Source organism: Chiloscyllium plagiosum, unplaced genomic scaffold, assembly GCF_037043375.1.
Source record: "Chiloscyllium plagiosum isolate Xiang-an unplaced genomic scaffold, Cpla_swu_hap1 HiC_scaffold_4, whole genome shotgun sequence".
NCBI classification, from domain to species: Eukaryota; Metazoa; Chordata; class Chondrichthyes; order Orectolobiformes; family Hemiscylliidae; genus Chiloscyllium; species Chiloscyllium plagiosum.
Genome location: NW_028270142.1, coordinates 96505590 through 96577678, shown reverse-complemented (window position 1 = coordinate 96577678; position 72089 = coordinate 96505590).

Genomic DNA, 72089 nt, shown 5'->3' with positions numbered 1-72089 from the left:
ATTTAGCATGGCCAATTCACCTTGACCTGCACATCTTTGGATTGTGGGAGGAAACCGAAGCACCCAGAGGCGTGCCACTATGGCCACATTAATTCAAGTGTAGCATCAAAAAGTCGGAGTGGAACTAGAATCAATGGGAATAGGGGGGAAATTTTCCACTCAAACTCTACACTGCTTAAGGTTATACTTAGTTCAAATGGAAATGGTTGCAATTGTTGGAAGTCAGTCACCTCAGCTCCATGATTTGATTTGATTTAGTGTAGTCACACGTACAGTGAAAAACTTTATTCTGCGAGCACGACAGGCAAACACGGACATAAAGTTTATAGGGTGCTTAGACAGAGCGAGGGATGCACAGAGGTGCACAAAGCAAGATCACCATTAGTAAGATCAACATTATTTGAAGTTAGAAAGGCCCTTTCAGCAGCGTGATAACAACAAAGAAGGAGCTGTTCTTGAACCTACTGATGAGTGTATTCAAGCTTCTGTATCTTCTGCCTGATGGAAAAGATCGGAAGAGAGCATTACCAGGGTGGGAGGAGTCTTTGATGATATTGGCAACCTTTCTGCAGCAACAAGAAGTGTAAATAGAGTCCATGGATGGGAGATTGGCTTCTGTGATGATCTGGGTTGTGCACACAACCTTCTGTAGTTTCTTACAGTACTGGGCAGAGCAGTTGCTGTACCAGGCTGGTTAACACCTAATTAGAAGGCTTTCAGTGGTGCATTTGTAAACGTAGGTGAAAGTCTTTATGGACATGCCGAATTTCCTAAGCTACCTGAGGAAGAAGAGACATTGTTGTGCCCTCATGACTAACACATCAATGTGGGAGGTCTAGGACAGATTATTAATTATCTCAATCCTCGGAACTTGAGACTTGACCCTCTCCACCTCAACTCGTTGGTGTTCTCCTCCTTCATTCCTGAAATCGATGATCAGTTCTTTAGTTTTGCCGACATTGAGGGAGAGGTTGTTTTCATTGCACCACAACATCAAGCACTCTATGTCCTTCCTGTACTCTCCTTATCATTGTTTGATATCCTTCAATGGTGTGGTCAGCAAATTTGTAGATGGAGTTCAATTCAAATTTGGCTACACTGTTGTGGGTGTACAGTGAGTACAGTAGGGGCCTGAGAACGCATACTTGGTGGGGTGCCAGTGTTGAGGATTATCGTGGAGAAGGTGCTGTTGTCTATCTTCACTGATTGCGGTCTCTGGGTCAGAAAGCTGAGGTTTCAGTTGCAGAGGGCAGAGCTGACACCTTTGTTTCGGAGTTTTGAGATTAATCTGGAAGGGATTATGGTGTTGTAGATGATAGGCAAATTACAGGGGATCAAGGCAGGCTGGGAGGCTAGACTTGGTGTGGGCCATGACTGGCCTATCAAAGCACTTCATGATTATGGATGTCAGAGCCACTGGGCAGTACTTACTTATGCACATTAGGCATGTTTCCTTTGGTACTAGGATAATGGTGGTCATCTTGAAGCAGGTAGGAACTTTGGCATGTAGCAGGGAGAAGTTGAAGGTGTCAGTGAATACTTCCACCAGCTGGTCCACACAGGGTCTAAGTGCATGGTCGAGGACTCTACCTGGGTCCATTGCTTTCTTTGGGTTGACTCCAGAACATTACTGCAGGAGTTCCTCAGGGTAGTGTCCTCGACCCAAACATTAACAGCTGCTTTTATTGATGACTTTTACTGTATCAAAAAATTGGAACCAGGAATGTTGACTAATGACTGCATAATGTTCAGCCCAATTCACAACTCCTCAGATTCCAAAGCAGTCCATGCCCAAATGTAGTAACATGCAGATATGGATAATATGCTCATTTGGGCTGACAAGTGACAAGTAACATTCATGTCACACAATTGCCAGATATTGGCTATTTCCAATGAGACAAAATTTAGCTATTTCCATTAATATTGAATGACACTGATATCTCTGAATTCCCGACTAGCAATGTCCAGGAGATTACCTTGCCCGAGAAACTGAGCTCAACCAGCCATATAAATATTTTGGCTGCGAGTACAGTTCAGAGGCTAGGAATTTTGCAGTGAGTAACTCACCTTCTAATTCCCTGTCCACAATTTACAAGACACAAGTAAAGAGTGTGATGCCACTCTTGCGTGGATCAATTCTGTTCCAACAACACTGGCGAAGTTTTACATCAGCCAGGAGAAAGCAGCCCACTTATATTTATTCCCTCCACCTCTGACACACAATTGAAGCAATTAGTACTATCTACAAGATGCACTGCATGGAAGATAAATGATACATGGGAGCATTACCATATGTAATTTCCCTTTCAAGCCATTCACAATCCGACTTGGAATTATGTCACCATTCATTCTCCGTCATTCGTTCAAAATCCCAGAACGATTATCTTTATAACATAATGGGTAACATCAAATGGACTGTAGTGTTTCAAGAAAGCAGCTCACCACCACCTACTCAAGAATGTTTAGGGATGGGCAATAAATGCTGACCCAACCAGCAAAGCTAAAATCTACTGAATTAAAATTTAGAAAACACAGGATAGATCTAAAAGTTTGCGCAATCCATCGTCTTAGCATATGCATCCCTCTATAATTGCTACATATGTTACACCTTAATACTTTGAGACTTATCATTGCTCCCAAGAGGATGATCCATCTTACTTTCAGAGGAACCGGATGAGTAAAAAGAATGATCTCATTGGACTCACAGGCAGAAGAGAGTGAGGACGATAGCATGGCTTCAATTGCTAGCACTGTTGCCAACATCGGCCAAAAGCCTGCCTGAGAGGGTAGGCTTTGAAGGGTGCACCAGGCACTAGTGACAGCAGTCACAATGGAAGTCAGGGCCATCACAGGTCCCCCTTGCTAGGAGACAGGGTCACATGATTAGCTTTTTCATAGAGGAGTCAGATACAGATCACGTAGGAGAAGAAGGCTCATTTGTTTTAATAAACCAAATGCTGGTTGCATGAAAGCTTCCAGATCATGGTTAGTGGGTTGAAGGACTCTCCCTCTCAGCTTGATGCAGGTGCTGGATCCTTACTTTCTCATTTGGAGAGATTGGCCTTTTCCATTCAGTGTTCTGCACAGCTGTAGCACTTAGCTCACAACTTCCAGTGCAATCACCATCAGCTACCATGACGCCAGTATCTATCATGGACCAGAAAAGAGTCAAGTAGCTGATTCAGTAGATTTGGGTTCTTCAGTTAGAATGTTCTTTCACATTATCTCAATTGATCCATCCTTTAGCAATCACCTGTCCAGTTGAACAGAAGCCTTGAGGTGGTAGTGAGAGAATCATGAAGCAGCAATCTACTGTCATTTCTCTGAATGTCAGTGCTCCTGTTACTGTCATGCCAGTTTGCCATTATTAAGTTAGTTGTAAGGTTTTATAATTACCTCTATTGTTAGCACTCTTTAGCTAATGAAGTGCAAGCAATTTGCTTCTTACAGCATATGCTTATTGTATACTTGTGTCTATAATTAATTTGGAATCTAAATCTGTGATTATCTGAAGAATCTTTAACTAGGATCTATTTTGTAAAATTGTGAATGATTTTAAGAAAACACTACTGCAAAATAACTTTAGCTGCTGTTTCACAGCTGTGTGTCAGGCTAACTGTCTTACAGCCTGAGATTTATTGTCCTTATTCTGACTGATTCTTTTCACCTTCTGAGACAACATCCTTTCATTAATGAGGCTGGAATCAATCACTTGTCATAGTTTAATCTGTAGGGTCTGTTGTAGAATCAACAGAACTTTGGAAGATGACAATGGATGCATCCATTATTTCTATATTCACCTCAGAAAGTATCCTTGTATGCATCAGTTATCAGACTATAGGAATTTATCAATTTCAGTCCCATTAATTTCTCCAGCATCTTTTTAAAATAAGTAATACTAAACTTATTCTGTTCCTTCCACCAATAGACCCTTGCCTCCATAGCATTTCTGAGAGATTGTCTTACTCTGTGAAGATAAGAATAAGTAGCTGTTTAATTGCTCTGCCATTTTCTTAATTACCCTTCGTAATTGTCTTGTTTCAGAGAGTAAAGTGCACATATTTGCCAGAGTTCATCTTTGTCTTTACATACTATAGATGTTCTTACAATCTATTTTTATGTTCCTTTCAAATTTATTCTCATTCTCTATTTTTACTGTCTTAATAAATCTTTTGGTCCTCCTTTCCGAATTCAAAACTGTTCCCAGTTCTGAGGGTTGCTACTTTTCTAATAACTTTATAAGTGGCTTTTTCGGATCTACTGTTATCCTCAATTTTTTAACTATGGTCGGACCACATTTCCTAATCACCTGAAATGAATTTGCAGATGTTGCAATGCATGTATGCATTCCTTAGATGATAACCAATACATATATACTGCCATAATTTTTAATAAGGTTATCAATCAATCACAGCTAACTCACTTCTCATACCTTTATAGTTTTCTTTGCTTAGAATTAGGATCCAAGTTTTAATTTTAAAAATCAAAACAAGTTGAATCAGGAACCAATGCAATTGATTAAGCATAAGGTTGACGGATGAACAGGACTTAGTGGGAGCGAAGTTATGCACAACAGTTGAAGTCTGTAGTGGAAAACCAGTAAAAGATGATTGGAGTTGTCAGGTCAGAAGATACCAAAAGCATGGCCAAACCTTAGCAGCTGATAGATTGAGGCAGTTGTGAAGATATATAATTGTATAAAGATGGAAGTAGGTGGTCATAGTAAAGAAGAGGATATGAGGTTAGAAGCTCAGCACAGGACAATAAGGTGATCAACAGCTTAGCCTTAGACAGTTGTCAGGGAGGTGAATGCAATCAATGGATAAGGAATGAGCGAGACAGCTATATCTTTCCTTTGGATTTCTATTGCAAAATAGAATAAGCATTAGCATTCTGTTGGGGCTCTTGCACTGTGGTTGTGATATCCTGTCTACCGTGCTTGACTTCTAAATTGTAAGTGGTGTTCCTCCATTTATGTTTAGATATATAGCTTTATTCCCATACTTTTAATGCCATGTCTAAGGAATTTGATGTAACTTTGGTTCATCTTAGTTCTGCAGCCTTTGTTTCTTTACACAAAAATTGATTTCACTGAAAAGGAAATGAACTCCAGTTTCCAAGTCTCATACATCTGGAGCAAGTTACATGTAATGACTATTAATTTCATTTTTAAACATTGACATTTGGGTAAAACCACAGTATCCTAGAAGTTTTAGAAAACTTCTTCCATAGAAAAAGACTTCCATAGATTCACAACCCTCTGAGCAAAGACGTTCCTCCTTATCTCTATCTTGATTCCTTATTCTGAGATTATGCTCTCTGGTCTTAGGCCATTCCACATGTCAAAACAATCTTTCTGCATCTATCCTGTCAAGTTCGCTAAGAATCTGGTATGTTTCAATACGGTCACTTCTCATTCTCCTCAAATCCAATAAGTACAGGCTCAACCCACTCAACCCCTCCCCAGTAAATAATCCCCCAGACCTTCTCTAGGTAGCCTCCAATGCCAATATATCTTTCTGTAGATATGAGGTTCAAAACTTTTCTTGCCTTTCAGGTTCAATTCGGGTAAACTATTTGGAGACTTCAACTCACAGACAACTCTGTAATCTATGTCAACTTTCTGATGTTAACAGGGGAATGTTGACAGTCAAACAAGGTCACATGCAATGTATTATAACATGAAACAGACTGCAGAAGTCCAGGAGAAACTGCTTTTACAGTATACTGAAGGGTCACCGAGTTATAGCCATCAGTGAGAGGTATGTACACAAAGCTAATGCTAGCTTTAAGCAATAACATTCACGAATTACCTTCTCAAATGAGGATTTGCTTCCTTGTGCATTTTTGAACACATAACCCCATCTATTTCTATATATTGACTGACTGCATTGATTCTCTGAATTATTTACAAAGTGTAACCAGGTACCAGATGTATTATGCTCTTGACACAGAGTGGGATAGGAGACAGCAAGTTTAATCAACCTCATTTTCCCATTAAACGTACAGAATGAAGAAATTCTTTGTAATTTCTATAAGAATTTGGTGTCAAGGTATCACACATAGATTACTGAAGTGAATTTTTTGTTCCACTTTTCTCCTCTTCTGCCTTTGTAGTCCTACTGTCTTCTATTTAGAATTGAGAGAATTTTTCTTTTTTTTATTTGGCACAGAATACAACCTAAAATCTCTGTTGAATTATTCTTAGAATGCCTTTGGAAAGTCTGAGTCACATCAGAAAATGTTTCATTGATGTACAAAGATTTCATCAGTATTAAGGAAAGTTGCATTTGGCTTGGATTTATTTCTTAGAAGCATTTTGTTTGATTTTTGCAAAACATACTATTCTTGTCTCCAGAATGTGCACATTAACAAATGAGGTTAGCTTCAAGGAGCAGTCTCAAATCAAAACAAATAGGTTTGATTTGGTGGTGATTACAGAGGTATGGTTTCAGGGGGAGCAATTTTGGGAACTGAGTGGCCAAGCGTTTTCAAAGCAGGAAGAAAAGAGCCTGGTTTAGCTTTGTTGGTAAAGGAAGAGGTAAGTGCTAAAGTGAGAAATGATACAAGTACTTGAGGTTAGGATGTAGAACCAGTTGAGGTAGAAATAAGAAATAGCAAGGGAATGTGGAGGTAATCTATATGTCCCCAAAACGGTAGTTCCACAGTGGGGCACATTATAAACTAGAAAATACTGGGGCTTGCATGAAAGTATAGGAATAATCTTGAAGAGATTTTACTATGCATGTAGATAATTTAATTGACAAGGTTAACAAGGAAGAGTTAATTGAATATATTAAAGATTGTTTCTTAGAGCAATGAGTTGGAGAACTAACCAGAAAGCAGGCTAGTCTGGACTTAGTATTATATAATGAGATGGGATTAATTAATGATCTCATAATAAAGGTTCCTAGCATATGAGAATTTCAAACTTGGTTGGAATGTGAGAAACTGGAGTCACACACTGGCATTTTGGATTAAACAAAGATAATTACATAGATGTGATGACAGATTTGGCTCTAGTAGACTGGGAAGGTAGATTAAAAGATAGGAAAGTTGATGAACAGTGGCAGGTATTTAAGAATATATTCAATTCTTCCTGACTCATATATATATTCCAGAGAGGAAGAAAGATTATAAGACGAACAAAAAAAAAACATTCAGCAACAAGCAAGGGAGTTAAAGATAAGATTGTTATGAAGATGTGGGTGCACTGCACTTTTAAGAGAGTTAGAAGCTAGCAGCGACAGAACCAACTGTTCTCAATAAGATACAATGTAACATGTGGGCCGGCTACTGGGGTAGCTAGGGTAGCTGGTTGCCTGAAGACAAGAATAGATTTGAATTAGGCCAATCAGTTTAAATTATACCCCCCAAAAAACCAACTCCAATCCACTTGAATTTAGTATATTGATAATCTTAAAAACCAATGACCCAAAATGATGCTTTAGGGGTATAAGACCAGAGAAAATTGAACAATTGAGAGGAGAATTGCTAAGTTATCAGCATGTAAAGACAGCCTAAAAAATAGCTCTCTTAAAGGTACCTTTATCAATCAGTATTGAATCACCAGGTAGAAGAAAAGAAGACAAGAATGCAGAGGAGAACTGAAAGCTGCCTGGTTTTGAGACTAGAAGTTTTGTTTTGTAAATCTTAATGGGGGGGTGTTTTGTCAGACTAGTATTACAAAAGAAGAAGGTAAAAGATAGGTTAGAGCAAAGAGTTGTAAATAGTTTTTTTTAGATTAGACTCCCTACAGTGTGGAAACAGGCCCTTCGGCCCAACAAGTTTACACTGACCCTCCGAAGAGCAACCCACCCAGACCCATTTCCCCCTGACTAATGCACCTAACATTACGGGCAGTCACCTGAGGCTGGACTCAAACCTGGGACCCTGGTGCTGTGAGGTAGCAGTGCTAACCACTGAGCCACCGTGCCACCCCTAGTTGTTAATTAATTATTTTCTGTTATACTTTAAGAAATAAAGTTGTTCATTTTTACTTTAAATAGTTCTTGGCCTCTTGAATTTTCACAGTTTACTGCTCGGGATAAATCTTTTCTGTATTGCTGGGTTAAATTGAGCAGGAGGGTTTAACTCATGTCATAACAAGATAAAGACAAAAACTAAAGTATACCATATTGCAAAGGCTGGTGGCAGGCTGGATGATTGGGAAATTTTCAAAGATCAACAAAATGTTCCTAAAAAAGTTATCAAAAGAGCAAAGATAAATTATGAAAGAAAACTAGTGCAGAATGGAAAAATAATAAAAGTTCCTGAATGGGAAAAGAGTAGTTAAAGTGAATGCTGGACCTTGGAGAAGGTAAGGCTGAGGAGGTAAAAATGGGAAACACAGAAATGGTGCAAACAATAAATCCATATTTTGCCTCAGGTTTCATGATGGGGGGCATGAGGACCATCCCAAAAGAAACAGAAAATGCAGAGGTTCTATAATGGGAGGAACTTAAAATAATCATCAACACTAGGGAAAAGGTACAGAGCAAACAATTGGTGTTGAGCAGAGATCCTGATGGCCTGCATCCAAAGGTTTGATTTGATTTGGTTTATTATTGTCACATGTACTGTCACAGTGAAAATTATTGGTTTATATGCTAACTAGACAAGTCATATCTTACGTAAGGACATCAGGATAATAGAACAGAATGCAGAATATAGTGTTATAGCTACAGAGAAGGTGCAGAGACAGATCAACTCTAATATATGAGGGATCCATTCATAAAGGTCTCAAAGGAAATAGCAGCAGAGGTACTGAATCAATTGTTTATAATATTCCAACATTCCCGAGGTGTGGGAAAGCTTCCAGTGGGTTAGAAAAATGCAAGCATAATTCAAAAAGTGTACAGGGGCGGAAAGGAGAAAATTATGGACCAGTAAGTTGTCATTTGGAAATAGTTCGAATCTAACCTTAAGAAAATAATAACAGGTCATTTAGAAAGTCAAAATACAATGTGTCAGAATCAGTATAATTTTGTTGAAAGATAAAACATGCTTGATGGATTTGCTCAAGCTCTTTTAAAAATGTAACAAGCAGAGTGGATAATAGGAATCCTATTATACATCTGGATACATCTGGATTTCCAGAAAGCATTTGATAATGTGCTGCATAAAAGCTAAGATTATATTGGGTTCGGGGTAATTTATTAGCTTGGAGGATTGGCTAACCAGGTGGAGGATTGGGATAAATGGGGTTTATAAGAAGGGCTTATGCCCGAAACATTGATTCTCCTGTTCCTTTGATGCTGCCTGACCTGCTGCGCTTTTCCAACAACACATTTTTAAGCTCTGATCTCCAGCATCTGCAGTCCTCACTTTCTCCTAAATGGGGTTTGTTTCTGGTTACAAGATGTAACTACTGAGGTGCCACAGGGTTTAGTATTTGGGCCCCAACTATTTTTAATCTATATTAATAACTTGGATAGAGGTATAGAAAGTACTATATCCAAGTTTGCAGATGACACGAAAATAAATGGGAAAGTAAATTGCAATGAATAAATAAGATATTTACGTATGGATAGGTTAGATCAGAGTTGAAGCTCACTATTAACCGTTGTCCCTGTAAAGGTTTGAAAGGGGTAGGGGGAAATGGGGGTGAAAATGTCTTTCACCAAGACTGCCTTTTTATACTGGCATATTCAGCCTGAGATAAACCTAGGGTGTGGGATGGGGGGGGTTGTAACTTCAGTTGTAATCAGGTGTGACATTCCAGAGTCTCTTGCTCTGGCAGCCATTGAATTTACATCTGCCATTAAGTTTTGGTTGTATGAACTTTCTAAAAAAAAGCTCACATATTCTACTTAAAACGGGCCATGTCCAAACATGATTCAAGTTATGATCTGTGTACATAACACTTATTCACATGCACATTCACTCCTCTACCTTAGCCAATGATATCTCTGAAGTTCTAACCAGATGTTTCCAACTGGTGGCATAGTAGACAGTGAAAAAGGTTTTCTAAGGTTACAAAGGGATCTTGATCAAATGGGTCAATGGACTGAAAAATGGCAGATGGAGTTCAATCGTGATAAATGTGAGATATTGTATTTTGGTACAACAAACAAAGGTATGACTTATACAATTAATAGTAAGGTCTTGGGTGGTGTTGTAGAACCAAGAGACCTCGGAGTGCAAGTATTAAATTCTTTGAAGTTTGAGTCACATATAGACAAGGTGGTTAAAAAGTGTTTGGCACACTTGCCTTCATTGTTCAGTCTCTGAGTATCGGATTTGGTGGGTCATGTTGAGGGCATACAGGACATTGATGAGGCCTCTTCTGGAATATTGTGTCCAGCTCTGGTCGCCCACTTATAGGAAGGATGTTATTAAGCTGGAGAGTGTTCAGAAAAGACTTACCAGGATGTTGCTGGGTATAGAAGGTTTGCGTTATAAGGAAAGGCTGGATAGGTTGGGTCTTTTTTCACTGGAGCATAGAGAGTTGAGAGGTAGTTGTCTTTTCCCTAAGATCGGGGATGTCAAGATGAGGGCGCACATTTTAAAGGTGAGAGACAGATTTTAAAAAGACATGACGGGCAAAGTTTTTACAAAGTGGGTGGTTCGTGTGTGGAATGAATTTCCTGAAGAATTGGTGGACGTGGGTACAATTACAATGTTTAAAAGAATAGGAAAGTTTTGAAGAGATATGGGCTAGGATCAGGCAAGTAGGAGCAATTTAGTTTGGGATTATGTTTTGACCTGGACTGGTTAGACTGAAGGGTCTGTTTTGATGCTGTATGACTCTATGATTCTATGACTCTATGAACAGGGAATCTACAGTACATTAGAAGGGCTTTTGTGGTACAGTGGTAGTGTCCCTGTCTCTAAACCAAGAGGCCTGACTTCAAGTCTCACCTGCTCCAGAGGTGTCGAGCAACATTTCTGAACAAGGTGATTCGAAAATAAATACAGTCACATTTGATTTTCCAGCAAGGTGTGTGATATTTTAACTAGCACTTTTAAAAGAACAATTTCAAAAAGAATAACCTGCCATTTTCCACAAAAGATGAAAATTGTGTCAAGTACAGCCTGTGCTCGCTCTCACTTTGACTGTATATGTTTGAGAGTCCTGAGTAAAGGCTTCCTTCTCTACTGTGGGGTACAATTTCTGATATTTTCTTAGTACTTTTTTAGCCAAAGTGCCTGATTGATCTCTCTATTCTGAATTCATCTTCATGAAGGATGACAGCCTGTCCTTATTGTCACTATATCAATGGCTACTTTAATTGCTGAGTCAAAGTTTGGAGTTAAATACTCAGGCTCACTGATTAAAATAGCCTTTGTGTTTTCAAAAGCAGTTGGCATTTTTCAGTCTAACTTTATTTTTGGCTGTACACAGTGTACTATGATGAAATGTTGGATGAACTTTTAGTAGTACCCACATATTCTAAAGAACCCCATGATTTTCTGCTTTGTGGTGCTGTCTGGCTCATTCCTCTATAAGCTCTGAAATGGAATGAGCAGCCTTGTTTGGTGAGCTTGCTGTTCTGCTTCTGGGTAAGTGAATATTACATTTGCTAATATTTTGGCATTGGTTGGCTGGGAAGTAGGGGATTAAATGTAGGACTCACCCACATTTCCCCGAGTTCATCCCCGCTGCTACCCTTACATGCTATATTGTTGGTGAAAGGACAGACTGTTACCTGTTTCTCCCCTTCTTACCAGTGGTATAGCTTTATCATGTTGACACATCACAGACTTGACTTTTCCCCCTGATTTCTCAATTGGATAATTCACTTCCCAAACTTCTCAGCTAATCTGTATTTGTCACTGGACTGGGCCTTTAAGGGTTCATGTGATTTTGGTAAGAGCACAACATGTGATTACCAAAAGGTGTGGCACTGGAAAAGCACAGCAGGTCAGGCAGCATCCGAAGAATTCCTGAAGAAGGGCTTATGCCCGAAACGTCGACTCTCCTGCTCCTCGGATGCTGCCTGACCTGCTGTGCTTTTCCACCACCATACTTTTTGACTCTGACTGTCCAGCATCTATAGTTCTCACTTTCTACATAACATGTGATTCCCTGGCTGAAAGATTTACCTCCCCAGCAGGACAACCTGGCAGATGTGGCAAACTCTGCATTCCTGTGGAGCTGTGGCCAGTAAAAATGCTGACTGATGTAGACTTGGGTTTTTAATACACTAACATGCTCAGAAAAATCAGAATTTTGTGAGTTAGCCACACATTTCCCGAAAGTACTTCTGCAGCACAACTTCCAGATGGATCATCATCCACTCCCAATTTGCAGGTCTTTCCAGTATTTTCCATTTCATAATCAACAACTCATTTTTAATATAATAGTATTCAGGGACTGCTCCTGTCTTTGATTCCATGTTTTATCAGTGGGTTAGCTCATTGGCTTGTTACCGGGGAAACTCCGTTTATTATTTCCTTGAGGTCTCTCAACTCCTGAAAAAGGGAAAACCAAACTGGAGAGTCTTCGGTTTAGAGTCATAGAGTCATAGAGATGTAAAGCATGGAAACAGACCCTTCGGTCCAACCCATCCACCCCGACCAGATATTCCAATCCAATCTAGTCCCACCTGTCAGCACCCGGCCCATATCCCTCCAAACCCTTCCTATTCATATACCCATCCAAAAGCCTCGTAAATGTTGCAATTGTACTAGCCTCCACTACCTCCTCTGGCAGCTCATTCCATACACGTACCACCCTCTGCATGAAAACGTTGCCCCTAAGGTCTCTTTTATATCTTTCCCCTCTCTCCCTAAACCTATGCCCTCTAGTTCTGGACTCCCCAACCCCAGGGAAAAGACTTTGCTTATTTATCCTATCCATGCGCCTCATAATTTTGTAAACCTCTATAAGGTCACCCCTCAGCCTCCGATGCTCCAGGGAAAACAGCCCCAGCCTGTTCAGCCTCTCCCTGTAGCTCTGATCCTCCAACACTGGCAACATCCTTGTAAATCTTTTCTGAACACTTTCACGTTTCACAACATCTTTCCGATAGGAAGGAGACCAGAATTGCATGCAATATTCCAACAGTGGCCTAACCAATGTCCTGTACAGCTGTAACATAACCTCCCAACTCTTGTACTCAATACTCTGACCAATAAAGGAAAGCATACCAAACGCCTTCTTCATATCCTACCTACCTGTGACTCCACTTTCAAGGAGCTATGAACAAGGTCTCTTTGTTCAGCAACACTCCCTAGGACCTTACCATTAAGTGTATAAATCCTGCTATGATTTGCTTTCCCAAAATGCAGCTATTTTATTAATTCATCAGTTGTGGATGTCATCAACAATACCATTTCTATATATAAGTATACCTTTTATTTCCTAATCCTAATTGATCATATGGCATTTAATAGTCAACACATATCACTGTAGGTCTGGAATCACACATAGGCCAGATCAGAAGATTTTCTTTCCTGAAGAGCATTTAGTGAACCAGATGCGTTTTTATACTTGACAGTGGTTGCCATTAGGCTAGCTTTTAATTTTATTATCTGCCCTGGTGGGATTTGAACTCATGTCCCAGAACATGGCCTAAGTTTCTGGATTACTATAAAATGACATTACCACCTCCAGCCTCAACTGTTTGGCCTTAGACTGTATGACTGCACAGTCATGGAAAATGCTAGGCACTTTTTCCTATCGCCGGGTGGACTCCCTGAACTCAGTCTCTTGAAGACTACTGGGGATGCTATTACCTTAATCCTGCTGAGTCTTTGCTGAGGAGCAATTTGATCCCACCCACAGGCAAACAGATGACAACTCTTGGCTCATTGGTCCCGATAAAAGGCTGCACTCGTGATGCTTCCAGTAAAGGAGAATGAGCACATGCCCCTCTTCAATTCCTTTTGAGACAATAAAATGTAAGAGCAGAAGTAAGCCTTTCTCCCAATGATTCTGCTCATTAGCTGATTTCATAATTGTCAACTCCATATTCCTGTCATTTTCCCCAAAACCCTTGATTATTTTACTCTCTGTTTTCTCTCTGTCCTTAAAACATACCAGTACATTACCTCCTATGGTCGTGCTTTACTTTGCTAATCAAATCTTGTTGGGGACTTTATTAAAGACCATCTGAAAATCCAAAGAAAATGCATCTGTCGACTTCCCTTTGTCAATTTTGTTTGTATCGTCCTTAAAAAACTCCTAGAAATTTTTCAAAAATGATTTTCATTTGAAAATTCATACTGACTACACCCAATCAAATCATTTTCATCTAAGTGTCATCATGTCCGTTATGAAGTTTATGAATGCAGTAAAAGCTGAGGAATCTGGCCAGAGCTAGAATGTAAAATACTGAAGCATTGTGGCAAAACCAATATCAGGCAGCCAACCAGGTGCCTTGATAAGGAAGAAGAAAGGTGCAATGTTGGGAAGGAGCTCAGAGAAGCTGCTGCCAGCAAATGCGAGAGACAGCACTAACTGCCTGAGGGCCTGAGAGAGGCAGTGACTGGGGAAAATAGAGAGAAAAGACAGTGATTGGCAGGAAGAGAGTGGTGCAGTTGCCAAGGTGAGGTTGAGGGTCCACGCTCGGTAGCAGAAAGAGAGTCTCCGATAAGTTGCGAGAGAGTGAAGCAGTGATTGGCAAGGACAAAGTCATAGACTTCGAACAGCAGGGATTGGGTGATGCTGTGATCTGAAGTAAGAGTGAGGCTGCAATGAGGCCAAAAGGAAGAAAATCTTCCATGAGGGGCCAGAAGGGAACGCTCCTGATCCTCTTTGTCTCTATGTTCCCTTCACTGCTGTTGAAAGAAGTGCAATTTGTGGTTGAGATTTGTGAATGCTGTTCCACGCATTGCTGTAGCAAGAAAGTTCAATGAAATGCAGCTGTTTGCTGTAGGCAGGGGTTCAGAAACTGGTCAAATCTTACCAGAACTGTAAAGGCCAAAAGGATTTTTGAATTAAAGTAATCCTTTAAAGCTGCAGGCTGCTTTTATTAAAGATAACCAGAATCAGTGACCTGTGATGGAAAATAACACTTCTGAGGCCATGGAAAGTTTTAATAAGAGGTTTGAAAGTTGTAAAAATGGCTTGAAACCAATAAACAGATACATATCAAAGTTGTAATTCACTTTGATGCCAAGTTAGAACTTCGGTGAAATTTCTTGTGCACAAATTTCATGGTACTAAAATATCAGTTCACTATCTTAAAAATTTGAAAGCTACAGATTTTGACACAATCAGATGACTATGTCCAAGTTTGTTTTCTTTTGAAATTTAGAGAAGTTAACACAATTTTTCTTCAAAACTGCTTGATCAGATAAACACTTGATTTTAATTTTCCAAGCAGCAACGTACAAGAACACAATGACTTGGAGAACTCTTATCATTTATAACTTAGTATTATTTTAGGGTTATGAAATGGGTGACCAGGAAAGGAAACTGCTGCTGCATTTGTTGTCAATAATCTTGAAGACATCAGCAGCACCCATGAATTATGGAATTACTGAAAGAAGTTTAAAATAGATGCACAGCATCAAGTAGTCATTAATATTGTTGTTTGAATGTAAAATGAAACATCTTAATATAGCTTTTGATTTATTATTGTTGCATTTTGAAAAGTTTTGTTTTGCGTGCAGTATAAGTAGATCATACCATTTAAGGATCATATGGTGATAGCATAGAGTGAGGAATACAAAGTTACGGCTACAAAGAAGGTACACAAAAAGCAAGATCAACATTAGATTTGAAGTTTGAGACGTCCATTCAGAAGTCTAATAACAGCAGGAAAGAACATGTGTTTAAGTTATTGTATCTGCCTGTTGGGAGAGATTATAATCAGGGTGGGAGGTGTCTTTGATGATGTTGGCTGCTTTTTTTTATAATTTTATAGAAAAACAAAGGAAAAAAGTCTTTATGAATATTACAACAAATACAAAACCAAACAATTCAAACCAATGTTAAAAAACAAACCCACTAATTACATAGATACATAAATAATAACTAATAACGAAGCTAAAAAAAGAAAATCTTGGCTGCTTTTTTGAGCTAGTGAGAAGTGTAGATTGTATCAGTGGATGGAAGGGTGCTTTGTGTGATGGACTGGGTTGTGTTCATAATTCTCTGTAGTTTCTTATGGTCCTAGGCAGAGCCGTTGCCATACCAAGCTGTGATGCATCCAGATACAATGCTTTCTATGCTCCATCTGTAAACGATAATTAGCTTCTTGAGAAAAAGAGGCATTGTTGTGCCTTCTTGGCCATCACATCAATGTGGGAAATCCAGGACGGATTTTGGTGATAGGACAGTACAGTATTGTCACCGAAACATTCCTACCTCAGTAATAAGAAAAAAATCAGAAGCCATTACAAAGAGTGATTTGATGTTTGAGTCAGTCAACTTGGTCAGTTTCTGAAGGGGACAGCTAACACTGGGTGAACATTTGCTGTGTGAATGTTCATTTATATCTGTTTTGTGTGTCAGAAGCCAATGTCCATTCCTCCTCCACAAGCATTAATCTCAGAGGAAATCAATCACCATATCAATTAATGTTTCCCCTCCTGGAAAATCCAAAATACAACTTGTATCTCAGGAGACCTTCTTAGGCACTTGGTCACAGCTTCACAAACATTCTATCATTTATTCCGTAATTTACCTGGGAGCTTCACTTAAAGACAGTGAGTGCTGTGCTACTCTTCTGGATTGGAAACCCTATAGCAATTACTGGGGGGGGGGGGAGTGAATGCTTGGTTTTGGGGAACTTGCTAGGCCCTCCCCTTGGTCTGCAGGAGGAATGGAAGGAGACAAGAGGCCAAGCTGAGCAATAGAAGCTGCTGCAGGAGAGAAGATTGGGAGGGAAGGATAAATGCCTTTACCCCTTGTGGGTACAGGACATCATCCTCTTTTGGATGCCATCCTTCACGACCTCGAGTCTAGGTCCAAGAAGAATGTGCTGTCTCTCCCTCAGACTGTGAGACATCCTGAAATGTGCAGTTGTGTATCAACTGACAGAATCCACATCTTCTCTGCCAGTGTTCGTGTCTCCAGGGAAGGTTAAATCATGGCAATCAGCAGCTGGCCCCACAATTTTTAATAAAAATATAAAAAAGGTATTTTTCATCAAATAGGATGCATCATGGTAAACATCTGATGTTCATGTCATGAGGTGAGACTTGAACCTAAACCTTCTAGTTCAGCTGTGGAGGCAATATCAATGTGCTGGAAGACTCTTAAAGCCTTAGAGTTGTATGGTTTTATTATCAAATAGGTGTTTTATTACCACAGCTCTCGTACAGTGACTATTTTCAATCTTTCATCAAAATAACCCCCAAAACTGTCAGGGTCCACAAATCAATGGGGGAGTTTCTGGTTTTCTGACCTTATTCTGCAACCCTGGTGGATCTGTTGCTTTACTGTTTCATTTAAGGAGAGAAATCAAAGGAAACTTATAGAATCAGGTCTGAATTAAGCCTACAGAAAATATCTAAAAATTTCACACTCAACGTGCTAACCCTGTTTCTTTCTACACAAACACTGACAGAACTGTTGAGTTTCTACAGAAATCTCTGCATTTCTATCAGATTTCAAGCATTTGTAATATTTTGCTTTTATTCTATAAACATTTAAGAAACATTTTATGGTGGAATAATGGCTCACTGGTTAGCACTGCTGCTTCACACCGCCAGAGACCTGGGTTTGATTCCAGCGTCAGGCAATTTTCTGTGTGGAATTTGCACATTCTCCCCAGGTCTGCATGGGTTACCGTTGGGTGCTCTGGTTTCCTTCCAAAATCCAAAGATGTGTAGATTAGATGAATTGGCCATGCTAAATTGCCCATAATGTTTAGGGATGTATAAGTTGGGTGCATTAGTCAGAGATAAATGTAGAGTAATGGGGAATGGGTTTGGGTGGGATATTCTTTGGAGGGTCAGTGTAGACTTGTTTGGCCGAATCCCACTGTAGGGATTCTCAGATTCTGCACACATTCCAGAGCATAAACGAACATATGGGCTTTTGTTTGTTACTCACTATCTGTTTAGTTGTTAGGCTGGTACCCTCTGAAACACTTTGCACAATTCTCTATGGTTTGAGGAATCAGAACACCTAACTGTTGAATAGAAACATATATATCCATCTCATTCTCTTGTCGAATATGGATACAATATTTTGCGAAAGAAAACAGGAGAGAATTTCAGCAGAAATTTCCAGAGCTATTCAAATGTTGAAGCAAGCTGAAGTAGGAGTATCACATTACCTTGCAAGAAGATGTCAAACTCTTGTGCTTACACATTACCAGAAAAATTCCTTATACATTAAAATAAAAAGTAGTATCTCATGTCAGGCAGCATGATTGAAAATGGTGTCATGTTGCTAGTGACTGTACTCATATCATAGAGCTCAGGGCTAGTAACTGTCCCCATATGGAGAATTAAGGCTGCAGATCTCACTCATTTAAAACTAACAGCACGGGGGGAAATCCATCCTATACAGACTATTGCTGATTGTTTGGCAGACTTTACAGAGCTATTGGATTTGAAATCAATAAAAATATATCAGCAATGAAGTGTCTGATGATGACCATGAATCTATTGTTGATTGTCAGAAAAACTCATCTGGTTCTCTAATATCCTTTAGGGAAGGAAACTGCCATCCTTACCTGATCTGGCCTACATGGGACTCCAGACCTACAGCAATATGGTTGATGCTTAACTGCCCTCTGAGCAATTAGAGATGGGTAATAAAAGTTGGCCTAGCTAGTGATGTCCTGTGAATGAATTTTAAAAAAACTACCTTTCAAAATCTCATCTGAGATCAGCGATTTTCCAAGGGGCAATGTCTACAATCCCAGAAAGGAATTGTCTGTCATACAGATGGCATCCTATTACACAGGAAAACAAAGAAAAAAATTGACCAAAGGATTGGGGACATCTTAAGGCTCTATAGAATGTGGGCCTTATACTAAATGAGTTATTTAGTGTGATGATTACACTTTTAGGAAACATTATCCATAAACAACATTGCAAGGTGGATCCAAGGAAGACAAGAGGCATCAGGAATTTTCTCCACCAAAATGCATAAATGATATGCAGCATGGTAAATCAAGTGGGGAGAGTAGGTCCCCAATTTAGCCAGTTTACTTAATCCAGAAGTGAGTTCTTGAAAGAAAACCAACAAAGGTATCTGAGTCAGAAACAGACAACAGCTTTTGAAAAGATTAAAGAGTTACTCTTTACTGATGTTTCAGGACATTATAACCTAGCTTTAATCACCAGAATAGCCGCAGCTGATTCACAGCAGGGATAGGAGCAATCCTCATTCTGGTGGAAACTGAAAGAATGCAAAACTCCAGCCTGTTTTACATCAAGAGCTTTGACAGAGACTGAATAGTGGTATGTAGCCATAGAAAAGGAAGTGTTAGCAGTTACTTGGGAGTTGTGAAGTACTTACAGATTAATTCACCAGAGTGAAATTTCAAGTTAAGATGGACCTCAAGTCTTTGATAATGTTATTGGGAATGAAATAGATCTCAAAAATGAATTTACTTCAGGCTTAAGCTGATGGGGTATTTTACATATATACTTAGAGTCATGGAGTCACACAGCATAGAAACAGAACCTTCAGTCAGACTAATCCATTCTGACCATGTTTCCAAACTAAATTCATCCCATCTGCTCATGTTTGGCCCATATACCTCCAAACCTTTCCTATTCATGATTCGGAGATGCCGGTGTTGGACTGAGGTGTACAAAGTTAAAAATCACACAACACCAGGTTCAACATATTGTCCAGCTATCACCATTGTTAACAGCTAACCCGAGAATGCAACTTTAAAAAAAGGGTTTTGTGATTTACACATGAAAGAAGTGAAACTATCACTGTATTCTAACAGATGAAAGGCTTAACAGACAATCAATTCTTCAATGTATAATTTCAGTTACATCACACTGCAAATTTTTGCTATAAATTCTGTGTTACGATCGAGCCCTCCACAATCACCTGATGAAGGAGCGTCGCTCCAAAAGCTAGTGTGCTTCCAATTAAACCTGTTGGACTATAACCTGGTGTTGTGTGATTTTTAACTTTCCTACTCATGTATATATCCAAATGTCTTTTAAATGTTATAACTGTTTCTGCATCTATCACTTCCTCTGGCAGTTCATTCCACACACAAACCACATTCTGTGTAAAGAAGTTGCCTCCCATCTCCTCTCTAAATCTTTCTCCTCTCACCTTAATGCCCCTTAGTTTTTAACGCCCCCATCCTGGGGAAAGACCTTGTCTATTTACCCTATTGATGCCCATCATAATTTTGTAAACCTCTATAAGGTTACCCCCTCGACCTCCTATGCTTCTGTGAAAAACATCCCAACCTGTGCAGCCTATTTTTATAACTCAAATTCTCCATTCCTGGCAAAATCCTGGTAAACCTTTTCTGAACCCTCCCCAGTTTAATAATATTCTTCCTATAACAGGGTGACTAGAACTGGACACAATACTCCAGAAAAGGCCTCCTGTACAACCTCAGCAAGACATCCAAACTCCTATACTCAAAGATCTGAGCAACAAAGGCAAGTGTGCCAAGTGCCTTCTTCACCACTGTGTCTATCTGTGACACAAATTTCAAAGATTTATGTAGGTGAACTCCTAGGTCTCTCTGTTCTACAACACTGCCCAGGCAGCTAGTACTAATTGCATAAGTCCTGCCCTTGTTTGTTTTACTAATATGCGATACTTTGCATTTATCCAAACTAAATTCTATCTACCACTCCTCAGTCCATTGATCCAATTGATCAAGATCTCTTTGTAATCTTGGATAACCTTCTTCACAGTTCACTTTACCACCAAGTTTGGTGTCATCCACATACTTTCTAACCATACCTTCTATATTCTCATCCAAATCATTTACATAAATGACGAACAGAAGTGGACCAAAATCCAATCCCTGTGGAACACTGCTGATCATTGGCTTGCAGTCTGAAAAACAACCCTCCACCACTACCCTCTGTCTCCTACCGTAAAGCCAATTTTGTGCCCAATTGACGAGTTCACCCTGAATCCCATGTGATCTGAATGAAACATGACTATACCATGTACAGTCTATATTACAAATAACTAACAGCAGATACTCTCTTGAGGGCAGCAGTGGAATGACCAGAGAGAGAAGATTTTATTCTTGTAGCAATAGAATTTTAATTGACAGTTATAACCAGTATTTTAACCAGTACTTTAACAGCAACTGAGGGCAAACTCAGGACATCTTGTGCAATTCAAAACTCTGGTAAGTAGTACACAAAGGTCATACAACCCTATTTGCAAAATATACATGAGACCAAATGCTGAAAAGGTAACACAACCAAAAAAAAAGCACTTGAAAAAGTTAGACTTTATTTGGTATAAGACTGCAGAATGGTGATACCAAAGTCAATGCAAAGACAAGTTCAACAGAAACTCCTCGAGGGACTTTTAGGAGCCATGAAGTTCGGAGGAACAGCAGTGTGATGGCTAAACATTTCAAAAGATGTATAGGATTACATTTTGTCATGCCAGGCATGTGCTAAACACAGCCAATGGCCAACAGTGCAAATCATTGCATCAGACTTTCTAGAAAGACCACGGGAAAGGATAGCAATGAACTTTCTTGATTTTAGAGAGATGATTTTGTCCTAGTAAATTATTATTTAAGTCGGATTGAAGTGGCAAGGTACCAACAGCAAACTTAGTGACCCCAACACCAATAAGAATATTTGCAATACATGGTTTTGTGGCAGAATTATTATCGACGATGAATCTCAATTTATCAAAGCAGATTTGAGGAAACTTATTTAAAGGCAGGTATCAACCAGGTGACAAGTTCTCCACTCCATCTATAGTTGAGTGGAAAGGTGGAAAAGGCAATCAAAACAGTGAAGTTACTGATGCCTAAGACTCTGGACTGAGAATTAGCTGTAAACTGTCACAGAGGAATACTTATTGAATAACGAGTGTTCACTCATGGAATTGTTAAAAACAAATAAAATCTCAAGCCAAGAATAACTTCTCAGATCTATAAAAGGATAAAGCAACTGGTTAAAAGCCACAGTGATAGGCAGCAGAGGTAGCACAACTTGAGACAAAAGGTGAAAACCACTGTTAAACTTAAAGCCAAGGCAGAAAGTCTGGTTTAGAGATAGGAAATTAAAAACCACAGCATCAGAGAAATAGATCCACAGAGATCTTATATTGTCAGAATGCATGAAGAGACATTCAGGACATACGGGAATGCATTGAACTTAGTTGAGACCAGAAGTGAGACCAAGTCTGATTATCACAGAATATTAGATCACAGAATCCCCGCAGTGTGGAAACAGGCCATTTGGCACAGAAAGTCCGCACCAACTCTCTGAAGAGTATCCTACTCAGGCTCAGCCACTTAGCTATGCCTGTAACCCTGCATTTCCCATGGCTAATCCACCTAACGTACACATCCCTGGACACTATGGGCAATTTAGTATGGCCAGTCTACTTAAGCTGCACATCTTTGGACTGTGGGCGGACCCTAGAGGAAACCATGCCGACATGGGGGACTGCGCAAACTCCTCACTGACAATCACCTGAGAATGGAATTGAACCTGGGTCCCTGGTGCTATGAGGCAGCAGTGCTAACCACTGACCCACTGTGCCACCCCTTTTAAGGGGGAGTCATACTGACAGTTATCACCACTACATTAAGTTCTGATCTTGTCAGTGATGGCCAAATCCATGAACTAATAAATAATAATCAGCTCAGCCAAAGCTCGGCTGTCTCCAACACTGCATCAGTTCTTGCTTGTCCAACATCCATATTCATGTGGCCCAAGACTTCCAATGTTCCATAACTCTAATTTCAACTTCTCATCCTTTTAGGATCATAGAGTCCTAGAGATATACAGAACAGAAACAGACCTTCCCATCCAAATCATCCATGCCTACCAGTTATCCTAAATTAATCTAGTTCCATTTGCCAGCATTTGGCATATATCCCTCTAAACCATTCCTATTCATTTATCTATTCAGCCTCTTAAATGTTGTAATTGTACCAGCCCTCCACTACTTCCTCTAGTGAAAAAGTTGCCCTTAAATTCCTTTTAAATCTTTCCCCTCTCACCTTAAATGTATGCCCTCTAGTTTTGGACTCACCCACCCTGTGGACAGACCTTGTCTTTTTACTCCATCCATGCCCCTCACAATTTAAAAACCTCTACAAGGTCATCCCTCAGCCTCCAACATTCCAGGGAAAACATGTCCAGTCAATTCAGCCTCTCCCATAGTTCAAACCTTCCAATCCTGGCAACATCCTTGTAAATCTTTTCTGAACTCTTTCAAGTTTCACAACATTCTTCCTCTAGCTGGGAGACCAGACTTGCATGCTGCATTCATATAGTGGCCTTACATTATCCTGTATAGCTACAACATGACCTCCCAACTCCTATACTCAGTGCACTAATCAATAAAGGCAAGCATATGAAATACTTTCTTCACTAGTTTATCTACCTGCGATTCCACTTTCGAGAAACTATGAACATACACTCCAAGATCTCTTTGTTCAGCAATACTCCCCAGGATCTCACCATTAAGTGAAAAAGCCCTGTCCTGATTTATGTTTGCAGCCCCTCAAATTTATCGAAATTAAACTCCATCTGCCACTCCTCAGCCTATTGGCCTATCTGATCAAAATTCCATTGTACTCTAAGGTAATGTTCTTCGCTGTCCACTACTCTTCCAATTTGGTGATATCTGCAAACTTACTAACTACACCTCCTACGTTCATATACAAATCATTTATATAAATGACAAAAAGCAATGGTCCCAGCACTGATCCTTGTGGCACACCATTGGTCACAGGCCTACAGTCTGAAAGGTGTCCCTCCACCACCACCCCCTGTCTACCACCTTTGAGCCAGTTCTGTATGCAAATAGTTAGTCCTCCCTCTATTCTGTGATCTAACCTTGCTAACCAGTCTATCATGAGGAACCGTGTCGAACACCTTACTGAAGTCCTTACGTTTGTTTAATTTTAATCTCTCCCTGATATAATCCAAGGCAACAATTCCTCCCTTTAGATTTTCTGTTCCTTTACTCCTGAGTTTAACATGATTTGGACAAGTGGGAACCAAGATAAATGATAGTTGTTTCTTAAAGTGGCAGTATAATATTGTAGTGGTTTTTACATTCAGTCATTTGCCTACCTGGTAGGAGCACAATGCCAGGGGCAGCAGGCCTCAGTCTTAGAGCTAAGGAACAGGGACAAATGTTTGAAAAAAACCTCATGATTTGGAGGTGAAACATAAGCCTGGAGAGGGGAGGTTTAGGTTTTCCTCATTAGGCCCTTAGGAGCATTACTGCTCCTCAATGCTTGACATGTGACATAAACACTTGTTTTAAAGAAATAATTTTTGGTCAACCAAATCATTGCTGTGTTCGTTTATTGAACAGCGTAGTCTTGAAACCTCTAAGGACATGGGGCTTGTACAAGAAAATGACATTGAAATGACATTGGATGGCACAGAAAAGAATTGAAAGTTTGCTGTGAACATTTTCTAAAAAACAGAAATCAGCTAATAAAGAATCAAACTGGTCTCTACAATAACACTTTGTGTAGTGTCAAGTCCAAGTACAGTGAAACTATTTTTAAACAGGAATTCACACTTCAGGTATGAGATCTGTATGTTGAACAGAAGCAACCTGACAGCGTAGCACTAGTCACAATGTAACTGTGTCTTTAGATTTCCCTACAAAATCAAAATAAGAGATTAATTTAAAAAAAAAACTATTGCCAAGCAAAGTTAAAATGTAAAAGTACTTTCAGATGGTTGTTGTTCCATTGTGCACATAGCTCCTGTTCCAAATTTTTAGTTTCACCCCATAGTCTGTTTGAACTTCTAAAACTTGGCTTCAAACAGAATTGAAGATAATTCTGTGTGTCAGAAAATCTGGAGGCAGGTGAAAGCAGTTTTCATGAAGACTCTCTTATTGTGATGGGATAAGACAACATGTAATGTACAGCCTTCAATTGTATAAATTATTTGAGACATGGTTAGCCATTACAATCAGTGAATTTATTCTCCACCGCTTTACTTCAGTCTTATTATGACTGCTTGAATCACTGCTTATTTCTTTCATGATTATTTTATCCAGCTTCAGAGTGTGGTCTCAGGTTCTTGAAAAAAAAAAGTCAGATCTCATTATTTTTTCAATTAATATTTACTTCACAGATTGATCCTGTATTTTGTGATATTGCTCACTATACCACTAACCAATTAGATACAGCATGGAGTCTTTTGAGCATGTAGGTTAGCAAATCATTTATTTAAAACAGCACAGGGATATTGGTTGGCAATTATTTGATGACACTTTTGCAATATTTTATGATTTAAATAACAAAATAAATATTGATACTGTATAATAACAAAATCAATAGACATTGACTATTCATAGTGCAATTTTATTGTCTTGGACATTTTGTATATTCAATGAATTTGGTATCTTTCGACAAAAGTAAAGTACTGTGGATACTGGAGATCTGAAATATAAACAGAAAATACTGGAGAAGCTCAGCAGGTCTGGCAACATCTGAAGAGTTATTTCAGACTCAAAATATTCACTCATTTTCTATCTCTACAGATATTGCCAAACCTGCTGTGTTTCTCCAGCACTTACTGTTTTTATATGCTGTATTTCATTGTGCAAGCATTTTTTCATATTGTTTCAACTTAGGAAGTCATTTTCAACCAACACAGTTATATGAATAAAGATTACCTCAGTGAATATAGCGGACAATACTTTAAAACTTCGATTCAAGCATAAACTTTTTTTAATGGATTTTATTTACGTGCTAAATAGTATGAACTACTTATTAATCATTTATTCATCGCTCAACATAACTTTGAGCAAGTGAAATACTTCATATTTACACTGTCATGTTACATTGGGTAACAAACATGAAATAGAGTCACTGAAGCAGTTTTCAGAAAGGCACAACAGAAAGTTAGAATGAGGGCCTCAGGATTAACTCAGGCCCTCATCATCCATTAATTTAGTTTGAATTATTGCACAATATAATGCCTTAACTGAAACCTGACTGAGTAGGTAATAACAGCTTGCCCCTAACAGTTTCCTCATATGACTGTGTGCCCTGTGAAGACCCTAATAACTGTTATCTAGGATATAACCAAACATGACAACATGGCCTAAACCTTGACTCATCAACACACTTCTTTGCGTATCTCACCTTATTTTATGCCTCTTTTTCAAAATTATCATTTTCTCAATAAAAATCTTTATACTAACATTTTTTCACTGTTTCCCCCCTCAGCTTCTGGCACATGTCATTTCTTGAGATTTCACCCTTCATCTCAATTTATCATGCTCTCACTTCTGAGTTCGCTGCGTTCTTATTCTCCTTAAATACCTCCCTCTATTCACAGCACATTCTTGATTTTGCCATCTCACATGACCTTGCTAGCCTTATGATGTTAGTTACAGAGAAAGTTGTCATTGTATCACTCAGAACTCCTAGCCCCTTTCCATGCCCAAAACATACCTCCTTCTGTACCCATCCCTGAAAAAAAAGTTCACTAATTTATTTACAATTCCACTTTCAAAGCCCCAACTATCTAGCTTTTGATGTCCATTTGTCATAACATTTCTGTAGTCACTGATTGACATAAATTTAACCTTGCCTCCATCTCTGATACTTTAGCTCTCAAGTGAAAGCATTATTCTCTTTCACACTGGTAGGTGACCCAAGTACAGGCCTCATCTCCAATCACTTAAATCCAAGAGAGACAGATTTGAAAGGATATGATGAACAATGGTTTAACCATTCACAGTCAAACATAAAAAACTCCATGAAGCCCAGTCCTATCCACCAAAAGTTCTCATTACTTCTTGATCATCCTGGTATGCAAAGGTACACATCGCTGCTTCTTTTTCTTCATTACAAAACAAAGTGGACCCCTGTTCTCTCCAGTATTGACAATGTCAACATTGAGGATCTCATTAATCTCTTTGTTGTTTTCCTCCCCATCACTGGTCCAGTGGGCTAAATTAATGCTTAGATAGTTGAGTTCAGTTTTAATAATACCATACATGACTAAATAATTAGTATTGCCATGGGATGTCCACAAGGCTGTGCTATTGCAAATATCTTTGTACTGAACTATTTGTTTGCCTTGTAAATATGATGATGGAACAAGGTCATCAAAGTAATCTTGCTGGAAAATGGCTGCCCAGGTCAGATCATTTCTCACTGCTTATCATGCAAACTCATGGAAGACCCTACGGTGGCCTCTCCTAGTCCTGAAAAATGCCTAGTCCCTCTCAGATTATCCTGTTAAGGTTCAAAGGTTATTCAAAGGTTTGAGCAACAGGCAAAGCAGCTGTTTCACACTTCTACATGTGTGGCATTCAATACTAACAAGACATTGCCAAATTAACAGGAATCTTAATGTTGGTGTAATACCAGGTATATGGGTCATACATTGCAAAGATTGGTGGAGCATATGAAATAGCATATCTCTTCAGCCATTCGCAACAAACAAATCACTGGCTTTATCCATCCAGTCTGCATTTGCAAAATTGCAGCACTGTGTCTATCGTCCGATGCAGGTCTGCACATTGACAAAGTTTGATGGATGATCCTGAGTAGCATGAGACCTCATTTAACTTTGTTACAGTAGTAACAAGCTTTCTTCAAAGGTAACTAAAAGATTTTGAAGCAACATACTATCACATTAGAAATACAGTGTTTTGGCAAATAGAAGGAATGAAAACCAAATTTCAAAAGGAGGGACAGCAGTCATCCTGGCATCATGGGTAGTTGCCCATGGTCATTGGATGAGAGTGTTTAGATAGATGATTTTTTGTTTTTTTTTAGATTAGATTAGATTAGATTACTTAGATTAGATTAGATTACTTACAGTGTGGAAACAGGCCCTTCGGCCCAACAAGTCCACACCGACCCGCTGAAGCGTAACCCACCCAGACCCATTCCCCTATATTTACCCCTTCATCTAACACTACGGGCAATTTAGCATGGCCAATTTGCCTAACCTGCACATTTTTTGGATTGTGGGAGGAAACCGGAGCACCCGGAGGAAACCCACGCAGACACGGGGAGAACGTGCAACCTCCACACAGTCAGTCGTCCGAGGCGGGAATTGAACCCGGGTCTCTGGCGCTGTGAGGCAACAGTACTAACCACTGTGCCACCGTGCCACCCACGATTGACACACCATAGATTACCAACCCTCAAAATAAGGTATATCAACAGGGATAGATGGGTGAGAGGGGGAGAGAGTGCATCCGAGTGAATAAACAACCATCTTCTTGGGAGAAAATCGGGAGTTCCCTAGTGTCATCTTAAGGGAAGAACAAAAACTGCTACTACCAAAGACTGCGATCAAAGACTATACAGAATCAGAGATGAACACCCAAAACCACCAGTCCTGCTCCTCTATTCTACAGAACAACTTTGGGATCATTTCTCACCTGTCATGGTCATAGACTTCTATACCTAATTAACTAATATTGCAAAGATTTGTGGAGCATACGAAATAGCATATCTCTTCAGCCATTCGCAACAAACAAATCACTGGCTTTATCCATCCAGTCTGCATTTGCAAAATTGCAGCACTGTTACTTTTTAAACTGCTACTTTTTAACAAACTCAAGAAACTATCAAGAAATTATTACAAATTGCTCATGTTAGTTAACAGTGATCACAAACATGTGTCAGCTCAGGATTGGTGGATTGGAAGACAAAGCTGTGTGTTGACGGCAGCACATTTGTAATGCATAACAGAGCTCTGTAAACTGGAAGTTACATATGTTAAAATGTAAGGTCCTGGTCAGAAAGAATATGCACACGTACTGTAAATGCTTCAATTCAACCAAATAGGTGACAGCCATTCACTGTTCTTTTTCGAAACAATACTTTGATCACTCTGAGGCAATCTGCTTGGTATAAAACTGAAACAAAGCTTGACAGTTAACTAGGAGAAAGTGAGGACTGCAGATGTTGGGGATCAGAGCTTAAAAATGTGTTGCTGGAAAAGCGCAGCAGGTCAGGCAGCATCAAAGGAGAAGGAAAATCGACGTTTCGGGCATAAGCCTTTCTTCAGGAATGAGGAGGATGTGCCAAACAGGCTAAGATAAAAGGTAGGGAGGAGGGACTTGGGGGAGGGGCGTTGGGAATGCGATAAGTGGAAGGAGGTTAAGTTGAGGGTGATAGGCCGGAGAGGGGGTGGAGGCAGAGAGGTCGGGAAGAAGATTGCAGGTCAAGAAGGCAGTGCTGAGTCCGAGGGTTGGGACTGAGAAAAGGTGGGGGTAGGGAAAATGAGGAAGCTGGAGAAATCTGTATTCATCCCTTGTGGTTGGAGGGTTCCTAGGCGGAAGATGAGTCACTCATCCTCCAGGCATCGTGTTGCCATGGTCTGGCGATGGAGGAGGCCAAGAACCTGCATGTCCTTGGCGGAGTGGGAGGGGGAATTAAAGTGTTCAGCCATGGGGCGGTTGGGTTGGTTGGTGCGGGTGACCCAGAGGTGTTCTCTGAAATGTTCCATAAGTAGGCGTACTACCCCCTCTCCGGCCTATCACCCTCACCTTAACCTCCTTCCACTTATCGCATTCCCAACACCCCTCCCCCAAGTGCCTCCTCCCTACCTTTTATCTTAGCTTGCTTGGCACACCCTCCTCATTTCTGAAGAAGGGCTTATGCTTGAAACGTCGATTCTCCTTCTCCTTTGATGCTGCCTGACCTGCTGCGCTTGACAGTTAACTGTCAGTTATCATTAATGGGCACATTCTCCATGGCAATGCCTCCACCAATTAAATTTCACTTGCCAACCAATCAGCACTTCCCTCCAATTCTGTATAAAAGTGGGTTTACCTTTGATTTTATTTTGCAGGAAGTAGCTATCCAGCCTATTGAGTCTTTATCAACCCTTTAAAGAGCATCCTGTCCAGCCCATCATCCCCTCCCTATAATCCTGCATTTCCCTTGGCTATTGTAACTAGCCTGTGCAACCTTGGACACGGACATTTTAACATGGTCGATCCATATAACCTGCACATCCTTGGACTACAGGAGGAAACTGGATCACCCAGCAGAAATAGGGAGAATGTGCAACCTTCACATATACAGTCAGCCAAGGCTAGAATTGAACCTGGGGCCCTGGTGCTGTAAGGCAGCAGTGCTAACCACTGAGCCACCATGCTCCTCATAAATTGGGACTTCTTGTGAATTGTCCTGATGAGTGCAAGATTTAAAGCTTCAACAAAATGAGTTTTTTTCCAGAATACTCAAATGTAACTTTATTTTACATCTAGCAATCTTCAAAGCTTTTTTTAGATCTTATATTTTTATTTCATATTTTCTTTTGAACTGAATTCAGATTCTTGAATGCCGAATGGAATTATTTATCTAGGCCTCTGGATTTCTGCACCAGTAGGGTAATCACAATGCTACATTTTACCTAATTTCCTTCAATATTCTGTACCAACAGAATGCAATGATAATGTTTACATGTAGCAAACATTTTATTTGTTTCTAAATGTTGAAATTCTTCAAAATTCTGAGTGCAATACTGATTTCAGTGAGTATAGTTCAAGGGTGTATAAGACTATTCTGATAACAATGATCTCTCTACCCTTAAAATTAGAGAAACTACCTCTCGATTCTTCTTTGATCCATTCTGTAAAGCATAAAGCAATGCTGGAGCAACAATATTGTTTTACAAAGTCAAGGCAAGAAAAAAAAATTCAAGTAAAACGTGTTGGGAAGCTAGCAAAATCTATATTAGGCTCTGAGACACACTCCAGGCATACCCTAACAGTGCCCAATTTACCTAAGGGAAATCGACATGAATGCCTTGGCTCAAGTACAAAGTAATTATTTGAAAAGATCCTTTTCTTCAGATCTTGTACAAAAATCACATCACTGCTACTATCATGCAGCTTCGGGGGAATTCAAATTTAAAACAAAATGTTATGTAAAGTCTGATGTAAGTCAATCTGCAAGTATACAGTGCCACTTGTGTTCAATTGACACAAATGTGGGCACATCGATACTGTTTTCAAAAAACAGATACAAGATAGATAATATGGAGCTTAATGTGATCAATTTCTTCACTTAACTGCTATTATTGGTTTCAATATTCGATGTAATGTATGCATCTTACCTCTCATTGCAAGATAACACAGCAATTTATAGGATTCCTGATTATTATGTCATGTTCTAAGCATTTCAAAAGAGTGATGCTGGAGTATGGCTGACATTCGGCTTCCTTGATGTTCACAGCTAATCCAGGTCCAACATTGATACGTCAGTTTACACTAGCAGTAACAGTAGAAAAAGAAAACGTGGTCCTGAAAATTCATAGATACCAAGCAATCTGACAATTTAATTGGGACTATAACCATTGATGTACTCCAATGCTCACCACTCTGGTAGTTTGCAGGGTCAGTTTGAGATAAGTATGTTTGTCCAAAGTCAGAAGGCACCTTTAATAATGCAGGTCCATCTCACCCAATATGTGCTACCACAAGTTCAGGCATCTGGTCATCACCAGGGAGGAGGTGCAAATGTTCCCCTTTCCCTTACCCCTACCCTCACTGAGATAAAGAACAAAAAACAGTTCCACCAAGCCTGAGCTGACACATGATGCCTTTCTAAGCTAAAAGCCCTTTGCCTCTACATGGTTTATATCCCTCTATTTCCTGGTGTGGCGATCAGAACTGTGTGCAATATTCCAAATGTGGCCCAACTAAAGTCTACACAACTTCAACATGACTTACCAATTTTTTGACTCTGTGTCCTAACCGATGAAAGCAAGAACGCCATAAGCCTTCTTGACCACTTTATCCACTTGTGTTTCCACTTTCAGGAAATTAGGAGAAAATGAGGACAGCAGATGCTGGAGATCAGAGTCAAAGAGTGTGGTGTTGGTAATGTACAACTGATCAGGCAGCATCCAAGGAGCAGGAGAATCGATGTTTTGAGCATAAGCCCTTCATCATGAAACTAATGCTATTGGCCATTAAGACTATAATCAACAATATCAACACCAATGAGATGAGTGAAATCCTACCTTCACCTTTCTGGCACATTGGCTATGGTATCTTAAGCTTCTATGGCAGCAGTCTGTGTCCCTCTCCAACAATTTTGGTATGACAGAACACTGGTGGATTGTTCCACTATCGGTGAGGTTATTGTAAGTGGAACCAGACATGTGCAACACCTTAGCACACTGATAGGATGGCTGGCCATGAGGCAACTAGCTAATTGCTTATTCATATGCATTAAATGTGGCAAATCATGTGATGTGTTGGATTGGAAGTTGTTGACCTTGGAGGTCAACATTATCTCTTGGAGTTTAAGCTCTGGCCATCAATTTAAGAGACACCTGGATCAACATTCCTTCTCTGTAAGCTGGGAGCATTGTTCTTGCTATCTGAAAGGAGATTTTAGAAACTGGCACCTTCTCTCCACTTGCCACTCTTGAATCATTGGAATTGCTGCCATCTCCCTACAAGTTTGATCAGTCAGGCCCCATTTCCCCATCATTGAATGCCTCTTCCTGACTTGTTGAGAGGAAAAGGCTGCTCCTACTCACTCCAACCCTTTGGACTGACAACTTTGCCTCTTCCATAACACATTTAACCAATTATGTATCTGAAGGCATGTATTCCTCATAAACTGATTATTCCATTCTAAATACATCCTCAATTCTGGCAAGGAAGCTTTTCAATAAACATGAATGACATGCAGTGATATGTAAAAGAAAATCTTGATTCTTATTATCAGGAAGCATAATTTCCGATATTCAACATATCACTAAGTCCACCAGGGTAGATCTTTCTGTGATGTGCTTTGGGTAGGTTAGAGAATAATGGTAGGTCATATTTCAAGATTGCAGCAATTAAGAATCGGCTCTTTATGACATGCCTGATTAGGGCAAAAGAAATTACCTTGGAGTGTTAATGTATAGTACAAACATAAATAAAATAGAAGCTTCATGAAATAGTATGCTAATGTTAATGATAAGTTAATCAGTTGAGAAGGAAAACAAATGAATCTGAATTTGGCTCCTGCCCTCCCATTTCACCATTTTCTGCTATTTTAAACGACGGCCTCCTAGGATTTCTAGACTTTCCTTGTGATTGCAAACATGAAGGACTATTGCTCAAAGCTGCACACTGACTATTGATTTGGGCTGACTTTGAGAAGGAACTAATGTTACCATGACATCTAGTAATAACCATGTGTCAGCAGGTAACACAGTATGGATTTGATACATGTGAATGCAGTAGGCAGCTACATTACATTGGCGAATTCTTATACTGATTTATTGGAGAATTGGAGTGAAAGAGTAGTTCCAGGTGGAATTTGGAGATGTAAAGAGCATCATGCTGTTTCATTAGCATTTATTGCAATAATTTAAACTTCTCTGCAAGAATGTGTCAAAGAGATAATTGGAAGTGACGAGAATGCATGGCACTGACTGTTGAGGAAGAGTCTGCTTCTATTACCTTGGCTCATCTGATGAAGTTATCAAGCTGCTTCCTGTATTGTTTCCAATAATGTAAAATGGTCAGGTTGGCAATGATTGATATGGGAAATCTTTCAAATTCCTTTGCACAACTTTTCTTAGGTTTTAAGCAAGCATGACGTGCCTTTATTTACTGCTCAGGACATCAGCAAACGAGCTCTCAATCTAAGGTGCTTCTGATTCTGGGAGCTTACCACTAGTGTAATCAGGAAATTACATTGAAACTATTAGTGAGCACAGGAGGCAGAAGGCAACCACAGACAATGCTAATTCTATTTGGTTTCATGCCTTATTCTAAAATCTGAGCATAGGAGCCATCCTTGGTGAAGAAGATGAACAGATCTTTCAAAACATGGCCAGTAATGACATCCAAAGCACGTAAAGTATATATATAAATATGAAGGTTTACCAGGATCTGTAAAACCCTAGACTTGGATACTGAGCGAACAATATCATATTTGTCAATGACACATAACCTGGAAGTATTGCACAATGTGAAAAGGATAGTGACAGGCTTTAAAGGATATAGACAGGCTGGTGCAATGTGCAGATAAGGAGCAAATGAAAGTTAATGCATTGAAGTGTCAAATAAAAGATACAGTTCTAAAGGAGGTGCAGGGCACTGAGGGTATGTGTGCACAAATTGTTAAAGGTGGCAGTGGAAAAGTGGTTAATCCCACTCTCAATATGTCTCTGGATAGCCCTGCAAGCCAAAAACTGTGCGCTATTGGAGCTAACTGGAACAGGTTCTCAGTCTACTACAGAGAAAGGAGCTAGCTGTTTGGTTTGTCTCAGATTAAGGTATTTTCTATTTTTAATTTATAATACAGTAAAGAAGGGGTTGTAAAGTTAATGTATTAAACAAAGTAACCTAATCTAATGTAGTTTTTTGAAGAACTTAATTCTGCTGTTGATAAAGGGGAACCAGTGGATGTTAGATTTCCAGAATGCATTTGACAAGGTGCTACATCAAAGGTTACTGTGGAAAGTAAAAGCTCATGATGTGAGGACTAAGATTTGGCATGAACAGAAGATTGGTTGGGTAACAAGAAGCAATGAATAGGAATAAATGTATTGTTTTCAGATTTACAGGATGTCACGCATGGTATGCACCGAGGTTGGTGCTGGGGCTTCTACTCTTTACAATTTTGTGTAAATGATTTCAATGTAGGGACTGAAGGTGTGGTAGCTAAATTTATTGAGCACATGAAGGTAGAAGGAAAGTGAGCTATGAAGAGGACAGAAGGAGCTGAAGAGAAAGGGGGTATCGAAAGGTTAGGTGACTGGTAAAAGATCTTGTATGTGGTGTGCAATGAGGGAAAGTGTGCAATTGTCGATTTGACAGAAGGATTAAAAAGAAGCATATTATCTAAATGGTGAGAGATGGCAGAGCTCTGAGATACTCGAAGCACAGAAGGTTACAGCAAGTAATCAGGAAAATTAATAGAACTTTATGTTTTATTGCAAAGGAATTGAATGCAAGAGTAGGAAGTTATGCTTCAAATATATACGGCTGTATCTGGAGTATTGTGTACAGTACTGGTCACTATCCTTACAGAAAGATGGTAATGCACGGAAAGCAGCTCAAGGAGGAAAACATAAGGAGACTAAGATCTGAAATAAGTGGTATGCCTTATGAGGAAAGGCTATGCAAGCTAGCACTGCATCCTCTGAAGTTTAGAAGAGTTAGAGGTGATTTAATTGAAACATATAGAATCCCATGAAGACTTGACCAGATGGATGTTGAAAAGACATTTTTTCTTGTGGGAAAATCTAGAACCATGGATCATAGTTTCAAAATAAAGTGTCGCCCATTGAAGACTGAGAAAAGGAGAAGTTTTTCGCTGAAGGCTGAGTATTTGGTATTTCCTTCCTCAAAGGCTGAATCTTCAAATTGATTCTTGATGACCAAGGTGATGAAAGATTATTGGAGTTATGTGTGAATTTAGCACTGGGGTTAAAATCAGATCTGACGTAATCTTACCAAGTGGCAGAGCAGGCTGAGTGGCCGACTCTTATTCGTAGTTTGTATGTTTGTACGCTTATGATACAATAGCAGGAGGTGATAGTAAACCTTTGTGCAATATTCATTTTGCCTCAGCTCTAATATTTTATCCAATTCTGTATACTCCACCTTAGGAAAAATGTGAAGGCATACGAAGATTGATGAGAATGGTTTCAAGGAGAAGGGATGTCAGTCACGTGGACAGATTGGAGAATCTGGGGCTGTTCTTCTCACATAAGGGAAGATTGAGGGGAGATATAATAGAGGTATATACAATGCTGTGGATCTGTGCAGAGTGACCAGCAAAATACTGTTTCCATTTGTGCAAGGACTGATGATCAAAGAACATGGATTTAACATCGATGACAAAAAACACCAAAGACAACATGAGGAAAATCTTTTTTAACATAGCAAATGATTAGGATCTAGAATGAATTCTAAATTAAAATTCTAGATTCTGGAAAAAATAATCAGAGCTTATGGGCAAAAAACATGTAATTGGGTGTAATTAGTTTGTTTTTTTACAGACCTGGCACAGATACAGGTCATTAACTGACCTTCAACTGACAAAAGGTGCTCAACCTGAAATGTTGACTGTTTGTCTCTTCAGAAGATGCTGAACATTTCAGTTTTTAATGCAGATTTCAGCATCTCCAGCAGTTTGCTTTTGTAGTTGGAAGGAGTGCCATTCTGTGGTTCAGCAGTTTGTTGGTAATACATTCATGTTTTAAAATCATTGTGTGGTTTACCATATCCCTTCTGAGAAAGTGAGAGCTCATACCCACATCAGTCAATTGTTTAAAACCCACACGGTGCCTTTCCTCCATTTTAGGGAAGATGAAATGGAATTTCTGGGATTTGGTACAATTTATGGCACACTTAATAATAACTGAACAATGTAGATCCAGACCACTGCAAAACACCATTGATATATAACACCAAGCCAGTCTGTCTCAGGGTGGCATATGGAACAGTAGACCTTTTATTAGAAACTAGAATTCTTTTCAGGTGGCTCTGGATACTTCTGCAATCCAAAATGTGTACTCATTAGAATTGGTTGGAAGTGGTACTATTCAACTATAGAGAAAGAAGTTTGGTAAACCTCTGGGAAGTGATTAAGGTCTTTTCTATTTTCAATTTCTACTTTTAAACAAATTGGTGGAAAAGTTAACAAAATATGTAAAAGGCAACAAAAATTATTGAATAATTAAAATGAAAGGTTTGAGTTATAAAGGAAGGCTGGATAGGCTGGGACTTTTTTCACTTGAACGTTGGAGGTTGAGAGGTGACTTCAAATAAGTTTATGTAATAATGAGAGGTATAGATAGAGAGGTATAGATAGGTGGTATTGTCTTTTCCCTAAGATGGGAGATTTCCAGAGTGGAGGCACATTTTAAGGTGAGAGGAGAGACATTCAGAAAAGACTTAAGAAGCAATTTTTTTTACACAGAGGTTGGTTTGCTTGTGAAATGAACTTCCTGAGGAAATGGTGGATGCGGGTACAATTATAATGTTTAAAAGACATTTGAATGGATACATGAATAGGAAAGATTTGGAGGGATATGGGCCAGGAGCAGGCAGGTGGGACTAGTTCAGTTTGAGATTATGTTTTGGCATGGACTGATTGGACTGAATGGTCTGTTTCCGTGCAGTATGACTCTATGACTATGACTCAATGAAGATCAGATATTGTGTCAAGTCTGCAGCTAGTGGGAGCTCCTGGTTACCATTGTGATCCATGGAAGACATATCTGCAGGAAGTGTTTGAAGTTTGAGCAGTGTCAACTCTGAGTTTATGGTACTGCGACATATCAAGGAGAGGGAATACTATCTGGATTCTTGTGCCAGGAGGCAGTCATGCCATTTAGGATTGGGTCTTCTAATGTGGTCAATGATTAGGGACAAGTGGTTGTGACCATGAGTGAGGCAGGTAAGAGGACCCAGAAGGAAGGTGTGCAGGAGTTTCAGCCTCCACAATTGTCCAGGGGGTATGAGGTCCTAAGCCTGTTTGAGTAAGAGCAAGAGCTTCATGATGGATGTGCAAACTGACCACAGCATTGTAGTAAAGGAAGCCAGTCAACATAGAACATAGAACATAGAAGAATACAGCGCAGTACAGGCCCTTTGGCCCTCGATGTTGCGCCGATCCAAGCCCACCTAACCTATACTAACCCACTATCCTCCATATACCTATCCAATGCCCGCTTAAATGCCCATAAAGAGGGAGAGTCCACCACTGCTACTGGCAGGGCATTCCATGAACTTACGACTCGCTGAGTGAAGAACCTACCCCTAACTTCAGTCCTATATCTACCCCCCCTTAATTTAAAGCTATGCCCCCTTGTAATACCCGACTCCATACGCGGGAAAAGGTTCACACTGTCAACCCTATCTAACCCCCTAATCATCTTGTACACCTCAATCAAGTCACCCCTAAACCTTCTTTTCTCTAATGAAAACAGCCCCAAGTGTCTCAGTCTTTCCTCATACGATCTTCCTTCCATACCAGGCAACATCCTGGTAAACCTTCTCTGCACCCGTTCCAGTGCCTCCACGTCCTTCCTATAGTATGGCGACCAAAACTGCACACAATATTCCAGATGCGGCCGCACCAGAGTCTTATACAACTGCATCATGACCTCAGGACTCCGGAACTCAATTCCTCTACCAATAAAAGCCAGTACGCCATATGCCTTCCTCACCGCACTATTTACCTGGGTGGCAACTTTCAGAGATCTGTGTACATGGACACCAAGATCCCTCTGCTCATCCACACTACCAAGTATCCGACCATTAGCCCAGTACCCCATCTTTTTGTTATTCTTCCCAAAGTGAATCACCTCACACTTAGCTACATTGAATTCCATTTGCCACCTTTCTGCCCAGCTCTGCAGCTTCTCTATATCCTGCTGTAACCTGCCACATCCTTCCTCACTGTCAACAACTCCACCGACTTTCGTATCATCCGCAAACTTGCTCACCCAACCTTCTAACCCCTCTTCCAGGTCATTTATAAAAATGACAAACAGCAATGGTCCCAAAACAGATTCTTGCGGAACACCGCTAGTGACGGCACTCCATGAAGAAACTTTGCCATCAACTACTACCCTCTGTCTTCTTCCATCCAGCCAATTCCTAATCCAAACCTCCAACTCACCCTCAATGCCATATCTCCGTATTTTCTGCAGTAGCCTACCATGGGGAACCTTATCAAACGCCTTACTAAAATCCATATATACCACATCTACCGCTTTCCCCTCATCAACCTCCTTCATCACCTTTTCAAAGAATTCAATAAGGTTTGTGAGGCACGACCTGCCCTTCACAAAACCATGCTGACTATCCTTGATCACATTATTCCTATCCAGATGTGCATAAATCCTATCCCTTACAATTCTCTCTAAGACTTTGCCCACAACAGAAGTGAGACTCACCGGCCTATAGTTACTAGGGTTATCCCTACTCCCCTTTTTGAACAAGGGAACCACATTTGCTATCCTCCAGTCTTCTGGCACTACTCCTGTAGACAAAGAGGACATAAAAATCAAGGCCAATGGCTCTGCAATCTCCTCCCTTGCTTCCCAGAAAATCCTAGGATAAATGCCATCAGGCCCAGGGGACTTATCTATTTTCACCTTTTCCAGGATTTCCAACACCTCTTCTCTACATACCTCAAAGCCATCCATTCTACTTATTTGTGACTCAGTATTCGCATCGACGACAATGCCCTGTTCCTGAGTAAATACTGAAGAAAAGTATTCATTCAGTGTCTCCCCAATCTCTTCCGCCTCCACAAGCAACTTCCCACTACTATCCTTGACTGGACCTATTCCTACCCTAGTCATTCTTTTATTCCTAACATACCTATAGAAAGCCTTAGGGTTTTCCCTAATCCTACCGACTAAGGACCTTTCATGTCCCCTCCTTGCTGCTCTTAGCTCTCTCTTCAGGTCCTTCCTGGCTACCCTATAACTCTCAATCGCCCCAATTGAACCTTCACGTCTCATCTTGAGATAGGCCGCCCTCTTCCATTTAACAAGGGATTCCAATTCCTTATTAAACTACGGCTCCCTCGCACGACCCTTTCCTCCCTGCCTGACAGGTACATAATTATCAAGGACACTCAATAGTTGCTCTTTGAACAAGCTCCACATATCATTTACACTCTTGCCTTGGAGTCTACTTTTCCAAGCCACACATCCTAAGTCATGCCTCACCGCATCATAATTTCCCTGACCCCAGCTATAACTCTTGCCCTGTAGTACACACTTATCCCTCTCCATCACGAGAGTAAAAATCACCGAATTATGGTCACTATCCCCAAAGTGCTCACCTACCTCTAATTCTAACACCTGGCCTGGTTCGTTACCCAGAACCAAATCCAGTATGGCCTCACCTCTTGTTGGCCTGTCTACATATTGTGTCAGGAAACTCTCCTGCACACATTGAACAAACACTGACCCATCTAACGAACTTGAGCTATAGCTTTCCCAATCAATATCAGGAAAGTTAAAGTCCCCCATAACAACCACCCTATTACTGTCACTCATCTCCTGAATCACCTTCCCTATCCTTTCTTCAATGATTCTAGGACTATTAGGAGGCCTGTAAAAGACTCCTAACAGGGTGACCTCACCTTTCCTATTCCTAACCTCAGCCCAAACTACCTCAGATGGCAAGTCCTCATCCATCGTCCTTTCCACCACTGTAATACTATCTTTGACAAGCAATGCCACACCTCCCCCTCTTTTACCCCCACCTCTGACCCTACTAAAACATTTAAATCCTGGAACCTGCAACAGCCAATCCTGTCCCTGTTCTAGCCATGTCTCCGTAATAGCCACAACATCGAAGTCCCAGGTACCAACCCACGCTGCAAGTTCACCTACCTTATTTCGTATACTTCTTGCATTGAAGTATACACACTTCAAGCCACTTTCCTGTTTACAGGCACCCTCCTTGGAAATTGATGCCATGTTCCTAACCTCCCTACACTCCAGGCCCTGCACCCTGAAGCTACAATCTGGGTTCCCATGCCCCTGCAGAGTTAGTTTAAACCACCCCCAAGAGCACTAGCAAACCTCCCCCCAAGGATACTGGTGCCCCTCAGGTTCAGGTGTAGACCATCCTGTTTATAGAGGTCCCACCGTCCCCAGAAAGAACCCCAGTTATCCAAAAACCGGAATCCCTCCCTCCTGCACCATCCCTGTAGCCACACATTTAAGTGTTCTCTTTCCCTATTCCTCGAATCTCTATCACGTGGCACGGGTAACAAACCAGAGACAACAACTCTGTTCGTTCTAACTCTGAGCTTCCAACCTAGCTTCCTGAAAGACTGTCTAACATCCTCGGCACTCCTCCTACCTATGTCGATGGTGCCAATATGGACCACGACTTCGGGCTGCTCCCCCTCCCCCTCCAGGACCCGGAAAACACGATCAGAGACATCACGTACCCTTGCACCTGGGAGGCAACATACCAAACGTGAGTCTCTCTCGTTCCCACAAAACCGCCTATCTGTGCCCCTAACTATCGAGTCCCCAATTACTACTGCTCTGCTCTTCTTCACCCTTCCCTTCTGAGTAACGGGGACAGGCTCCGTGCCAGAGACCTGAGCCCCGTTACTTACCCCTGGTAAGTCGTCCCCCCCACAAGTATCCAAAATGGTATACTTGTTCTTGAGGGGAACGGCCGCAGGGGGTCCCTGCACTGGCTGCTTCCTCCCAGTCCCCCTCACTGTCACCCATCTATCTGCCATCTTTGGAGTTACTACTTCCCTATAACTCTGATCTATGACCCCCTCTGCCTCCCGAATGATCCGAAGTTCATCCAACTCCAGCTCCAGTTCCCTAACACGGTCTTGGAGGAGCTGGAGATGGGTGCACTTCCTGCAAGTGTAATCGGCAGGGACGTCGATGGCATCCCTCACCTCATACATGTTGCAGGAGGAACATTGCACTGCCTTCACTGCCATCCCTCTAAAGCTAACTTTTATTTTAAAAAACTGGGTCTAAAGAATACAACAAGCAAAATTCAGCACTTACCTACTTACCACAACAGGTGTTATTATTAGGTTAGAGGAGGAGGGCGGGTGGGAGGCACTACCCGTGTAGTGCCTCGGGTTCCTCTCCTTCGCGCTTTTAAAGGGGGAAAAAAACCTACCCAGGTAAGCTTACACTAACTGCTTCCGGGTCTCGGCTGCCCCTCTGGACGTCGTCACTTCCCCCTGGTGCTCCCGCTCTTTCTGTGAAGAGAGAGTGAAAGAGAAAAAAAAACACCGCTGCCCGCTACCGGTAAGCACTTTTAAAACCAAACGGTCTTACCTTCGCTGCTGCTCACACTGGAAATGACCGACGGCTTCGAAGGGTGAGTATAAATACTCACCGCTTTCCTTCCCGGCTGCCCCTCTGGTCGTCGTCACTTCCCCCTGGTGCTCCCGCTCTTTCTGTGAAGAGAGAGTGAAAGAGAAAAAAAAACACCGCTGCCCGCTACCGGTAAGCACTTTTAAAACCAAACGGTCTTACCTTCGCTGCTGCTCACACTGGAAATGACCGACGGCTTCGAAGGGTGAGTATAAATACTCACCGCTTTCCTTCCCGGCTGCCCCTCTGGTCGTCGTCACTTCCCCCTGGTGCTCCCGCTCTTTCTGTGAAGAGAGAGTGAAAGAGAAAAAAAAACACCGCTGCCCGCTACCGGTAAGCACTTTTAAAACCAAACGGTCTTACCTTCGCTTTTAAAGGGGGAAAAAACCTACCCAGGTAAGCTTACACTAACTGCTTCCGGGTCTCGGCTGCCCCTCTGGTCGTCGTCACTTCCCCCTGGTGCTCCCGCTCTTTCTGTGAAGAGAGAGTGAAAGAGAAAAAAAAACACCGCTGCCCGCTACCGGTAAGCACTTTTAAAACCAAACGGTCTTACCTTCGCTGCTGCTCACACTGGAAATGACCGACGGCTTCGAAGGGTGAGTATAAATACTCACCGCTTTCCTTCCCGGCTGCCCCTCTGGTCGTCGTCACTTCCCCCTGGTGCTCCCGCTCTTTCTGTGAAGAGAGAGTGAAAGAGAAAAAAAAAACACCGCTGCCCGCTACCGGTAAGCACTTTTAAAACCAAACGGTCTTACCTTCGCTTTTAAAGGGGGAAAAAACCTACCCAGGTAAGCTTACACTAACTGCTTCCGGGTCTCGGCTGCCCCTCTGGTCGTCGTCACGTCCCCCTGGTGCTCCCGCTCTTTCTGTGAAGAGAGAGTGAAAGAGAAAAAAAAACACCGCTGCCCGCTACCGGTAAGCACTTTTAAAACCAAACGGTCTTACCTTCGCTGCTGCTCACACTGGAAATGACCGACGGCTTCGAAGGGTGAGTATAAATACTCACCGCTTTCCTTCCCGGCTGCCCCTCTGGTCGTCGTCACTTCCCCCTGGTGCTCCCGCTCTTTCTGTGAAGAGAGAGTGAAAGAGAAAAAAAAACACCGCTGCCCGCTACCGGTTAGCACTTTTAAAACCAAACGGTCTTACCTTCGCTGCTGCTCACACTGGAAATGACCGACGGCTTCGAAGGGTGAGTATAAATACTCACCGCTTTCCTTCCCGGCTGCCCCTCTGGTCGTCGTCACTTCCCCCAGGTGCTCCCGCTCTTTCTGTGAAGAGAGAGTGAAAGAGAAAAAAAAACACCGCTGCCCGCTACCGGTAAGCACTTTTAAAACCAAACGGTCTTACCTTCGCTTTTAAAGGGGGAAAAACCTACCCAGGTAAGCTTACACTAACTGCTTCCGGGTCTCGGCTGCCCCTCTGGTCGTCGTCACTTCCCCCTGGTGCTCCCGCTCTTTCTGTGAAGAGAGAGTGAAAGAGAAAAAAAAACACCGCTGCCCGCTACCGGTAAGCACTTTTAAAACCAAACAGTCTTACCTTCGCTGCTGCTCACACTGGAAATGACCGACGGCTTCGAAGGGTGAGTATAAATACTCACCGCTTTCCTTCCCGGCTGCCCCTCTGGTCGTCGTCACTTCCCCCTGGTGCTCCCGCTCTTTCTGTGAAGAGAGAGTGAAAGAGAAAAAAAAACACCGCTGCCCGCTACCGGTAAGCACTTTTAAAACCAAACGGTCTTACCTTCGCTGCTGCTCACACTGGAAATGACCGACGGCTTCGAAGGGTGAGTATAAATACTCACCGCTTTCCTTCCCGGCTGCCCCTCTGGTCGTCGTCACTTCCCCCTGGTGCTCCCGCTCTTTCTGTGAAGAGAGAGTGAAAGAGAAAAAAAAACACCGCTGCCCGCTACCGGTAAGCACTTTTAAAACCAAACGGTCTTACCTTCGCTGCTGCTCACACTGGAAATGTCATTCCTCCTCAAGTGGGAGGAATGACAAAGAATGCACTACTAGTAGGTTATAGGTTAGTGAGGGGGAATTGACATTCTCTGCAGCAAAAAATGAAAGTACAGACAACAATGTTGCCTGCTCAATGCCAGCATTCAGGACATCTGCTCAGGGCTGGAAAGGAAGGAGGGAAGATCTTGTGGGTCAGGGAAGATCCAATAGTTTTAGTCCATGTAGTTGCCGATGATATAAGTTAAACCATGAAAGAGTTTTTGCATAGAGGGTATGGGGAGTTAGACTCTAAATTACAAAACACAACCTCTAAGATTAGAATCTCAAGGGTATGTAAAATTCGAGAAATTAATACATGGCTTAAAGACTGGTGTAAGAGAAATAGATTCTGGGTTGTGGGCTGTAGACACTAGCACCGGTGCACGTGGCGGCTATCTCACCTGATAGTCTACACCTGAACAATGCTGGAGCCATGGTTCTTGCTAACGGCGTCACACGGCAAGTCAAGAGAGCTGAAAAAAAAAACAGTGGAGGCAAGGAATCCAATGAAAATAGAAATAGTGTATCAAAGCGTAGGGAAAGGCAAGGGTGGAAAATAGTAATATGGGAAGGGTGATCAAAGAATGGGATGCCCAATAAATGCTAACTCAGCCAGTGATGCCACTTCCATGGATGCTTCCAAGATAGTTTCTCACGGCAGGACAATCTGGAAACAATTAGAGAGCAATTTATATTAGACTTGGTATGCTGTAAAGGAAAAGATTTGATGAATGACTGTGAAGTAAAAGCAGTGGGTACAATAATGATAGAATTTTACATCCAGCTTCAAAGAAAGAAGATTGGGCTAAGACTAAATTGTAAAATTAAATATAGGTAACTATGTGGGTTTGAAAGTCAAGATAGCTGATATGAATGGACATTCTTGGCCAGGGGATAGATCTGTGGAGTCACAGTGGCAGACATTTAAGAGGATATTTTGGAATATCCAGAATAGTATCTCCCTACTATAAAGAAGGAAAGACCCATCATCATGGTTAACTAAAAACATAAGGGTAAGCATAAAACATAGGGAACAGGCATAAAACTGTGCAAAAATGAGTGATAGATTATATAATTGGGCAGAATATAAAGAACAGCAGTGAATAACTAAAAGGTTAATCAGGAGGATGAAATTAGAGGATGAGAGTAAGATAGCAAGAATTATAAAACTGGATAGGAGGAGTTTCCTTGGGTATTTAAACAGAAATAAAAGTAGAGTAACTGTTGGTTCTCTAGAGCTAGCAAATGAATTGAGCAATTATTTTGCTTTGTCTTCCCTGTAGATAATACAAAAAATTCCATGACGACTTTAAATCAGGTGGTGGCAGGGAGAGAGGACCATACCAAAATTACACCTGAACAACTGCTCACTGACAAGTTTTGTAAATGATTGTTAATGCAGTAGTAGATGCATAGGTGTTAACTTTGCAAAATTCCCCAGGTTCAGGAAATGTTCCATCAGACTGGAGAGTTGCAAATATAACCCCTCCATTTAAGAAGAAGAAAGTAGAAAACAGAAAATAGCTTGATGTCCACGATGTTGGACGCTTTGGAAATGATTATTTAAGAGATGATAGTTGAGCACTTCAAAAATCTCAGGAAAGGTCAGCATGGTTTTGTCAAAGTGAGTGTATGGCCTGGGTTTTCTGATGGCCAGGCAGGTGATACTCCATCACAGATGGGAGATATGCATGGGGACCCTGAGAAATTCCCATTGGGACAGATTCTGTAGGAACTACTCAGGAAATTGAACACTCTGCTGGGCAATTCCCGACATCTCAAACACTCCAAAAGTTTCCATATCAGTCAAAGATAGTGGAGGGTTCTGATGAAATTAAATAAATTGTTAATCATAAGTTGTTGAATTTTTAAATAGAGAGTCTAACTTCAGAGGAACTATTCAATGGATAGCATACTTAAATTACACATCCTTGACTACATGTCCCCAAAGCATGTACAGTGTTAATATCATGACCCAGTATCCCTGGGTTCTGACCTTTTCCTCCTTGGTTTACACTCATTATCCCCCTCCACACCAGACATGCTGCTTACTAGCTCCGCTCCACATTGAAACCCTCTCCCTCTACTGCTAGACATACACTCCTGACCCTACTCTGCACCCAATCCAACTTTCCTGAATGTCTCAGGACCCAATTTGTCTCACTAACCAGAGCCACCCTAAACACTTCATCACTTACCTGGCACCCCTTGCCATTTTGTATCCTGGCATCTTACCCACTGGCATTTTGGAAAATTACCCATCCTGGCCATTGGCACCCTACCCACTCTCATATGGCAACTTGCCATGAGACACACTACCTCCTATTTACCTGGCACTCTAGCCCGGAATACATTAGGCACCCCAGTTCCTGTCACTGTTTGCATTCTCTATCTGGCACCCTAAGCTCTTGCACCCTACCTAGCTGGCATCTTACCCAGCTCCACTTGACTTGCTTGACTCCTTATTCATTTGGCACCCTAGCATTACACTCACCATTTCGTAGAACCACTACAGTATGGAAATAGGCCATTTGGCCCAACAAGTCTACACCAACCCTCCAAATAGTAACCCACCCAGACCTATTCCTCCACTCTATTACTCTACATTTACCCCTGACTAACATAACCTGCACATCCCTAAAAACTATGGCCAATTCACCTAACCTGTACATCTTTGAACATTGGGAGGAAACCCACGCAAATAAGAGGGAAAATGTGCAAACTTTCACCCGCAGCTGGAATTGAACCCGGATCCCTGGTGCTGTGAGGCAGCAATGCTAATCACTAAGCCATTGTGCTGCCCAACAACATCTGTCAAAGTGGCTCTTAAATTTCAGAGTATGGCAGCTAACTGCTCTGAAAGGCATGGCTTGCCATCCCTCCAGCAGTTTAGCCCTAGGAGATAACTGGCAGAATGAAAGTACCACTCCACTCTTCTGACAGACAGTCCTGCCAGAAATGAGGAGCTCCCTTTCTTTCATAAGAAAGATTGGATGAAAGACAGTTATCAGAAAGACAGTCCTCAGAAAATCTGATCCTATGTTCAAAAACATGGATTAGAGTTAGAGTCATACAGCACAGAAATAGACCCTTTGGTCCAATTTATCCATGCTGACCAGATACCAAAATTAATCTAGTCCTATTTGCCAGTATCAAGGAATAACAGGTATTTGGATTCTCAAAAGACATTTGATAAGTTGCTACTCTAAAGTTTATTGCCGAAATGAAAGCTTAACTTGTAGATGATATATTAGAATGGATAGAGGATTAGCTAGTTGGATGTGATGGGTGAAATTGCACAGGGCCTGGGTTGAATCTCATGTTTTCACAATCTACATCAATGATTTAGATGAGGAGACCGAAGGCATGGTCGAGTTAGCAGACAACATCAAGATCGATGGGAAATTATGAAGAAAGATGCACATTAATATAGTTTGATTCTGTGCTCAAAAATGGAGAGTAATGTGGGAAAATAGGAAGTTATTCACTTTGACAGGCAGAATAATGGAGAATCACTGCAAAATTCCAAGGTGCACAGGGATTTTGGTGGTCTGATGCATGAGTCACAATATGTTACAGTGCAGGCACACTATGAATCAAGAAGGCTAATGAGTTCTACCCTTTATTAAGAGAGGAACTGAACATATTCTGAAGCTATCCCGATTAATATTAGGAAGGAATCAGTGTGACTATAATTGGGACCATGTGAAAACTTAGTCTTCTCAGCATACACTGGGATCATACAGAGCATGGAGAGCAACATGAAGCTTGTGGATCCTCTCCTGATTTTATGCTTAAGGTACTCTATTGGGAGTAAATAGAAAATGATTCCTACAAGAACTCGTTACCTTTCTCCTTTAAACAGTATTGAAGTTTGCTTACAGGTACAAGATGCTGTCATTGAGAAGCAATCGTATCAGCAAGTGCATGGTTACAGATAAGAAACAGCATTTGAGAGGGCGGATTAGCCATGTTCCAGAGTCCTGATATCTTTCCTTTAAAAGCAGCAATCCTTGAATAATCCAAGACCCAGTCATGATTTTAAATGGCTACATCACACAACACAGGCTCGATTTAGCAGAGTGCCAAAATCCCCGACTCTGAGCAAATTTCCAGGGAAGGCTGCTCAAAAGAAAAAACTGTTGTTAACAGATACCTGTTGGGACTCCTGCCTCTCAGCAATGCCTGCCGCAGAGTGCTGGTGCTACCCAGGGGTTTGCTGGAGTTTAAGAGGGTATGAGGAAGCAACACCTGTGGATAAAATACCTTGGGGTACACTCTGCAATGGATTCACTGAGTCCATATCTGAAACCAAATCTGCTGAGGGGGAGGGCACTTGGCATAGGTGCCCCCAGCAGCTAGTTAAATTGCAACGCAGGCATGAGGAGGTCTCAATTGGTCCACTTGCAGGTGGGTTGCCAGATGCCATCCTGCTGCTGATAAAATGCAGTGTAAACAGGATGGAAGGACAAGTGGCGGGAAGATGACCTTCTAGGTTTGATAGCCCCCTCACCCCGACCCATCCCCACCAGGTGAATATTAAATTCACTCCTGTGTCTTTCAGCTTTCCATTTACCAGCCACTTTTAGCTCTTACTTCTCCTGAAGCTTCCTATTTCTGTGCTTGTTCCAGTTTCATGACATCAAGTTACAATTAAAGGGGTTGTTCTCAAAGCATTTTTGCCCTAATTGCTCAGACTCCACATCAATTTAAGCACCACTTACTGGCTATCAATCACTCTGCAGCATCTTGTAAAATATTTGTTGAGATAACATCTGAAAATGATAAATTTAAGAAGATAATATGGATTGCATAAATTTGGTTTTTGTTCCACAAACATTACTGCTGGCTTTTCTTAGTACGATCAAATTTAAATTATCTGAGAAATACATGTACTATGGTAAATAAATCATTAAAAATGTAACAAATCCATTACTGGAATATATTCTATTACAACCTGTCTTAGTGAAAGACATCTTGGGTAATCATTAAAAATGTAATAATCCTTTTTAGAAAGCTACAAATCCTTTTGGGAAATTATCCAGAGAAATGGAAAAAAAATTACAATGCATCTTTACAATAACCATATTGAATACATTGTAAAGATATAATAGATTCAACAAATGTATCAAAACTCTACACTGAGGCTGCATCACAATATCATGGGGAGAGGTCCAGATCTATAAGTGACAAACTAGAGAAACTCACATGAATTTTAAATAAAGCAATAGAAGCCTTTCATCTCACTTTATATTTTAACAAATGGCATTTAACTTTTTCAAAATATTCATAAGCATCTGTTCAAATTATTTGAAGTTTAACGCATGCTGTGTTCAATTATTAATTACTTTTGAACAAAAGTATATTGTGCAACATTTTAGATACATTGGTTAATCTATCCATAAGGACCTTTTTTAAACATCGTCATTGATTAGCGACGAATATTTTATATAATTGCACTCAACTTGTTCTGATAGAAAGTCATTAATCTGAAATATTATGTGTTTCTGTCTTTACATTTGCTGCTCAACCTGTGAGTGATTCCAACATTTTCACTTTCTATTATGGTACTCACCTTGTCCCATTTGATCATTAGCAGCTCAGTTCTCCATTTGAAGTATATTAAAAATTATTGGTTCATTTATCACTGTGGCATAGGCAGGACTGAGCTAGTCATTGACATGCTTTGATATATTGAGATGTGCAGATGCATTCAGGCAGATTATGCTGCAGCATTGTTTGTGAAACACCTTTAGTTTGCCTCACTAAATGCAATATCCTATGTATGAGGCTGCTCATAATATTGTTTTGAGGCATTGTGAATTTTCTGTTCAGGTCATGGCTAATGGCGGAATTTTTTTTATTCATTTATGATTAAGAAGTATTTCATTTGAATTTTATGGTGAACTGCCTTTTTAAACATTTGCACTGAGTAGGAACCTAAGCATTTTAGATCGTGGAAGAACAGAGTTGGGCTTTAAAAGATTTTGGTATTTTCCAGATGGTTTGTCTGCTAACGTTTTCATTGCAGGTCTAGCGTCGGTGACCCTGAGAACTCACCCAGTAATGGGTAATAAAAGTAATTCAAGGGCTCTTGAACTCCTTAGAATCATACAACAGGGAAAGAGGCTGAAATATCTCCGCAGAGATCGGTATCCCATCACCAAATCACCCTTTATTTCCATGTTTAAAAATCACATAACACCAGGTTATAGTCCAACAGGTTTAATTCCAATTAAGTTGGATTTAAATTTAATTGAAATTAAATCTGTTGGACTATAACCTGGTGTTGTGTGAATTTTAACTTTGTACATCCCAGTCCAACACCGGCATCTCTAAATCAATTTATTTACATGTACGTAGTATTTTATACTGGTCCGACTTTATTGGTCAGAATATTGAGTACAAGAGTTGGGAGGTCATGTTGTGGCTGTACAGGACATTGATTAGCCCACTGTTGGAATATTGCGTGCAATTCTGGTCTCCTTCCTATCGGAAAGATGTTGTGAAACTTTAAAGGGTTCAGAAAAGATTTACAAGGATGTTGCCAGGGTTGGAGGATCTGAGCTACAGGGAGAGACTGAACAGGCTGGGGCTGTTTTCCCTGGAGCGTCGGAGGCTGAGGGGTGACCTTATAGAGGTTTACAAAATTATGAGGGGCATGGATAGGATAAATAGACAAAGTATTTTCCCTGGGGTTGGGGAGTCCAGAACTAGAGGGCATAGGTTTAGGGTGAGAGGGGAAAGATATAAAAGAGACCTAAGGGGCAAATTTTTCACGCAGAGGGTGGTACGTGCATGGAATGAGCTGCCAGAGGATGTGGTAGAGGCTGGTACAATTGCAACATTTAAGAGGCATTTGGATGGGTATATGAATAGGAAGGATTTGGAGGGATATGGGCTGGACGCTGGCAGATGGGACTAGATTGGGTTGGGATGTCTGGTCGGCATGGATGGGTTGACCGAAGGGTCTGTTTCCATGCTGTACATCTCTATGACTCTATGACTTCCTCAGAGCCAGGTCTCAGAGTGAACAGAACCTCCAATTTATACCTGTTAGCCAGGGCTGTCTGATTGGACCAGGTTAACAGCCCCAATTAATTGTATCATATGTCTGGGAATCCTTATTTAACCACAATTGCAGGTAAGCCTGGCTCATTTCATGAAGGACAGCCCTCCTGCCAGTTTTGCCTATACGTTCTCTATGTGAGAAGTGGTTTATCACTTATTTAAAATCCCCACAAAAGCAAATCAACCCATCACGCTGCCCTGACGGTCCAAGCAATACTGGTTTGATTTGATGACTCCTTCACTTTCCAGCCTCATGATATCCTCCTCTACTTTTGCCTATAAAGCAAATAGCACTGGTCAGGCATTGCAGAATCACGGAATTGCTTCTTGGCCAACATGCAATGTGGCCTTGTCTCCTTTGATAGTCCCTAGGCCTTCCTGAAAAACCTCCGGCTATTTAATTTGGACTTCACACAGACAGTCATTTTCTAATCAAAAAAAGTTGAACCAATCTAAGCAAATCTTTTTCAACCAATTTTGTCCTATCAGTCTTGGGTGCGAGCCTTTTACTGCAGTCAGTAGTAACTGAAACAGTCGCTTCTCATATGAGACCAGAACCAAGTTACACCCTTAACTGTAAAGGCTCCCTAGTATAGTTTCTCAGTTTAGCTGAGATCTTGTGCAAACTTAAGGGTTGAAGTCCAGAGTGAATTTTGTTAAGGACTGGCTCTGCGATAACTGATACAACCGTACCAGTATCAACTTCCATTAGAACTATGTGACCATTTAACTAAATATTTATTTTGATTGGTTCTGATTTTGATGTTGCTAATTAATTTAACTGTTCAGCATGATGTAGGTGGACTTTCCAGGATGTGTATTCTCCTGGGTACCTGCCTATGAGTTCTCTTAGTCAATTCAAGCCTAGTGGGACTTTTTTGTTGTCTTGAGTCCACATACTGGCAGCAACTACAATGGCTTGCCGGCCTGGATCCTGAAGAAAATATTAACCATTTAGCCAGGGCTTGGCTGGATTTTGGATTTTGCTGTGGGCCGACCTAGAGTCCCTCTGTTCAGGGTATGTCCAGAGTGAGGCTATGCAATTGCCTTCACTCAAGTGGTGTTCCTCAAGCTCAGTCAGACTGGGGAGCATGTCCACTTCCATGGAATACCCTGTAACTCATAAGCTCCATTTGCTGCATTTTCTAATGACAGTTTGAAGTCCAGCTAAGAGGTGGTTTTGCATGGTTACAGCATTAATTCCACATATCAAACCGCCTCTCAGCATCTCATTAAGGGTTAAACCAAAGTCACATGCCTCTGCCAGTCATCTTAACCTTGTCAAAAATTCAATGATTCACCAGGCCATTGGTCCAAGCATGACTGAAATGAAGCCCATCCCAATATTGTAGCTCTCTCTTTCCTCAGCACTTTTGCAAATTAGAGCTGAAAAATGTGTTGCTGGAAAAGCGCAGCAGGTCAGGCAGCATCCAAGGAGAAGGAGAATCGACGTCTCCCTCCGCTCCAACCCAACCCTCACTATCAACACCAACCAACCCAACTGCCCTGTAGCTGAACACTTTAACTCCCCCTCCCACTCCGCCAAGGACATGCAGGTCCTTGGCCTCCTCCATCGCCAGACCATGGCAACACGACGCCTGGAGGAAGAGCGCCTCATCTTCCGCCTCAGAACCCTCCAACCACAAGGGGTGAATGCAGATTTCTCCAGCCTCCTCATTTCCCCTCTCCCCACCTTTTCTCAGTCCCAACCCTCGGACTCAGCACCGCCTTCTTGACCTGCAATCTTCTTCCCGACCTGTCCGCCCCTACCCCCTCTCCGGCCTATCACCCTCACCTTAACCTCCTTCCACCTATCGCATTCCCACCGCCCCTCCCCCAAGTCCCTCCACCCTACCTTTTATCTTAGCCTGCTTGGCACATCCTCCTCATTCCTGAAAAAGGGCTTATGCCCGAAACATCAATTCTCCTGCTCCTTGGATGCTGCCTGACCTGCTGCACTTTTCCAGCAATACATTTTTCAGCTCTGATCTCCAGCATCTGCAGTCCTCACTTTCTCCCACTTTTGCAAATTACCCAAGAATTCTCCCATATCAGTTTTTGAGCCATGCACTTACCTCTCTAAACTTATTTAAACTATGCCTATGTTGCACGTGGCTCACGTAGCAATCTATGGAATTACTAAAATTGTGAAGTTCACATTGTCACAGACCTTACCAAACGGCTTGCAAAGATCCCTTCAGACTCTATTGAATGTGTTTCCCACATTGATCTTCCTTGTTATCATTACATAAAAATTCAATTATGGTTATCAGATTCTACTTTCTCTTACACTGATTGTTCCAGATTTTCAATAATGTTCCTGCCTCTGCGACTGTGTTCACTGACCTGAGGTTGTTTGGTCTATCCTCTCCTCTCTTCCAAACAATACAACATTGTGAGCCATTTTCCTGTCTCCTTGCAACCCACCTATAACCAAAATGATCATGGAAAATGATAGTGACAGCTTCCGCTTTTTCTATCTCTGCCTCCTTTAACAGCAAGGACACAGTTTGCCTGCGCTTGGTGTTTGTCCACTTTCAAAAATATTAACTCCTTTAATGGTTCCTGTCTCTAAGTTGATTTTGTTTAATATTTCACAGTTCTCTTCTCTGGTTACACTATCTGATGCTCCCTCTCTGTGAGAACAGATGCAAAGTTTTCATTAAGAGACATGCCAATTTCTTGCCATTCCACACAGGTAAACCTTATGATCCCAACTGACTCTATTTTATTCTTTGAAAGAAAATATATTTTCTTTTGTTTTGCTTTCTTAATTTCCTTTATAAATTCATCCCACTCTTCATTTATGTTTTTTATTCAGTATCGAACTCTGAAGATCTATCATAAGCTCCCCTTGTCAGCATCCTTCTGTTTAAACCCTTTGACAATCTTGGAGTTATGTGGTTAGTTAGTCCCATTCCTTTGAGGAAAAATACGTGCTCTGAACTCTTACCATCTCTTCGTTGAACACCTCTCACTGATCTGCTATGATTTACTTTGAATTGTCATTTACAAGTCACTTTAGCTCATTTACACCACAGCTTTATACGACAACTTTTTCCTCAGATTAATACTTTTATTACTGATGCATCTTTGTCTATTTCATATCGATCTTAAATTCAGCCAAATGTTATCAAGATGTTATTGAATGAGTACCCCTACCACCTGCTGAGTTTAATTTCCTAAATCTAAATCCTTGTAAGGATAACAGTTTCCCTCCTTAAAGACATTAGTGAACCAGGTGGGATTTTCCCTCAAAATTAGTAATGAATGTATGATCATTGTTAGCCTCTTAATTCCAGAATTTAATTGAATTCAGATTCCACCATGGCAGGATTTAACCCCAAGTCTTTAGAACACTGTCTGAATCACAGGATTAATAATCCATTGATAATACCACTAGGCCATTGCCTCCCCGTATAGGGGATACTTAAGCATAGCCAAGGGTATAACCAAGGTTCACTCTCTTGCGTGCTGGTCAGAGAGCTCATGAAAGATTGAAAACCGCATATGTCATCATAAAATCTGCAATTGTATAGTACTACCAAGTCTGGAAAATACTCCTGTCTTCCCCAAAGGCAAATCAGAAACCATAAGTCAGTAAGACATGTGAAAAGTGAACCTGTGAATAGGAATGAGTTACACAACACACTTGAGCAATTCAGGCAACATTTACTGATCATCTTCAGGCATTGGCCAGATAAGTCAGTACCAGTGAATGAGATAATACTAGGTGACTAGCAATCTTTCAGTAATGTAACTGAGATTCTGAAATATTTACTTGATCAAATAACTTCAGTGGGTGACTGCAGACATCCAGCCTGAACAACAACTCAAGAGAAATAAGCTGCATATGACTTAATGGGAGCCAGAAGTTTATTAACTGATCCAACACGCATCCAAGAAGAATAAACTATTTAGTCCATGTATCCAAGATATTGCGAAAAAAGAAATTACCTCTTTCATTTAGAAAACAACTGTCTGATCCAGAAATCTTGGATAGTACAAATAAGAAAGTAATTGTTTGACAGAGCAGCCACTTTCTATGAGGAACATTCTCAAGATTAAAGGTCCCATAGATGATGTTATGGGGCAATTACCTGGTTTGGCAGGGAATAATTCATTTGTGAAGAAAATTCAGCATATTTTGAATCCTCCAGCTAAATAATGAGCCAACAGGGTCAAGATAGGGGCTACCATTAGTTCTGAGGATGGATCACTGTACCCGAAATGTTAACTTTGATTTCTCTCCACAGGTGTTGCCAGACCTGCTGAGCTTTTCCAGTAATATCTGTTTTTGCTACAAAGAACAATGTCCTTGCTAAGGGTGTCTAAGAGGTAAAGACCTTGCCTTGGAGAAATGATCAAAAGGGTCAAAATCCTAGATTTTCCTTCTTAATAACATTATAGGTCTACTTACAGCAGACGTTCAAGGTGGCAGCTCACCACAACCTTTTCAAGGGTGAGTAGTGATGGACAATAACTGTTGGCCCAGTCAGCAACACCTATATCCCATGAGTGAATAAAAAAAAGGTAAGACTCCCGATCAACACTCGTTAAGCAAGCAATTTACTGTTCTTCCAAATTCAAAGAGGATGCATTCTAAGAAAACTGTAAAATTTGTGATGTCAGAGACTTGGGGGGAAATGTGCTAGTGGTAAGTATAAAATACATCTAAAATATTGATGGTTGTGTATGAATAAAACATCTTCAGTGATGATATTCTATATGATAAATTCTGAAGATGATACATATCTTCACCCATCCCATTGATATCCCACAGTCTTTTGATGCAGATGAGGAGCTCTACTTAGGAGGGAACAGATGTATCTCGATTGGCTCTCTAAGAACTAGTAATTATGCCTGGCCAAACATTGTTGTTTTCTTAGAACAGTAGCTCTTCTCTAAATTCTCCACAGTGTTGAAACTTCTACCTTTAATTACTAGACAGGCTCAAGACAAAATAAGATAAAAAAGGATTAATGGCAGTGAACTAACTCACACAACTTTTATCTAGTAGCACATTCTGATGGATGTGGAAAACATCATAAGGTACCAGGAATGGTCATCTTTGAAAAATACCACAGCATATACACTCCCTTATCTGTCATGTTAGTTATTTCCCCAAATAAATTCAATTAGGTTCCCCAGACACAAATTAGAATTTACAATCAATTCTGGTGCCCTCTGATCAGCTCATTTGTCCAAATGCTTAATAACAAACAGTATCAGATGATATACCAATACCTACAGCTTCAGCAGCACCACCAATAACACTCACATCAGCCATATTCTGCACTGCAATATGCAACTTAACAGGACACACAGGATAGATGGATCTCCAGCTTGAAAGAAGCAATACCCTTGGTATAGATTATATTATCAGAGGATCAGCTTCCTTTGCAAGTCACAGCAGCAAGCTTTCACAGCAGGCCATTGCTGACACCCACAAGTCAGGCAGGCCAAGTCAGCATCAGTCACCCCTGTGATCAACACAGCCTTAAAACTATTGCCTTAGTTTTATTGTGGGTGTTTCTAGCAGGGGAGCATCCCAAATTGATGAGGGTAGTGGTGAACTGATGGTTTCTTCTGCAGCATCTCATCTATGGTCCACAAACTCCCTATTGTTACACAGCTTGCATTGTTTTTCTATTGTTTACGTGGCTACTCATGTAGCAGTTCACAATATTTTGAGACATTTGACATCTAGATTACAATTTATAAATGGACTTAGTTTGATTTTAAATCAGGATAATTATTTTCTTTATTTATTTGTCTATCTATCCATGGTTCAATGGTAACCAATTAACAATAATACACCAGAGGGAATCGTAATTTGAAAAGTGTTAGTTTTCACAGACTCCTCCGCTACGCTGACTGTAAATTTTCTCAACGTTTCTTTTCTCACTTTAGTCGTGCAATTGTTGAAATAGTCAGGGCTGTTCTTCAGATGCTCTACCCTCTCCAGACACTTTGTGACCCTGCTGCTTAAATACTCCAGGCTACTCCTGTGAAGCTGTCAGATCATTATCAGTTTTACAAGTGTTCTCAGCATTGAAGTTGATGCAATTCTCACAGATGGTGACTTGTAATCAGTGAGCTTTTATTGTGCGATAATAAAATACAAATTTTCCATTATGCTATGGAAGTCATACTCGGTGTGGTTTCAGACATAGACTACTGTTGCTGACATCAGTAAAGATTATGGGCCACTACTGTAACAATGAAAACTAGTTTCCTTTAAATGATAACTATTGAATCTCTGGTTGTATATTCTTTAAAACATATAAATATTACAGATAACAATATACATAAATAATGTATTCCATCTAGTCTTCCATTCATCAGTCTTGAATGCAGCATAAAAATGGAATACATGCAATATATGAGTTTTTCTGGATCTCAGTGGAACTAAATCACAGTTGACAGGCAGGAAACAGTCCATGAATTGGGATCAGACTTTCTTGTAACATAAAGCTGCAAGTAGAGGCTCAGGAAACGTTTAGCAATAAAACAACCAGCAATGAGGAAGAAGAAAGCAATTAAATTACTCAAAATGTATTTTTGAAAATTCTTTTTGTTGAAGTCTTGCCTTGGCAATGGCCCATGAGAGAGCATTGAAAGTAAAGTTTGTAACATAACAACACTTCAATAATTCACTCTAAAATCTTCAAACATGGTCATAAAATGATGCTTGTAATGTAGGAAATTTGTCCCTAAGAATTTATTTTTTTCACAGAAGCTGTCAAGCTGAATATTTCCCTTTTGCTGCTGCATATATTTTTTTAATGACTTCCTTTATATATTTTGAATGCTGTGCTAGTAAAACAGATAATAATTTTATCTCCCTTAAATGAATATGAATGTGAATATTGAAGAAAAAACTAAAATGTGAATTTTAGAAATTGGTGTTACTTCATAACACTATACAAAAGGGGAGAGGTCTCCTCTTCAGGTTTGTCATGAATCACAATCTTTATTTATGAGTGGGTGAGGAGAGGGGAACTTCAACTCTTCCAGGAGGATAGAAGAAGGGTGAAGAGTGCACCGGGATAAATTGTTAATTTGTGGAACGCAAACCAACTACATCTGATCTTTCTGAGGCTGGTTAGTGTCCATATGAGTAACCTACCCTCGAGAGTTAGGTTGATAATTCCAAAATATCAATGAAGGTGCCCATAGTTCAGGTTTAATCTCTTGTTTAGAGTTAATTCTTACAGAACAAGTCCAGTTCTTAAGAAGTTCAGAACAAAGTGGAGATAAGAGTCACCATATTCAGTGATCTTTGTCCCCATGGTCTTTCCCTATCTCCTCATTATTTTTTTCCCTCACCATCTCACAAACACCATTTCTCCTCTCACCAACTTTTCCCACACCATCTCTTTCCTACCATTCCTCTCTTCACCATTTCTTCCCTCATCATCTGTCCCATCACTACTCCCCCGCTCAGTAACTTGTCCTGAGAATCTCTACTCTCACCATATCACCCTTCATTATATACCCCCTCAGTCTCTTTTCCTGACTACCTGTCCGTCAACATCTCTCACCCATCATTTCTTACCATCTCTCCCCTCACGATTTACCCTCTCGTTATCTTTCTCCTACCATCTCTCCCCTCAGTACCTCTTCTTCTCAATATCTTTCCCTTAATATCTATCCCCTCCAAATTCTCTGCATGATCTCTTCTCACCATGTCATCCTTCATCTCTTTTCCCTTCACCTTCCTTTCCCTCACCACCTGCCTTTTCAACTTTTCTCCCTTCACCATCCCTTCAACACCATTTCTCCACCATCAAGTCTCACCAACCATTTGTCCCCCTTGCCATCTTTCCCTGAGCAACCTGCCCTTCACTACAATCTTTTTCACTTGTAACCTACGGTCCCACACTTCTTTTTCTATTATAATGTCTTCTCTACCCGCAGCAGTCTTTTCCCTATCTCCTCCTCAAACTCTGTTTTCTGTCTATCCTTGCAATTGCTTCTTCCCTCCCTCTTCTTTATTGTCTACAGTGTTAAAAAACAAATGTTTCTACCTCTTTTTGGGCCAGCCTCTTAATCGGGCCAGCTAGAAGAAAGCTGAATACAAAATATCACATTATGTTAACTCGGTAAATATTCATGTTGCTTCTATTTCTGTATTTTCAAGTTGTTAATAATCACCCGTGCTCCCAACTCCACCCCTTGGGAGTGGGGCAAGGTCCCTCAGCTACTAAGAGAGCAGTATAGTGACAAATTCTTAAAGGTACCAGTTTAGATCACTAAATCTTTACTAACTCGGGACTGTTAATAAGTCTCACCTCTGAATCTATTATGTAAATGAGATTCATTGACTAACAAAACTCAGAAAAGGGGTCACCTTGAAAAGGTGGTATGTAATAATAATGACATTCTGTTCATGTGAGAATCAGGAATGATGAAGATTGTAATAGAAAATCTTTTAAAGAAAGTTATTTCAATACAAGCTCCCTTGTGTATGTGAACAAGAAGCAATATTGTATGAGAGGATAAGAGAAACACAAATACTGCCAAAGCAGTACATGCTACGGATTGGAATTCAAAAGTAAAATCCCTATTGCGCCCCTTGTTTTCTGTTGATGAAATGGAATCATAATTCATGAAGCCAACAGTTTATATTTTCATAGTATTACCAATCGATCCTCAGGCAAACTGAACTGTGCTAAGTGTAATTAGCCAATTAGCATATTGAACTGTATCAATACTGCAATTACAATTTTGGATATCTAGGAATCATGATGCTAATCAGGAGTATTCACAAATAATCCACATATATAGTGATGGTCGTAAAGAATCTAATTTTATAGCCTGTGTGCTTAAAGTGTGGCTCTATAACTTAATTGGAAATGGCATTGTCATCTAAATTTTATACCTGCACCAAAAAACAAAGTAACAAGTCTATCTCTCTTTCACGTTCCATTGTCTGTGTCACTCTGGCAGAATGTGGTGTCAGTGAAAATGGAGCACAACATGCTCTCCAACCCATCAACGCTTGTCAAATCCTGTACAGAGAGAGGCAATGGAGACTCCTCATGATGACAACAGCAGCGCTAAATGCTCTTTTTTCTCTGACCTTATCTGTCAAGAAATGCTGTATGTGATAAGAACCTGACTAAAAAAAATAGATAGGAAGAAAATGAATCAGTCCAAAGAGGAGAATAAATTCTATTGTTAAACCATCAGATGATTTTTTACTCTCTTAAGAATTGTTTCCCTGAATTAAGATTTATGCATTGATTAAAAAATACTCTTCAGGGAGGGGGTTTTAGCCTATCAAGGTACAAAGCTGAAATTGTGGGTGTCTCTGGTCGCTGGCTTCCACCTCTAGTCTGTGTGTATTCAGCAGCTCGTAGGAAACCCACATGGGGGAGGCAGATTGGCAATTATAATATATGCAGTGTTGGTTATTTATTTATTTAACACTGATTTTAATTTAAGTTGAGTGTGTGTCTGTCTGCGTATGTTTTTATATCTGTGTCTGTGTGTGTGTTTCTCAGGCTTTGCAAAACCGGCTGGGTAATCAATGCCATTTCAGGGAGCTAATTGCCTGAAAGTCAAAAATATCCTTAAAATGCTGTTTTCTTGCCTATACATGAAAGACAGTTGCTCTTAGGGAGTATCTTTTGCTGTTTTGGAAGTGAGCTTTAACTTCTATGGAGGTCATTTCCACTGCTTAAGAGTCAATGTTAATGAATCTACACTCTCCAGCTGTTAACCTTTCGTGTAAACTCACATCTCGAGTGGCCAATAAGATGCACAGCAGTAATAATACCAGTAGCGGCAGGAGCAGTTGTTTTGTCCTCAAATACCTGCCAATCCACACAACAGAAGGAACAGCGTGGAGCTTCACCTCGTAGGAAGGCAATAACTTCCACGTAGGATTTTCAGGAAGGGGACACACTTCCTGAACATGTTCAAACTGCAGTGCCTTATGTTTCCAGTTAGGTTGTCCCTGATAGCGGCAGCCTCCTGGAATAAGCCACCCCCTGCCAGGTGGACATGCATTACCAATGCCTGATGAAGTAGCTACAGCTCTTTAATTGTTAACTCTAGCTCTTTCCAAGAATTGCCAGGTGTTTGTTGTAAGAGCTTACATTCTGCTGCCAAATTGGGTACTACATAGATGTCAGACGTCAAAAGTTTGAATGCAAACTTTTCAACTGATCAGACCAGTCAGAATAAGAGGGTGTTTGTCTTTGTCACACTGGCTGGGTTACTATAATAGAGAATCAATAACTGCACATATCTATGGCTGCTAATAAAAAAATTAATGTGATTAGATTACCTACAGTGTGGAAACAGGCCCTTCGGTCCAACTAGTCCACACCGACCATCCGAAGAGTAACCCACCCAGACCCATTTCCCTCTGACTAATGCACCTAACTCTAGGGACAATTTAGCATGGCCAATTCACCTAGCCTGCACATCGTTGGACTGTGGGAGGAAACCCACGCAGACACAGGGAGAATGTGCAAACTCCACACAGACAGTCACCCAAGGCTGGAATTGAACCTGGGTTCCTGGTGTTGTGAGGCAGCAGTGCTAACTACTGAGCCACCGTGCCACCCAAATGTGAATGTGTGTTTCTTACAATATGGCTGTGTGATATTTAATTCTGTTTCCAGGTAACTGGAAGTCCTATCCCATCAAGTCTGGTGACGAAACATGCTAAGAATCAGCTCATCCACTTTTCAAAATGGAGATGACGTGAGGGGTTAGGGGTGAGGCCATTCAGGTTTTCGGTCTTATTTTGATATTCTATATTCTTTTTTCATCCGAGGAGGCAAGCAGGAAATTGATGAGTGTGGAATATTGAAAGCACTGAAAATACTGAAGAATGACACTTGTGGAGAATTTCTATGAAAGGACAGTGATATTAAAATGAGGTGGTTATCAGTGGTGACGGTCAAGTGGGGATGTGAGGAGGTGCTTAGATAGAGATGACTGGGCGCAAAACAAATTGGAATTAGGAGGATCATGCAGGGCAAGGCGTAGGAAGTTAGAGTGAAAGGGGGTAATTGATGATAAGACACAGATCAGTGCCATTCTTTTTCCTCATTTGGTTGTAAAGCCCCTTCCTATTCTGTATTCAGGAGATGATATCACACCCCTAATACTGAGCTCCTCAGCAACATCTAACCTAGTCTATTGGTAGCAGATTAGCAGGTAACCAACTCCCATAAACGCCAACGTGCTCATGTCCAGATAGTCTGTTTTTGTGATATTGCTTGAGGAGTACATATTGACCAGAATAGAGGAATAGTTTTCCTGCTCTTATTCAACATATTATCATTGAATCTTCTATGTCCATCTGAGATCGGATCTTAGTTTAACATCTCACTTGAAAAGACAATTGTTTGACAATATAACAGTCTCTTGATACTGCACTGGACCATCACATTTTATTTTTACAGCTAAAGGCATTGGAATGGGATTTTCACCTGCAGCTTTCTAAATCAAGGAATACTACCAGCTAAACCATAGCTATTAAACTATCACTATACCATGTTTATTATAGATGCCTGTTCATAGAAAACATGCCTTGGGCTGGTTTTAGTATTCTGCTCCTGTATCTGGTATTTAGGTGATGTCTGTCTGGACTATTTGTTTTTAACGGGTTAATGTCATTATAACATCATTGTTTGACAACCTTGGCAGATATTTTATGGTCTGAAATATTTTTCCTAATGTTTGCTTTAGGTCTACTTGCATCAATGACGTTTTTTTCTTCTTTCATGGGATATGGATATCACTGCCTAGGCCAGCATTAGTTGCATATCATTAAATGCCCATGAAACTAAGTGTGTTTGCTGTGCCATTTCACAAAGCACTTTAGAGTCAACCACATTGCTGCATGTCTTGAATCACATATCAGCCAGTATCATACAGTAGATTTTCTTCTCTAAAGAACCATATTGAACTAGGTGAGTTTCTACAATAGCCAATGATATTTGCAAATGTCACCATTTAAGACATTGGCTTCATATTCCAGATTTATTAATTTAATTTAACTTCAACCAGCTAATATTGTCAGATTTGAACTTGTGCCCCCAGATGATTACCATCACAATCTTCCTCTTGCTCTGACTGGCATGTTGGGAGCAGGCAACCATTCATCCACAATCTGTCTGCTCCTCATGCAAAAAAAATGCCCAGAGCTTAACCTGTACTTTTAAACATTTTCTTTATCTTTTCTCTCCTCCATTGTTCAAGAAAATTATGGCTTATATTTCAGGGATATAAGGCTATTTCATTTAGTGCATTTTGATCTTTGTTAATTCTTTTCTTGCCTCATTAGATATCTTGTGTAGAGGTGGTAAATAGGGTATTTTACTGTCCCTTTGCTTTTGTGTTTAGATCATCATAAAGTTTGGCGAGAAAGAATTCTTTGTAATGTTCTAGGAGTTTAAGTAAATCATCATTTAACCCTTTGAAATAATAACAATTTCAAGATTGTTTACTTTTGTGCTGTACAAAATCTGTGATTAATCGTCATTGTTCAGGGAGTTTTGCCTTTCCAAATAGATTCAAACAGACCTGCTAGGAGCTAAGTGTGTCATTGCTATGAGTTAGTGCTTGTATCATTAATGTTTTATACGACTTGCACTAATATAAATCACGCTTTGTCACCAAGAGAATAAATCTTCACTTGTTAAGAGAATATGAAGACATGGTGGATAGGACCAGTGCTAATGGTATTTATTTCAGGTACTAAAGGTCACTGAGCTCTCTGTTCAAATAATCATCTCTCAAGGGTGGTATTGCCAAACAGTCATGTGAAATGTTCTGCAATAGGAGAACTTTCTCTGGCTTGAAATGATTGTAAAAATGATTGTATGTGAAATAGGTATTAAATAATTGTGCAACTGTTAAACAGAAACTAATTTCAGACCAGGCAAAAGACAGTCACAATTATTAAATTAATAAGTCACAAATAACTGAATGAACTACAAAATAATAAAATTTGCAATGCAGAAACTGGCAACTCAGCTTAACTAGTCTATCCTGGTGTTAATGCCGTAAATAATATCCTCATGGCCCATTTCATGAGACCCAGTTAAAATATTCTTCTATTTCTTTGTCCCTCAATCACATGCAGTGTGGCAACACACCAAGGCTACCTCTACTGTACATTCTCAACCTGTGATCTCTATCAATTTGAAGGACAAAAGCATGAGATGCATGGGAGCACCACCAAGTATCTGTTACTTCCCTCTAAGCCACACACCTATTTAACTAGAAACTATGGGCAGAACCCTACAGAGGTCTGAGTGATGTGGGCTATGGCAAGAATTGGAGACATTGAGGCCAGTCTTGATATTGAGATAATTTCATACTTTTATACTTTTCATAAACAGTGTGGTGACATTCTCACAAGGCAGCATTAAGATGCCAATTGACACTCATTATTGCTTATTCAATGCCTTGTTAGTGCCACAATATACCTCATTAATATTTAGATTCTCATCTTACCAGACAATAGATTTCGGAGAAACTTGATAAGCAGGTCAGAGTGTGCACCTGGTAGATTTAGTTCACTGCTTGTTCTGGTTTGACTGCATATTGCGCAATGGACAATATTATCTCAAGGCACACCCCATGGATACAGGACAAAATCATTCTTCCTCCATGGCTACTGTCATCCAGAACCAATTAACTCATCGTATCCAACTTGGCACTTTGTCTACATATTGACAGTGTGTTCTGGAAGCACAAGTTTGCATCGCAGGGTCCATCATAACTAGCATCAAAAGACTGCTGCAAGGACACGTTGCAAAGAAGGGCAGGCCACCCCAGCTCACAGATTGGACTAGGTTACATTTTAGGGGTGCTTACTTGCTTACAGTGCTCACTCACTTAGAGGCTAGTTGCATGCTCACAGCATTCCTGCCTTGTTTTGCCATGCCATTTTGTGCAGTCAAATAACCAGGCACCTGCCTTACTGCTAAGCAGCCCTCAGTCTAAAGGGCATACATCTTGTTGTACTGCGATGTGTAACATTAATCCCACACAGGCTCTATGTGTGGCAAACACACTTCATGTGCAGCAAGCAGGAAGCCATGTATTCAACTCTTGGGGGAATAGCCATCATTGAAGACCTGAAGGCAACTATCAATTAAGGGGTTCCAGCACAGTGAGGGCAGGTTCCTATTCAAGTCCAGGGGATTGGCTGTGGTCAGGAGTCAGGCCGGCTGTTCGCAATCAAAGGGTCTGTGTTTCTGCAGTCTGGGAGTACAATGGCTCTTTAGTGACAAATCTGAGGGGCTGGGCTAATGCAGTCAGGATGATTTAGAAGAACCAGTCAGAGGTCTGGGCATGTTTTGTGAGGGACCGTCCGGTCAGGTCAGTAGAGGTGGTGGAACATTCAATCTATAGGATCTAATCATAGAAACTAAGGGAGAAAAGAGCACAAGTGTGGCTGTAACTGCTGCAATGAGCTTCAGTAGTTTTCAGATTGTGACAAGGAGTTGGGCTGCAGGCTGTGGGCAAGCATACGGTGCAATAGTGATTTGCAAGGGAGGATACTGCAAATGAAGCTAGGAAATGTGCAACTTCAGAATCCTCCACAGTCCAGAGCACCCTGGCTTCAAGGAGAGGACATCGTGTAATGACACCTGGTATCGTTACCTCACATGCCAGGGGATAGATGGGGAGGCAAGTTAGGTGTCTGCACATGAGGACAGATTGGAGCAGCAATTAGGGAAAGTGTGAAGCCTGCTGGATTGAGTAGATGTGGATATTTGGGAGCTGACTGACATGGTGAGGCTGGAAGTCACTGGGAGAGGAGTGTTCACTGTCAGGGTGGAACTCAATAGGAATGAAAATGTCTGTGAGGACACTCAAAGTGAACTCAAACTGGGAAGGAGTAGGCTGCAGCGAGCACAGTTTAAAGGGCCTATAAGCAGGGACAACATTAGTCACAGGTCCATGAAAGCAGAGCACACATGCACACAGGCTGCTTACTCCCTGGCCATCCTGTAAAGTTGACCCTCTCTGTATGCTACCCTGTCATGGCCATTGCTGGAAAGCTGACATCTATGTCTTTTCACACAGAAGGAGCCCAATGTTAAGGATGTTTAATGAGCAAGTGGAAAGGCATCATTATAACCCAATGTCATGTGTATACATTGCTCCCTTCGTTTCTCAACACAGACCTCCATCTACAAAGTCTCTTCTGTGGCCATGAACTTCTGCTGGATGGTGTTAGAATGTCATTTTGCACAGAGACTTACAAGCATATAGAGTCATAGAGATGTACAGTATGGAAACAGACCCTTCAGTCCAACCCGTCCATGCCAACCAGATATTCCAACTCAATCTAGTCCCACCTGCCAGCACCCGGTCCATATCCCTCTAAACCCTTCCTATTCATATACCCATCCAAATGCCTTTTAAATGTTGTAATTGTACCAGCCTCCACCACATCCTCTGGCAGCTCATTACATACACGTACCACCCTCTGCGTGAAAAAGTTGCCTATTAGATCTCTTTTCTATCTTTCCCCTCTCACCCTAAACCTATGCCCTCTAGTTCTGGACTCCCCTGACCCAGGGAAAAGACTTTGTCGATTTATCTTATCCATGCCACTCATGATTTTGTAAACCTCTACAAGGTCACCCCTCAACCTCCGATGCTCCAGGGAAAACTGCCCCAGACTGTTCAGCCTCTCCCTATAGCTCAAATCCTCTAACCCTGGCAACATCCTTTTAAATCTTTTCTGAACCCTTTCAAGTTTCACAACATCTTTCCGATAGGAAGGAGACCAGAATTGCATGCAATATTCCAACAGTGGCCTAATCAATGTCCTGTACAGCCACAACATGACCTCCCAACTCATGTGCTCAATACTCTGACCAATAAAAGAAAGCATATCAAACACCTTCTTCATTATCCTATCTATCTGTGACTCCACTTTCAAGGAGCTATGAACTCGCACGCCAAGGTCTCTTTGTTCAGCAACACTCCCTCGGACCTTACCATTAAGTGTATAAGTCCTGCTAAGATTTGCTTTCCCAAAATGCAGCACCTCACATTTATCTGCATTAAATGTCATGAACATTTATGGACAAACTGCTATTTACAGACAAGCCTTCTTCACCAGCCCACCAGAGTATCCTCAGTAGGTTTTCTTCCATCTCGCTCTCTCTCTCTCTCTGTATCCCCCACTACGTCTCTGAACTTTGATGGGGAGACCCTCGTGGTGCCAGACATAGTGAGGGTATTTTTGCCAGAGGCAATCAACTCTCCCTATCTTGATTTTCCAAGTGTCAGAGAGAGACAGGCAGGGTAGAGGTGGAGGGGCCAGTCAGTATTGCAATGTTCCAGGTGGAAACTGCTGAGAAACCAGTGTATGGTTTCAGCAGTGGCTCGGTGCCCCCTGGCGCTTTCCTGTCTCCTTGTGAGGAGGGGGTCAAAGATCACCAACTCTGTCACCCTGTCCTAAGGAGCAATGGCTACGACAATAGAGCACAATGTGTGTACCTCTCAGCAGGCCTTGAGGGGGTTGGACCTGGCTCTTTATGGCAGCTTCCAACCAGGATGTGTTGCACTGACTCATCCTCTGGGCAATAAGGGCCATTGCATTCCACATATCTTTCTGCTGCTCCCACCCTTCCCTATGAATGTGCATAAAATCCCCGATTGTCAACACCACAGAGGCTTCTCATGTCTGAGGCTGAGCTGAAGGCTGGTCTTCAGTAATCCTCCGAGTGCCATTGGCCTGTGATGTTTCTTCCTCGATCTGCTGCAGAGCCCTTGCAGTGAGCTGCTTACCAGATTGTGTGTATTCACACTCCCCATGTCCACAGTTCTCACAGTGGTGTCACTAAATGGTCTGGTGGTCAGGGAGGATACGGGAGACAGCTTTGCTGATGTGTTCCAAAAGAGGGTGAGTAGACAACGTGGAGGGCATGGAGTAATGCTGGGGGCTGAGCCGAGGAAGTAGGTCAAAGGAATGTGTTTCAGGTAACAATAGGGGGTTGGTGGTAGTTGGGGGGGGGAGTCGGGGGTAAGATGACGGGTTGTGAGCCTTGGTGGAAGAGTGTGCAGAGACACTCAGGGATATTTATGGCAGGACAATAAATCTGGCAAAGTCTGTGACACTCCCCTTTAAATGAGCAAATTAAACCAAAAAAAACACAGCATGGCCTCAAATTCATCTATATTTTTTGCCTCAGCATACTGTACATAACAAAACTGATACTTTTTTGAAATAATTTACTCAATTGGGACTGAAGCAGAAGGTGATGGGTTACAAGGGAGTGAAATGGTGCAGTGGTATTGTTACTAAACTAAGAATCCAACAACCCAGGTAGTTCTCTGAGGTCCTGGGTTCATATTCCACAATGGCAGAGTTTGAATTAAGTTCTAATAGTGACCATGAAACTATTGGCAATTGTTGCAAACATTCTTCTGATTCACTAAACCCCTTTAGAAACGAAAATCTGTTATCTTTACCTAAATGTGACTCCAGACACACAGCAGGATGGTTGATTCTTAACTGCCCTCTGAAATTGTACTAGCAAGTCACTTAGTTGTTACAAACAGCTAAAATGCTAAAAGGAATGAAACCAGCATTGACTAAAGCACTGGAAACGACAAAGGCAAATCCAGCCCTATTAACCCAGCAAAGTCCTCTTGACTCACATCTGGGGACTAGGACAAAGGTTGTGGAAACTGTCTAACTAACTGGTCAAGCAACAGTATGACATAGTCAACCTCATGGAATTGTATCTTACAGACAATACGCTAAACAAAAGTCAATCACCATCTCTGGTATACCCAGTCCCACTAGTGGGACAGACTTTACAGAGGTGGTGGTAAAATGGTATACGAATTAGAAGCACTTGCCTCAGATCCCATGACATTTTATTGCATTAGATAAAACATAGACAAGGAAATGGGGAAGAAAATCTCCTAATTATCAGATATTGTATATTTACACATGCACACAAATGCAATTCAATTCAAATAAGTGGGAGGTGATGCAGTTGAGCAGGCCAAACAAGGCAAAGGAATGTATGATGGATAGGACCCTGGGAAGCATCAAGGATTAGAGACGTTATTGTGCATGTTCATTGGTCCCTTAGGTAGTGAGACAAGTAAATCTCTTCATTTACTTGTTACGAAGGCATATTGGATATTTACTTTTATTATCCGATGTAAAGAACTTAAGAGCAGGGAAGTTTCACTGGAACTGTATAAAAAGTTAGGTCAAGCCACAGCTCTGGAATCCAGATTATAGAAGGGATGTCATAGAGTCATAGAAATTTACAGCACAGAAACAGACCCTTTGGTCAAACTCTTCAAGCTGACCAGATATCCTAAACTAATCTAGTCCCATTTTGCCAGTATTTGACCCAAATCCCTCCAAGCTCTTCTTATTCATATACCCATCCAAAATACCTTTTAAATGTTGTAATTGTGCCAGCCTACACCACTTTCTCTGGCAACTCATTCCATATGTTCACCATCATCTGCGTAAAACAGTTGCCCTTAGGTCCCTTTTAAATTTTTCCCCATTCAACTTAAACTTATGTCCTCTAGTTTTGGACTCCCCTGTGGAAAAGATCTTGAGTATTCACCCTATCCATGCCCCTCATGATTTCAAAAACCTCAATAAGGTTATCCCTCAGCCTCTGAAACTCCAGAGAAAATAGCCCCAGCCTATTCAGTCTCTCCATAGAGCTCAAACCCTCCAAGCCCAGCAACATCCTTGTAAATCTTTTCTGAACCTTTTCAAGTTTTACAACATCTTTCCTCTAGCAGGGAGTCGAGAACTGAACACAGTATTTCAAAAGTGGCCGAACCAATGTCTTGTATAGCTGCAACATGACCTCTCAACTCCTATATTCGATGCACTCTCCAATAAAGGCAAGCATGCTAAATGCTTTCTTTACTACCCTGTCTACCTGCAATTCAACTTTCAAGGAACTACGAACCTGCACTCTTAGTCCCTTTGTTCGGCAACACTCCCCAGGACCTTACCATTAACTGCATAATTTCTGCCATGATTTGCGAAATGTAGCAGCTCAAATTTATCGAGGTTAAACTCCATCTGCCACTCCTTGGCCCATTGGCCTATCTGATCAAGGTTGCTTTGTTCTCTGAGGTAACCTTCTTTGCTGTCTACGACACCTTCAGCTTTGGCATCATCTATACATTTACTAACTAGACCTCCTATATTCACATTCAAATCATTGATATGGATGACAAAAAGCAGTGGACCCAGCACCGATTCCTGTGGTACACCACTGGTCACAGGTCTCCAGTCTGAAAGGCAACTGACCAGCACCACTCTCCTTCTTCTACCTTCCAGTGAAAGCTGCGGAGAGGTGCAGAGGAGATTAACCAGGATTTTTGCCTGGGCTGTAGTTATGGTTTTAGTTATGAAGAGAGATTGGATAGGCTGGAATTGTTTTCCTTAGGCCAGAGGAGACTGAGAGAGGAACATGATTGAGATGTATAAGATTTTGGGGCACTTAGATAGAGTAAACAGGAAGGAACTTTTCATCTTGGTGGAGGGATCAATTATCGGCAGCACAGATTGAAGGAACAGGCAGGAGGTTTAAAGATTATGTTACAAAAGAAAAAATTATCCAGAAGGTTGTGGGAATCTGGAACTCAATCCCTGTAAGGCTGACAGAGGCAGAAATCCTCATGACATTGAAGTAGTATAAAGACATGCACTTTAAATGCCAAGACATACCAAGCTATGGCCTACATGCTGGAAAATGGTATTAGAATAGTTAGTGCTTGTTTTTGACTGATATAGATATGACAGGCAAAAAGGCTTTTTTCTGTGATGTAGACCTTTTTGACTCTATGACATACTCCACAACTGATGAATCTCTATTCCTTCATGTTGAACTCTATTTGGAGGATACAATGAGGTTGGAAAATAGTGCAGGTGGTCTTTGGGTGAGGGATTTGCATATCCATTATCAAGACTGGATTGGCAGTATTGCAGCCAGACTTAGTTTGTGGCAGTGATGAGGGAACCACAGTGAAAAAATACTTGACCACATTCTATCCAATCTGCTTCCTGTGGGTGCATCTGTCCATGATAGTATTGGTAAGATTGAGTCCCAGACATAGTCCTTGTGCACGTGAATCCACTTTCACACTGAGTATACCATCCACCATGATGTGTTACATTATCACTATTCTCAATGAGATGGATTTTGAGCAGATTTGGGAACTCAAGATTGGACATCCATGAGGTGCTCTGGGACATCATTAGCAACATAATTCTACACAAACACAATTTTCATCTTCATGGCCCGCATTATCTCTCACTCGACCATTGCCATCCCACCAAGTTCCCCTCCAAACCACTCCCTATCCCTCCCTCACAGCATTGGAGGTGCATCAACAAAGGTCTGCACAGGTTCACAAAAGTTCATCTACTCATTGATATTTAGGGATAGCCAATAATTGCTCGTTTAAAAAGCAAAACGCTCATTCCCTGAATCAATAAAAGAAATTCAGTCCAAACCAAACTCTTACTGTACTATGTAACAATTATGTTACTGATAACACTATTTTGGCTTCATTGTTTCTTTCTAATGTTGCATTAGTTTTAACTTACATGATATACTAGGGATATAAACAAATAAAAAGACAGACAGGGCAGGAGTAACTGGCCCATCAAACCTATTCAAAATAGTCATGATAAAACATTAAGTCACCCTGTGCACCCTCCTGTATATAAACATGAAATCTTCAGAGATATGAAAAGATAGATTACAAAATCTAGGCAAATTCAGGGGTAAAAGGGTGAGGGAAATTGCTCTCTGAAACCCAAACAAACTTAAATTGATTTCTAGGAAAAACATACTTGACCTCATCCTCACCAATCTGCTTGCCACAGATGCATGTCCCCATGGCAGTATCAGTAGGAGTGACCAACACATAGATCATTGTGGAGATGTAACCCTACTTCGCATTGAGTATATCCTCTATTGTATTGTGTGGCACTGCTGCTGTGCTAAATGGGATCCCGTACATATCCCACTTTACCATTTCCCTCAAGCCAGGAGATCAAGCCTGATTCAATGAAGAGTACGAGAGGGTATGCTAGGAAGAGCACCAGGTATATCTAAAAATGAAGTGCCAGTCCAGTGAAGCTACAAAACAGGAACACTTGTA